Genomic DNA, 71,439 nt, shown 5'->3' on the forward strand with positions numbered 1-71,439 from the left:
GAGGCCAGGAGGAGGGGAAGGGGGCAGGGGAGTAGGGTGGCAGGGTCAGCTTGACTTGGGGAGTTTTGTCGCAAAGGGTCTGTCTCCTACAAAAAGAACTATGGTCCTGCGCCCTGTTACATGTTTAGACATAGAGAATGGAAGAGAGGGCAGAGTGTAGGGAGAAGCTGGTTTTGAGGGCCCTGCATTTCTTTAAAAGAAGAAAAAGACTATGAAGATGGAGGAAGAGGAAGAGGAAGAGGAAGAGGAAGAAGAAGAAGAAGAAGAAGAAGAAGAAGAAGAAGAAGAAGAGGGGAGCTTCTGATCTACCACAAATCAGTGAAAATTCCAAAACAGCTTGCGCAGGGTTTACCAAGGTGAAAGTGAAGGGGTAGCAACGGTTCCCTTGGGATCTTCTTTACCTATACAGATTGTGCAACCCCAAGAGGCGTGGGTCATTGCATACGGCAATACTTTCTGAGCCCACGGACACTCCGGGTTCCAGATCATAACTCCCGGCGATTTTGAATTTATGAATCTATGCAAATTAAAACCAACATGCAGCAATTGGAGAATACACTAAGACCATTGAAACGCTAGGTTTCTTCGTATTCGTGGTCAGTATCCTTGAGTTCTGCTTAGTAGGTTTTGTTGGAAAGTTTCGAGCCTCGTCCCTATTCTGGGAGCCCAAGTACAGCCGGCCGCTTCCCGCCCCTCGCCTGGCAGTCCCTGACCAAGCCATGCCGGTGCCTCCAAGACTCCCGGAGTCTGCCTGAAACCCACTTCACTCAGCGACCCGCGGGCTTCTCTTTGTTCACAGGTTGTCTCCCACCCCATAGATGCCACTATTTTAGAAGACCTAAAGCAATCCAAACTAACCCCCAAACACCTGTTCTAAGGCACGGGAGTCCCAAATGGCTACAAGGTGGAGGGAAGGGTTGTTTCAGAGAAGCCGTTCTCTGGGAATTCTCCCAGTGGTGCGAACACTCCATAGCCACAGGCCAGTGGAGCATTTCCAACTGGTTTGTAGCCCCTGATCAATCACCGCGTCACAACGTGGCCCCAGAGCGTTCGCACCAGAATCCGAGCCGGTTCTCGGCATTTCTGCAAGAACACCACCACAGAAAAACAAACAACAACAAAAACCAGCTGCAGTTTCCCCCAGTTGCTATAAGGTCTATCAGCTACTCCTTGCAGGAAAGGGTGGATAAGTGCCGTCTACGCAGACTTTCGGCAGACAGCAACCGCCTTCCGGGTTCCAACCTCATCAAAGAATTAATTACCAGACAACTGAAACCGTCCTGCTTGTCACGACTGACGTCACACTTCACAATTACCATCCCGAACAATTTCACCTTGAATCTCAACCTTTGAACCCATAGGAACCGACCTCCTAAAGTGACCCTGAGGTTAGGCTCCAGGGTTCTGGACGTGGGCGGGCACAAGACTCAAAGTTGGTTTATCCTCCTCAGAACTCAGGAGAGATCTCTGGGTCCTCTGGTTCCCGCCCTCTTGGAGCCCACCTGCCCCTCCCTCCACCCCACCCTCTCTGAATTACAGCCCCGTCTCTACTCCCACCTGGAACCGACGCGTCGAGGGGGACACACTGCTTACCTAGAACGCCTTGCCTTAAAGCGCCCACACTCGGGAAGGCCAGCTGGGAAGGCAAGGGGAGGTTTACTACACAGGCCAGCTGTGAGCACGTGGTGGGCTAGAGAGGAGGGTGTCTCTGAGATGAACGCTCCCTCGGGCCCGCCCCACACCCCCGCTACCAGTACCCCGGACGAGCCGCGTGCTGCCGGGGCAGGCTAGGGCTGTTATGTGAATGGAGCGGCCGAGCATCCTGGCTCCTCCTCCTTCCCCTGCTGCCGGCCCTTCTTATTTGAGCTTTGGGAAGCAGGGGGCAGCCAGGCAGCTGGTGTAAGGAGTTCAAGGCAGCGCCCACACCCGGGGGGCTCTCCGCAACCGGATCGCCTGCCTGCTCCCCCTTTTCCTTTCCCGCCCTCCCTCCCACCCACTTATTCACCCACCCACCCAGAGCGAGGACGGCAGCCCTGGAACCCGGGCCCGCCGCCTCCTCGCCGCGATCCTGGACTTCGTCCTGTCGCAGGAGTCGGCTTCCACGTGTGTCCCGGAGCCGGCGTCTCAGCACACGCTCCTCCGCGAGCCCGGGTGTCTTCAGCAGCAGGAGCAGCCGGGGAATCGAGGCCCCCGCAGCACCTGGGCCAAGTCCAGTGGCCAAAGCCCGCAGAATCGTAGGAGCGGAGGGCCGTCCGGGTCCGAACCGCAGCTGATGGGTTCCGACGTGAGGGACCTGAACGCGCTCCTGCCCGCGGTGTCCTCGCTGGGCAGCGGCGGCGGCTGCGGGCTCCCTGTGAGTGGTGCTGCTCAGTGGGCGCCGGTGCTGGACTTCGCGCCTCCGGGTGCTTCGGCTTACGGGTCGCTGGGCGGTCCGGCGCCTCCGCCAGCTCCGCCGCCACCTCCGCCGCCACCCCACTCCTTCATCAAACAGGAGCCCAGCTGGGGCGGCGCCGAGCCGCACGAGGAGCAATGCCTGAGCGCCTTCACTTTGCACTTCTCTGGCCAGTTCACCGGTACAGCCGGGGCCTGTCGCTACGGACCCTTCGGTCCTCCTCCGCCCAGCCAGGCGTCCTCCGGCCAGGCCAGGATGTTCCCAAATGCGCCCTACCTGCCCAGCTGCCTGGAGAGCCAGCCCACTATCCGCAACCAAGGTAAGGAGTCCGGACAGCCCGCCCTGCCCGCACTGCCGCCGCTTGGAGTCCTAGTCCTAGGCGGCTTCTCCTCTCCGCTGTTCCTTCCTGATCCCAACTGCCTTCCCAAGGAGTCAAAGTAATGGGTGCCTGGACAGGGGAGCGTGGACTCTGTGAAGTGCTAACAGACACACACACACACACACACACACACACACACACACACACACACACAGCTGAACATGACTCCAGAGTCCGATAGTTCGCAGTACCCGGGAGGACATCTAGGGTCCCAGGGTTCCTGAAAGATTCCGGAATTCCACGGGAAGAGCTAAGAGGGGATTGGTTGTAGCGTGTGGATCTATATTGGGGAAATGTCTGGTTGCCTCACTAAATTATCACCAGGCACCGGCCCTTTTAGACGTCTGGGGCAGACGGACTTAGAAGACACTGAAGTCAGATCAGCGCTTAGGGATCCCCTTGTGATACCTCTGACAGGCCCAAATCCAAAGAACCTCCAGTTTTCTATATGCGCTGGCTCACTTTAGGCCCGCCAAAGGCAGAAGGGAGCTTTGGAATTAGGGTTTAACATTTGAGAGACCATGTCAGCACTGTAGGAATTTCTCCAGGCCAGGCAAGGTTATGGCCACGCAAGCGGCGGGAATGGAAAAAAGCCTGGCTGGTCCGACTCCAACGGATAAGGAACCAAATCCGTGGAGAGTCTAGGAAAAGGTGGTGGAATTCTTCCTTTTGTGCTCCTCGGATGCTCCTAATATCTCTCTCTCTCTCTCTCTCTCTCTCTCTCTCTCTCTCTCTCTCTCACACACACACACACACACACACACACACACACTAAGGTTAGGTTGGGGAAGGTTTGTAAGACTTGGGACACTGGAACAAGAGCAAGTGTATTGGCGATCTTGAGCCAATGTACAAGGGACCTTATTTGCAATACGTCCATTTTCTAACTCTCACAGGCTCACCCACACCTCTCCTTCGTTAGCACCCTGGAGGAGCCATGGTTGCTGAGCCACTGTACTTTTCGTTTGTTCTCATTTGATTTCTTTTCTGTTGGGAATCTAATTTGGTTTGATAAAATGTTTTGGAAAAACGTTTACTAACACAGAGGTGGATGCTTTTCTCGAACCAGCAATTCTGCTGTCCTTGGTCTGGGTGTTTCTGAAATGTGTGGGGAAGGGGAAGGCAGGGCCGGTACTGCTTTCAGGAGGTGCGGGAGGGTTCTCTGGGCCTTCTGAACCCATCCTGCAGCACCTCAGCCACCCGAAACTCTAGCGAAACTGAAACCACTGAAGAATGGGAGCTCATGATTTCAAGGAGCCACCTGGAGTGGACTTAGGGGGTCCCTTCCTTCTAGATCTTTCACAAATGAAATTGATGTTTTGTACAAGTCAGTTGGAAGCACTCGGTGTCTTTGCCGAGGCTCTCAGACCCTCGCCATCACTTTCTAGAAGGCAGGTGTTACTGTTGGCACATCTCCAGGTCAGTTTGCTGATCGCCTAAGAGGAGAGCTGACATGGGTTAGGCCGAAAGTTACACGCCAAACACAAAGACGCCGGATCGGGCTCTAAATACAGAACACACAGCCCACACAAAGCTCCCCGGAGTCAGAAACTGTGCCACTTTCAGGCATGTGTATGACTTCAGTGAACATGCTTGCTTGGAGGGACTCACTGACCTATTCCTCTGGGGAGCAAATACTAATATGCCACCATCTTTTTTAGTCCTTCTATTGCTGCTTTGAGTGTAGGGGTGGGGGCGTGCTTAGCATTCTGCACTGCAAGTCCATAGAAGCCCATAGTAGAAGGTGGGTGGGACTCAGAATTTAAAGCCCAAGGGCATTACCATTACTCTTGGGGGTGGGCATCTAGATTCTTCTGGAGTAGACCCTTCTGGCTGCTACTGAAGAAAGGAATTAGGAGCTGAAGCCCAGGACCAGCAGGTGATGCCTCCCCACCACGCTCTGCTCTTCTCAAATCGGACCAAGAAAAGGCTGCTGGTGGGGATGTCTTCAGGGAAGGGTCATAACCTGGAAGCAGGTTCCTGTCAGGAAACTCACCTTTTTCTCTTCTAGTTAAAGCAAGTGGGTTGTACAGGATCAGTCTATGGGCTCCCTCAGCTGCTGCTAGGAGCTGAAGTGGGGGAAACTCCCCCATTCCTGCCCCAACTCCTGTGGTCAACTAGAGCAGACCCTTGAGGTCCAAGGTCCGAGATTCTTTGAATATTCATTACTTTTACTTTTGGAATTCCTATGAATCATTTCAACAATGTGATATTTAGTTTGGGGTTTTGATTAGGAGGTGCCAGCTGTCCCGGGAAATGTGAGAATGACATCAGCGCACTTTGCTCAGACTCAAGGGCTCCACTGCGGAGAAGAACTCATGCTGTCTCTATTTACCTGTGCACAAACCCCGGAGCCCAACTATGGTGCTCATTCATCCCTTTCTCAATTTCATAAGGACACCCCCCCCCCATTTCTTATAAAGCCGTTGTCCTAATCGTCTAAACAATTGAGCAAACACCAAAACCTTACTTGGTGTAGATTGACTTATAGACAGCTAATGGCTACAGACACCTTTACAAGAAGTGCATAGCCTGGAAGCGAAGGAAGGAGCCTTTTAGAACTTTACGATGAAATCTAGGCACTAGGAGATTAGACTCAAGAGGCCTCTTAGGTCTTGGCAGAGCTAGGACTTGAACCCACATTTTTTTCTCTCCTGTTTTCTCCCAGAAATTTTGGCTCGTGGTTGAAATGGATTTTCTCTGCCCAGTTGAATAGGCCCTGACACATTATGAGCGTGAAATGGTTGGAAAGTCTGTCAGGACCGAGGATTGAGGACAAGGATTTTCCTAGTCTGGACCCAATGGGGGCTTGTCAGTCAGTTTCTGACCCCTACCCCGCCCCCAGGCCCGCTAGTGCTCACTTCAGGGTGACCCTAGGCCCAGGGGATCACTGCCCTTCCGAAGCTCATCAGACCAGCTGCGATGTGCGATGGGGCCAAAAGCGCCCCCCTCCGGTCACATCAAAGACAGTAGTTGGGTGGGAGTGAGGACTCCATCTATTCCGTGGCAGCTTCGTTTTCCCGAACACTTTCTAGGCTTATCCCGCTATAGAATCTCCCCCTGAGCTTCTCAGGGCCAGGCTGTTCCGGGCTCCTCCGCAGTAGAGGCAGGGGAGGAGAGCTCAGGGCGCTACTCTCCTTCCCGCGACGTCAAGGTTGCTCTCCCCTCCCTGGTCCAGACCAAACGTGGGAAAGTGGATACCTTGGCTTCGAGGGCCTCTCCCTCCAAGGCTTGGACAAGAACCCTTTGAATACTCTTGATACTTCTCAGAGTCAGCAGTCTCCCCCCCCCCCCCCGGCCCCCACTCCCGCCCTCTTCGAGCTGGGCTCAGCTCAGTCCGGGTACAGAGGGTTCCTAATCAGACCCTGTTCAGATAAGCTTCTAATTAAAAGAGCTCTCCCTCCGACTGTCTCACCGCTTTCACCGCTGCCCCTCCCAGGAGCCCCGGGGGAGGGGCTCAAGGTTGCTGCGGCCGAGGTCAGCGGGTCTCATCTACGGCTAGGCGGGTAGGGAGCCTTGCTGGACGCCTGCAGTCTCAAGTCGGAGTTCCGGAGCCTGAGCGGAGATCCCCAGCGTGGGAGCTGCAGCCTGGCCCCAGCTGCTCTCGCTACCAGCGGTTGAGCCTTGGGTCTCAGATTGTGCGTGACTTAGGTCTTTGGCTGCTCCGTTCAGAAATGGAGAAGGGTTCGTTTAGAGAACTTTCTTTATTGTTACCTCCTCCCTCGCCCTTTTTTGTTTTGTTTTATTTTTGTTTTTGTTTAAGCCCTTTTTTCACAGACTCCTCATTTCTCTAGGAAAACTCGGGTGGGTGCCTAGACCCGTATTTCGTTTGTAAGCTTTAGGCCTCAAGTGAGGCCAGGCCTTTTCTTTCGAAAGGAAGTCTCTGGAAGGCCAAATGTACTTATTGATCCACCCCCAAGAGCTATTAGGGTTGGGGATTATCTTTCTCCACTTCACGGGAAGAAAAATGAGGCACTCTGGGCTCACCCAGGTTGAGAAGCAGGCTGATTCCTTATTCGCTAACCAGAACTCTGGGGGCACTCAAGACTTCCTTCCCAGGCCGTGTAACTAGCAATTCCCATGGTGCCTCATTCCCTTCACTGTGAAACACCTCAACCTGGACCGTGTTTATTTACTGCTCTGGAGTGATCCCGATAGAAGCTCGGGTTTTCCTTTGGGTAGTGTGTCCTTTTTGTATTTTGAAGTTGGAGGTAACCGGCATCTTGTCTCTGTACTGAGTGAATTATCTCGGTGACCTCTTATAGAAGAGCCTTGGTCAACCGTGCAAGAATGGTAACTTGGTTTTACCTTAATCCTAAGAGCTTTCGGGTTTTAGAGACTGCGCAGTAGGGAGCCAGTTTTAGTCTGTTCTGCCAGTCCGGGCTCCCTCTACCAAGCTTCACCACAGGAGGGGGAGGCCCCAGCCACATAAAGTCCCTGGGAGGATTCTTAGGATGCCCCCTCTTGCACTAACTTGAGCTTTGACAAACACAGGTGGAATATGTGTTTATTATAGAAATCTAGTTACAATATCACACAAGATTAAGATTTCCAAAACTCCATACGTATTGCTTTTCATCCTTTTGAGTGATAAAAAAGAGCACCGGCCTCTGTTTCTCAGAAGGGAAACTGAGGCAAGCAACTGAGCTACTGCTACCCAGGGACAGATAAGGGGAGTTAAAAGAAGTCGGTTCTCCAGTCTGGTCTGTGGGGCAAGAAGGTTAGTCTGTACTGCAGTGGGGCCCCAGGTGGGCGTGGGGGGGGGAAGAACTGGAGAGATCCTTTCTTTCCACTGCTACAAGCTTTCCTAAAGGCTTTGGGTGTCTCGGTGTCAGGCTGTGTTTCCCGGAGAGGTAACGTGCCCTGATAATTACTCTCCGCGTTTAAAGCGCAGACCGTTGAACTGCCTCCGAGTAATTAATGAAAGTTGGTGCTGGGGTTCTGATTTACAGCCCTGAGTCAAAGCGGGGTCAGAGCAGGAAACTCAGTCCTCTGAGCCGAGTCGCCCTTGTGCGAGCGACGCAGCGGCGTTGTTTGTTTTTCAGAAAGACAACTTCTCCGCCAGGCGGGCGACGGTTTTTGCACCTAACTTGCTGGAGGCTCTATTCATTGCTGGATAGAGCCTAACTGAGGCACAGAAGAATTGGGAAGCTTGGGATTTTAGTTGGGAAAAGAGGTCGGATAAGGTTACACCACTGACTTTGGTCCCTGCTTCAAGCCTGAAGTCCTAGACGGAGGGGTGGGAACCATTTTCTGCGAATTCTGGAATCAGGTACCCGCTGCCAAAGTCGCACCAATGCTCCTGCCTTTTCAGGAGCCTGATGGTCTCTGTGTTTCTTTCTGCCGGTTCTCAGGATACAGCACAGTCACTTTCGACGGGGCGCCCAGCTATGGCCACACGCCCTCGCACCACGCCGCGCAGTTTCCCAACCATTCCTTCAAACACGAGGACCCCATGAGCCAGCAGGGCTCTCTGGGTAAGTGGATGGGAAAGATGCGGGTCTTTACCCGCTGCCTTGGTTCTTTCACCCCTTCCTACCGGATTCCTAAGCCTTAGCAAACTGGGGAAGGGAATAGAGGATAGCTAAAGGGATCCTAGAAATAATAGCTGGCTTTACTCTATTTAAAAGATGGAAGCTCCTTCCATTCCAAGTAAGTTACGTGAAAGTGCCACTCACACAAGGTAACCAATGCCAGACAGTGACTGCAAGGCAACCTAAAGTGAGGAATTGTTCGTCCCCTCATTTGAGAGCCGCCTCGCCCGCTGTCCCAGGGCTGGCTCCAGGCCCCTCGTTGTCCGAAGTTCAGCACGCTCCCCCCCCCTCCGCCCCCAACCCCGGCACTATAACTCCTGCCGGTGCCTCACGCTCTCCGCTCTCGAGTCCCGCTCACTGCTGTCCTTGGCTCTCTGGCAGGCGAGCAGCAATATTCGGTGCCGCCCCCGGTGTATGGCTGCCACACCCCTTCGGACAGCTGCACAGGCAGCCAGGCCCTGCTGCTGAGGACGCCCTACAGCAGGTAAGAAGGTGCCGAGCACCACGATTGTGTCTTGTGGTGACCCTGGAGGTCCAGTGAGCGGGCAGTGAGGAAATGCTAGACCCTGACCATCACTGACTGCGGGAGGGTCTTGGAGGCGAAGAAGGCCTGTACCTGACCCAGACACTCAAAGCAGGTGCTTTGGATATAAATTTGCTTTACACATAAATGAAGACCTTCATGTTTGGAGATAAAATAGGAAGCTGCGGCCTTCTCGGGTTATTTCTTTTCTTTGATTCTTCGAGACAGAATTGTTCCCTGTATCCCTGGCTGTCCTGGTATTCTCTCTGTAGACCAGGCTGTTTTTGAACTCAGGGATCCGCCCGTCTCTCTCTCCCGAGTTCTGAGATTTAAAGGCGTGGGTCACCATGCCCGGTCACGATTTATTTCTATTTTCTGGGAGCACTTTAGCTTCTCCAGGACCAAAAATTGGAGACCAAGTTCTTTCCCACTGCATCCTTTTGTTTAAAGCCACAGGGGCCAGTGGGCCTAATGTGGGCCGCATCCTTCCTCTAACCCTTCCCCTCTAGTGTTTTGGCCTGTGCCAGGGTTCTGTGGACGTAGTTTGGGGCAGCCTTGTGTGAGCTCTGGGGCGAGACCCTTTGAGAAGGTGATCAGGGAGACATCTGCACACACACACACACACACACACACACACACACACACACACACACACTTTTTCCCTCAACAAAGCTCTGCTTCCTCCCTCCCCCTTCTCTGGTCTCTAAGTTCCACTCTCCACCGTTTCTCCCCCAAATTTATTCTTCAACTTTGGGTGAACTTGGCCGGCATCCCGCGTCTCAGATAGGGTTGCTTAGTAACTGCGAAGCACACACACCGGTCTAGAAGGTGGCTTTGCGCCGGTCTTGACTGCAGAGGATTGGGTGCGCATTACCTCACCGCTCCCCCCCCCCCCCCCCCCCCCCCCCGTACTGCAGGGATCCTGACACCGACTGCCCCAAACCCTTCCCCATCCTCCCGCCACTCGGCTCCGGGAGGCTGACGTCAAGGGAAGGAGGCAGTGAGGTAATGAAGGAAGGAAAAGCTTCTGTCTTGGGAGATTGGGTGGGGGAATGGACACGCCTGGGGACCTCCAGTCCCTCAGGTGGAGGAGGGGCTCGTCCTTGCTCTAGACCCCAGAGCCTGCAGTGCAGAGGAGCATCCTAGGGTCTCAGGTGCATTACGAAATTAAGTCTGGGGCTGGTCTGAATCTCCCATCCGGGTACCGAGGCACAACACCTGGGCCCTTCTTCTTTTGCCCGCTGGAGTGCTCAGATTTTGAAAACTTTTTTATTTGGTGTGAAAATCCCATCATTTCTAAACAGATCTTGGATTCCACATCATCTTCTTCAGGCAAGAGGGAGAGAAGTGTATGCCCAAGGTGTAGAGCGGAACACAATGCCTTTTCTCTCTCCCTAGCTAGGAAGGGGTCCTGAACTGGACAGCCTGCTATGCGGAGGCCACAATCCCAGTGGGACCAAATCACCAGTACTCAAGATTTGCTCGTACTCCCTGCTGGAAGGCTCTTCCATTATGGGGAGTGGTGGCAACAAGCCACAGACATCCTTCCTGTCTAATGCTAGAGTGTCATCGCTGTTGTTCCTGGACTGGTTCCCGGCTGAGTGAAGACCTTGGTCCCCTCCCTCAGCCAGGAAAAAGGGCTTGGTGTAGGGGTTGGAGTAGGCATTGTTGAAATGAGGCCTGTACCTTCTTGGGGGCTGGAGGCTGGCAAGATGTATTTCTCTCTCTCTCTCTCTCTCTCTCTCCCCAGACACGTCCTTCATTCCTCTTTCTGCCAAACCTCGGTTCATACTGGGGAACTCTAGGAAGAGGGTATGTCAGAAAGTGATCACAGTCTATGATTTAGTATCATTTTTCTAAACGAAGTTTGCATTTTTGTTATTGATTTTTGACTTGGGGGATGAATCTGTGGTTACTCTCAAGAAGGGAAAAGTCATTCTCATTGTTACAGTTTTTGTTGCTGGGGCCTCTTGCATGCCAAGCGTCTACTCTACCACTGAACTATATCACCCTACTCCAAGATCATATTTTATATACAAAACATATTTTCTAACCCAGCTTCTGACTGGCCATTGCTGAAAGTAATTTTTGTCAGATTCACCTTGCATAAATATTTGCTTGTTCCTTTATTCCTTCTGTGGCATTCTAAGACATTCTATGACATTTCTATCGAGTTTTGACACCGATCTCATAAAACACTATTTTCTCCTAGTACAGAAATGTCCTAAGTAGGAGCATAGCAAAAACAATTGAGACTCTTGTAGGAAAAGCGCTTCCTCCCTTGAGGCAGTCATGTGAGTCTTCGGAGCTCCTAGCACCTTAGATTCACAGTGCTGATAATCTCTTTTCCAAAATTACAACCTTTTCCCACAGGAGTGACTAGCATTGCCACAGGAGTGGCAAGCATTCAGAGCTGGCACACTTCTATTTCTGAAAACACTTGGAGGGTGTTTAAACACTTGTGTGAATATAACATCTTGCATTTAAGAAGCACAGAAAATGGGAGCAAACTTTAATTGCTAAATGGTTTAACTTCTGAATTTTAGTTTATAGTGTGCTGGGGCTGCTTACTGTTCCCTGGCTTGGTTGGTACCTTTTCCCTGGTAAGATTCGGAACTGGGAAAGAAAGGGTTGCTTCTGTCTTGTCTGCCTTGTTGCATTTGGTACCCTGAGGCAGTCTGCTGAGCCTCTTCTCTTACACACACCTTCTCCACCACAACCCTGCCTCTCATATAAACTTTTGTGTCCCCAGGCTTGGGATCTAGTTTCCTTTTCTTGTTTGAGATAAAAGAAATTGTACAGCTGTAGCATTAAATCAGCTGAGTGCTGATGTGAGTCTGCTTTGAAAAAAGCCTCGAAATGTCAGCTCTTTGTCCCCTGTGCCATTCCCTTCTCTCTCCAATAGCATCTTCAGCTCACCCATTAATCTTACTGCTTATGAAGTAGATACTATAATTTCCACTTTACTGCCGAGGAGATAAGTTTAGAGGCTTGAGACATCTTGATGAGGATCACACAGTAAGTGAGATTCCAAAGCCCATTGGTACTCTGAAAGTGAGTGCTTCTGGACCACTTGCCCCTTTCTATGCCAGGATCTTTTATTGATAGTGCAAACGCTTGCATAGACCTATTTCGTGTCAAGTGTCACTGTAAAGCACCTCATGGGTATTGACTTCTTTAATCCACACCCCTGGTCTTTGAGGTGGGCACTGGGTTATCGCCTCCATTTTACAAAGGAAGAAACTGAGACTCTGAGAAGTGATAACTTTTTTTTTCCAGTCGGACATAGTAAGAGACATAATTTGAGTTTGAATTTAGGTAGTGCGGATATAATCCATTCTTCTTCTCTCTGCATCCTGCTCCCTCTCACATGGCTAAGTGTCACTCTCTGAACATGGCATGTGCCATCCATCTTGCTGGAGGACGGACTTTATCTCCCATAGTGATGGAAGCCCCTCTTACTCACAGCCACCATAAAAAGTATCACGGGCAGTGTTTTCCCTGGTGGGTGTTGTTAAAAGCAGCCTTCTCCAGACTCCTTCAGCGTCATCTTTACCATTGGGCATATAACACACACACACACACACACACACACACACACACACACACACCATATAGATGAAACTCAGTACAGTAGAAGCCTCCTAGAGACTGCAAGAGCATACATAAATCTCTCTTCTCATCTGTGCTGCTCCAGGAGGATTGCTTCTGGTACCCCACTGGTTTGTGCTTGCCCAGAAGCAAGGTTTCAGGGAAGAGTGTATTACCTGATCTCCCAGTGTGAGGAGTAATGAAGTCCAACCCCATGCAGCAGAAGCCACTGCAATTTCTACGCAGACAAGGCAGCTATCCGGGCACTCTTCCCAAGCCTGGGTGTTTGGCGCTTGTGTTTGCTACCTCCTCAGAGTCACTCCCTGCTGTGCATGGGGCGGGGCGAGCCTCATAGCAACTTTGAAAAGTGGTACTGTGTTTGACACACATTCCTGTTTGTACTGATTTTTTTTTCATATTCTAGTTTTTTTTATTCATCCTTTTGCTTTTTCTATTAGCCTTATATGCCTTCCTTTTAAACACTGTATTTATTTGTTTTCTGTATACGGTATTTTGTCTGCATGTATTTCTCTGCACCAATTACATCAGTGACCAAAAGAGAGTGTTAGATACCCTGGGACTAGAATTATAGGTGGTTGTGAGCCTCCATGTGGGTGCTAGGACTTGAACTCTGGTCTTCTGGAAGAGAAGTCAGTGTTCTTAACTGCTGAGCCATCTCTCCAGCCTGTAGCTCTACTTGGATTTCTTTATCCATGCTATAGGCTTAAGTGAGATGATTTCCTTTTGTCCTATGTTTGCTCTTTAGCAGGTAGCACTCCAGTCCTAAAAAACTTATGCTTCCGATATTTTAATAAAATGTTGATTATTCCCAAATACTGATGTGGCCCATAGAGACCATGACCCATTAATTTCACAGACGATCAACCACCTTAGTCATCATAGAGTTCCTGTGGAATTTTGGAAACTGTGGGTCAAGGGATGTCTATAACTTGTCACGTGGATTTGGCTTCAGTTAAGACATAAATCAGGTGACAGCTGTACTCAAAATAAAATTACCCTTAATTTTGCCCGTCTTCACTTGTGAGACCATGGACATCATAGAGCATATTTTAATATTTGTTTCCCACAGAAGCTAAAGTGGAAGGTCTGAAGTGGTTTCCAGGGTGGTGGGCCACGTTATCAGAGCCACGGGCTTGAATTGAACCCGTCTCCAGGGAGGGGGGGGGAAATCTAGTTCCAAATATTCCTGTAACCTGTGTGCCGAGCAAGTGTTTATTATTAGAAATTGAATCCCTAGCGGGTTTTCCTTCGGATAACTGGTGAGCTTGAGAGCAAATACAATACCAAGAGAGCAAGCACGAAATAATTATTCACTGGAGCCTGCTGGGCAGAAAGTTCAGGGCAGTCAGCTTCCATGGCGCCTTTGTGGAGGGAGGAACCATGCTGGAGAAAGGCTCTGTGGAAGGCTGCATGTAGCCTTTCCATATGCACCTTGCTTAGGGGTAGAGGCAAGGCCACAGAGACCTCTCCCTTGGTACAGGACTGGGTCCTTCTAGCAGGGGCACTTTACCACCCATGCTGGGTATCTCCACTTTTCAAAACCTGTTTGTCTGTCTTTTAATCCTATGGGGAAGCTTTACCTGTCCTGAGATTCTCTTTTTCCAGCCCCAGCCACAGAGGCCAGAGGAACTGTGATCTCCGACAGGGCAGTTAGAGGATTCCGTCAGGACCCTCTCTTCCTTCTTCTGTTGAATAGTAAACACACTTAAAGATGACAACGTGCTTGAGTTCACTGCATTTGACGAGTGGAGGAGTTCTGGTCCAGATAATAGCGGAGGTTTTTTTTTTTTCCTCTTCCTTTCTTTTGTGTAGAGGTCAAGAACACAGTAATTCTGTAATCCAGGCCAAAATAAACTATACGATCTACTACTGATTTCCTTTCAAGTTCCCCCTTTTGCTAGGACTGACTTCCTTTTATTTTACTCCAACACGCATCAATCCCAACTATAGAAGTTTCTTTCCTTTCTCCCTTGCTTCTGACTTCAAACATTTTTTTTTAACATAGGAAACAAGTGACTTAAAAAAAAAAGCTACTTAAAAAAATATAAAGGCTATCATGACATTGGGACTATATTTTGGCAGCCTGTAGCCAAAGGTCCACTTCCGACCAGGCAGAGCTGAACGGTTGGAGCTGAAATGTCTACGTGACCACTGGGGCTGCCTTGAGCCAAACCACATGCTTATCTGATTCCTTCTGGGGATGAGGTGGTAGACACTGACCATGGCCCTTTAATAAGTAACCGCTCCATCTGCCAGAGCTCAGTAGTCCCCGAAGGATGCTGCCTCTTTCCCCAGGCTTCCATGATGAGAGCTGGGTATTGACCGATTGCCCGGAGATCAGAATTTGACTATGGTGGGAGCCAGTATTTTTAGCTTGAGTTGACATTCTGCTCTCTGCAGCAGCAGTTACTGTCATTGCCTCCACTGGCTCTAGGGGAAAAGCGGGGCCATGCCACCAACCCCCAAGACAGCAGAAGGCAGGGTGCGGTTAAGGAAGCCTACTAATAGCTTGGAGGCTTTCTGCAAACCCTTCCCCCCATTCCATCTCCCCACCCACTTCTGAAGCTTCATGCCTGAGATATTGGAACACAAAGTGTGGGGAGGTCAGTCACTGGGCAGGGAGAATGCACTATCCTTGGCGGGGAGCAGAGGATACAACAGGCATCTTGCATCCCTGCAGCTCCATGAGCTGCTGGTCCTGTCTTCCTTTGGATAAACAACTCTTTTGTTCTTTCTCCTCCAGATTCTTCTCTGTACTGTTATATAAACGATAGCCTAGACATAGGTTCAGATGTTGAATCATGCCCAGGAGCCTCTAAAGGAGCTGGGAGGAAGGTCATCAGGCATCCTAGCAGCAGGGACCCCTCTGAGTGCCGGTCCTTGTCTGAAAATGGGGATAACTTCCTGAAGTTGTTGGGACTGATACTGAGAATGTGCAAACGTGCCAGATAAAATCTGATGGGTTAGAAAACTGGATATTCTCCGTACCATCTTCAGAAAGTCATTAGGAACATCAGTCTCTTTGAGTCTTACAATATCCCTATTAAACAAGACTAAGATGAATTTTCTCATTTGACAGGTATGAAATCTAAGGTACAGAGTATTGAATGGCAGTCTCCTCAGATTTTCCCACAGACTCAAAACATAATCCCATCCATTCCTGAGGGCCTTCATACAGGAAGATTGTAAAGGGAAAATATCTTTTTAAAATTAGTAGTATTATTTAAGATTTTTATTCTGACTATTATTGTGGGAGTGTGATGATTATGTAAATAACAGTGAACTAGCCTCAGATGCCAAATGCTTCCAAAGGAGCAGAACATACCAGGTGCTACTCCTAAGTACCACTGTCAGCTAGAAACGTAGTAGGGGTCACGGGGGTATTTGAAATACGCTAGGAACCATGTGAAAATAAGAAAAAAAGAAGCTACTGAAAACGTTGTACTTGACCCAGTAGAGCCCAAACTTTACCTCAGTGAAGCTCTATTTCTGGTGTTTAAGAATCACACATGGCTAGTGGTTGTCATATTGGACAATGCAGTACAGTTTTGTTTTTTTTTTTAAATTAAATATCCCATAGGAAGACACACATGTATGTCCTATATCTGAGAAAAATCTTTTTGGGGCCCAAAAAATGAATTTAAAAATATTTGTCTTTGAGATCCTTTTGTACCGAGGCAATCAGAAATCAATAGGACAGTGCAATAAGTCTTTGAAAAATCTCTAAATATAAATTTAGAAATCTGGGATTCATTCATTCATCCTTGTGCATCAACTTTTTCATTCACCTTATTTTCCGTCTTTCTTGAAAATTACAATAGTCAGGCATCATGGCGCACGCCTTTAATCCCATCACTTGGGAGACAGAGGCAGGTGGATGTCTGTGAGTTCAAGGCCAGCCTGGTTTACAAAGTGAGTTCCAGGACAACAGGACTGTAACATAGAAAAACCTTGTCTCAAAAAAACCATAATAATAATGTTAATAATAATAATAAATGATACTATCTCGAGTCTTCCATAAGAATCAAGTCATTCCAGAAAGACCCCACATCCCAATGGGGCCGGGGAAAGTTGTCAACTGAAGCTGAGTGATTTTAGTTGGCGAGCAATTTTTTAAAAATCAGTGACAAAAATATAGAGCTACCTGGGGAATACAATGCCCCTTGGCTGAGATTAATGGCAAGATTAATAAATGGATTGCTTGATGAAAAGGCACAGGAGAACAAAAACCAGCGGAGAAATTGTGGAGGAGGCCACTTATTAATGAACTGTCAGCCCAAAGAAAGTTCAAGAAACTCTGCTGCGGTAAATGCAGCAGGCTGGCACTTCTAATAAAAGTTGGGGTCTTTCAGGAATTAATTACATCAGCCTTACAGAAGGAATTCGTGGAATTGCGAAAGGCAATGGCACAGACCAGCACGGGCTGCCGCTGCAAACGAGGAAGCTCCAGAAGAAACTAATCTTTTCTTTCCTTCCCATTGATATGTAGGATACTGTGGTAGCATAATAGCCAGTCAGCCGCAGGGATGAGTGATGGGGTCCAGATATACACTGACTAATGAAGATACACATACTTGGAGTTTGAAGTCACTGTACTTTTCATATGCAAAACTCTCCTCCTGGAAGCCGGTTTCCTCCTGGGCCAGGGTACTGGCCTCAAGGAGTTCCGCATAACTTGCGCAGAGATTATGGGACAGTCAGATGGATGCTGCTGTTGTTTATGGAGCAAGGTTTAGAGCGGGGGACAACAGGATCCGGTGACTCAGAGCGCTGTGATTTCTGTCACCCCTCCACAAGTTCTCAGTTCTGTTGGCCCAGCAAGCCCTTTCTGAATTAAAAACTCTGCCTCTGTCCGATGAAGCAATAGAAAGGAATGTTGGGACAAGACAGGAGATTGTTCGGGATTTGTGATCTGGTATCATGCGTTAAGGACTGAATACTTATCTCTGTTCATTCTGCAGTGAAGGTAGGGTGAAAATTTTCTTCTGTAATACGTTTAGACTGAAGGTTTCCAGGCAAACCATTAATCTCTTGAACCTCGGATTTCATAGTTAACCCTTTTGGTTCTGCCCCGAATGTCTTCCTGATAGGGCTCGGTCATCGGAGATTCCATTGATTTATGTGTTAGTGATGAGACACACAACGGACAGAGAACAGCTCTTGGTTGGTTTACCTGGAGGTCTGTTTTCCCCTTTGAGGTCTTAATGTAAATCACAGGCTGTTAAACATTTTTTTTTTCTTAAAGCTTCACTTGACTTTCACTAGGATTATAAAATACAAGCAGAATAATTCTTTAGCCCTGTGCTGAGATTATTGTCCTGTTTCTTTGGCTTGTCACACCCTTGGGTATTAGCCCATCCATCACCCATCACCCTGCCCTTTCGGACCCTCATAATCCACATGATACTTATCCTTTTGATTAAACAAACGTAATGGCCTTTTCACGAATAATTAATCCGCTGTCACTTTGCTCTTAGCTTCAGACTTTTAACTTTAATGTTGAGCTATCCAGGCTGTGTTACCTTCCAAAGCCTTACTCCCTCTAGCCGCTTCCCCTCCAAGGTTTAATACAGCTTGAGGAACTGAAGTTCACTATGCTAAGGTTTTTTCCTATAAACTACTGACTTACTCTCATTCTCTCTCTCTCTCTCTGTTTCTGTCTCTCTCTGTTTCTCTCTGTCTCTCTCTCTCTCTCTGTGTAAGTGCAGAAATCAGTGAACTGAAATGAAACCATTTTAGACCCACAAGTCATCGTTTTAGAAAACGTAGAGGCTTGAGCCGTGAAGTGAGAACTCCACTGTGTTTAGAGAAACACCTCTGCCCTGTGCATATGGCCATGGTTCTAACTATGGATCTTTTCCACAGTGACAATTTATACCAAATGACCTCCCAGCTTGAATGCATGACCTGGAATCAGATGAACCTGGGAGCCACCTTGAAGGGGTAAGGAATTTATCGCTGTTTAAATCATTTTTAGGGTATTATAGCTAATAAAGGGAGCAGAGACCTGGGCCTAGAAAAGCTGGTGTAGCTCACAGTAGCACTCAGAGGCTTTCCTCCCTCCCCCAGTTGGAGGGGTGTGTTTAACATTCTATTTTCAAAAGTGGAAGTGGGATGTTTTGGTCTGGAGCAAGGGAACAAGGAATATTGGGAACCCTTAGTGTGTCCTTTCTTTGTTGAATGTTTTAGAATTCTTCAAAGACTTGTGTCCATGAAACTTCTTTGAGTGTTTATGTTTTGCTGGCGCTATTACTGAAGCTCAACCACTGTGTTATCTTATCGAGAAGGGCTTTGCATGTACAAAGTCTCCGAACTGTACTGGCGTGGTGTTGATTTGAACAATTGGAAGTTAGATGTGTCCACTCCCGGTTGCACTGACAGGTTTTGCTCACGCAAGCTGGACGAGCACTGTAGGGGGAGTGTTGCAGCCAGGCACGCATAGCACTTCTCTGCACCTAACACGGAAGCAAGCAAGGCAGGTGGGGCTGGTTTTCAACAGTCACAGAGCTCATGTGTGGTTTCAGACAAGTGAGATGTACCCGAGACGTCAGGTGCCCTCCTAGCTCACTGCACCTTGGCTTCCTAACAGGATTCTGGACTCTAGGCACTGTCACCTGAGTTACAGATGAATTAATAAACCCCAGTGAGTCAAATCACTTCCCAAGACCCCATCCAGTTAGCGAGAGAAGTTAGATTTCATGCCTAGGTCCGATTCCAAAGCTCAGGCTCTGTCTAGCCTTTCTGGGGCGCCTTTGATCCCACTAGTGGTACTGGGAGCATACTGCAGCACTCTTGGCCAGACCGTTAGCTTCAAAGTTTCTTGTTGGATTCTGGGAGCCAGGGGCTTGCCAGAACCACGCGTCCTCCATTCCCCACCCCTACCTCTTCTTCTCTTCTAGAATGGCTGCTGGGAGCTCCAGCTCAGTGAAATGGACAGAAGGGCAGAGCAAGTGAGTGGACAATGGCTTTGTTGACTGACATCGCGGGCAATGCAGGAGCTAGGCCTAACATGGGGGAGCCAGGGTAGCAGTTGGGAATAGCGACGATCTGTCCCCGCATCAGCCCTCTCCTGGTTTATTGTAGACTTATCACAGACTGTGTGGCATCGGTGATATTTTTCTCATCGACATCCGTGCAAGACAATGAAAAACTCCGTGCAGCAGGGACCCTGCTCACTTCCTTGTTTCGCAGAGCACTCTATTTGTGGCATCAAATGTGTCATTGTACGCTGGTCAGGTCTTTCTCCCAGCCTTAGTTTATTTAATCTTGCTTTTCTCCATAACTTTACGTTTTTCCTGGGAGAACTGACTCTACCCTGAGTCTACGGGCAGGTTTTGCAGAGACATTCGCTCCCACTCATTCTGTTCTTAAACTTCTCAATCCCAGCCCTATAGCCCACAATCTGGGACATTTCCGGGACTATTTCTTTTGATTTTGTTTTCTCTGCTTAAACAGCAGGATCCACCTGTGTTTCCTTTCTTCCTATCTTGGTTCTGTCTTTATTGAATCTCCGCCAGCAATCAGAGGAGTCACTTTTTTTGTCTTCTGAGGCCTCTCCCTGTCCTTCAGTTTTTCTGCTATTTTATCCAACTTTCTACTTCTTCTCTGTGGATCTGAAAAAAGCAAAACAAAAGCCTCTATACCTTTGAGACATTTCTCTCTCCGTTAACTTCTTTTCTTGGATTCCATCCTTCACCATTCAGAATTTAGCAATTCTTGCCCGATGAAATGCCAGAGTGTGATTGTAAAGTAAGCAGTAAGTTTTAATTGTGAAATATTCTTGCCAGGCAGAAGTGGCACATAGCCTTTAATCCCAGCACTCAGGAGGTAGAGGCAGGCGAATCCGTGAGTTCGAGGCCAGCCTGGGATACAAAGTAAGTTTCATGACAGACAGGTCTATGTAAGGAGGTTCTGTCTCACTCCCATCCTACATATTCTATTTGTATTTTGTTTGATGGGTGTTTTGCCTGCATGTCTACGCACGACATGCTTGCAGTGCCCACACTGGCCAGAAGAGGGCATTAGATCTCTTGCAACTGGTGTTAGAAACGGTTGTGAGCTGCCACATGGATGGTGGAAATTAACCTGTGCCCTCCGGAAGGAGGGCAAGCAGTGCTCTTAACTGCTGAGCCAACTTTGCAGCTCCTTTTTGCCCATTTTTTAAATTCCCCCATGTCCCTCATGTGCCGCTTTCTGTCATTCTCCGCATTATTGCCTTGTGATAGGTTCTCTTCCCTGACGGGGAAAGTTCGCCCTGTTTTGATCAGGCCAGCAGCCCAGCAAGCTCTCAGAACCTGCCTGTCTCTAGCTCCCAATCCTGGGTTTATAGGCACATGCTGACATGCCTGGGTTTTTGTGTTGAGAGCTCGGTCTTCATGCTTGCAGAGACCTGCTGTGTCATCTCCTGAGGCAAGAAATGCATTTTTAAAGTGGGTTCCTAGGACAAGACATTTCTGGGGAGTCCTTTCTGAGCATAAGTTCTCCATTTTGAAAACTTCTATTTCCAGCGTCTTGTTCTGTCTACTTTGTGTTTGTTTGAAGACCTTTTCTTTGTGTATCCTCCACTGCTGCTGACTTCCTAAGGCTGCTGACAAACCTCAGCTACCCTGCTGGCCTCTGTTTTGTCTCTTCCGAAGAAAATAGCCTGCAAAATGGAGAAACACATCAACCTTGACTGTGGTCCAAGTTATTAGAACAAGGAGGAAGTTACTCTCTGGGGAGTGGGTAGGGGGAATGGGAAATCCAACACAATAGAAACTCCAAAGGAGCGCTGAGCAGAATCAATGTCCCTTTGCTAGTCCAAGAAGTTCACGGACTGTTGGGAACACGCAGTGTTTGACCTGTGGATGCTGGAAAGGAAAAGCCCAGAAGACTCCCGAGCAGTGATGTATGGGGGAAACAAAGTTGTGTGTTTTGGTGGGGCCAAGGCTGTCAGAGCTGGAGAAAATCCCCATCAGACATGGCCTCATCCCTGAGAACCTCTGCCAAAAGAGATAGCGGAGGCTCTGGCTGGGAGCTCCAGCTAGCTCTGTGCTGCACCTTCACTCGGCGCCTGCGCGTGTAATACCTGTCCCGGAGATTTACTTCTTGGAAGCAGATAACCTGCTCTTAAGTAGCTCCTGGTGCTTCAGATGCCAAAGCAAAGGTGGGGAGCCGCGATTCCAGGAACATAAGCAGCTCTGTGAACAGAACGTTCTAGAGCTTGCTCTTCCACCCCTGCACCCAAGCTGTTTGCCCCCCACCCCCACTTACAAAGAGCCCTCTTTATGCTGCAGTAGCAGTACCCTCCCTCACGACGGCGTTTCTGGGATGGAACTCGGTTTTCATGCATGCTGAGAAAGTTCTCTGCCACTGAGTGGCAGCTCAAATTCCGATCTTTGTTTTTGCCTCACTTTGGACCTGGCTGAGGTCTGTTAGATCTACTCTTTGAGGAATGGGTTTCTGGAGTCCGAGACTGGAGACAGAGATTCAAAGTTTAGTGCGGTGTCCTTGTCCCTCTGGCTACAAGAGGATAGGAAGACTTGTTCTGCTTTCTTGTTCTTACCTCCCACCCCCTTTTCTCTTTGAGCATTTACCTGTTAGTGCATTTAATTTTAAAGTTCTTTAAGTAGTTGTGGAAACCAGAGCATTCAGGAAAAGGAGTAATATGGGATGGCAACTCCCCCAATCCAGTAACCCAGAGGTTATTAATATTGTGTTGAACATGCTATCCTTTCTCTGTTAAATATATTTACCCCTGTGCCATTATCCTTCTTAAAGAAATGGTTGATTCCCCCTATTGAGTCAAGTAAATGCATACTGACAAACCATCTCAAAACTGGAGTTTTAAACCTCATGGGGGTGTTGATTATTGGGAAACAGTCCCTTCAAATTATCTCTAATTTAAAAATATCTTTTGGCAAGCAGCCTACAGTGTTTCTAACTGTTCAGTTTTAAGGTGAGAATTTATGGTCATCTCGTAAACATGAGGGGGATATGGCAGGTTTGTTTAGATCAAGGTAAGCAAGGAAAGATGGGAAAGGGAGGTGGTACCTGGGGGCCAAGCTGGAAATGAGGATCATGGCGGTTTCCACACTCGAAGACGAAGTGAAGTTAATGAGAACTCCGATGGGTGGGGCGGGGAGAATGAACTATGTATTACAGGGAGAGCGGGTTCACCAGACGAGGGAAGGATATGTCATGACCCAAGGCATATTTCAGATCCAGTTCCTCCTGGCCTTTCTGAGACCCCCTACCCACCATTTATCCTTCTCACTGTCATCTGCCCAAGACAAGATAATAATCTCTAGCTAGGAAAATCAAATACTGATGTAGAGTGTGCTCTGTTAAAAAGCTGTCCAGAGGGTTCTCAGAAACGAGGGGCTACTGCATATTTTACAGTAGGTGTTTGTCTACGCAAAACAAACGTGTTTATTTGCCTTAGCTTTCTTCCCAACCCCTCCTTTTTGAAGAAAAGCCATGGGTGCAGTGCTCTGTGGTGAGATTTTGTTTGTGCTGTGACAAAGCTTGCCTGAGGATCAGAGTGTGGAGCTAGCCACACTAGCTAACCATAGAGGCCAGGCAGTGGTGGCACACACTTTTAATCCCAGCATTTGGGAGACAGAGGCAGATGGATCTCTGTGAGTTCAAGACTACTCTGGGCCACACACCATTGATCTAGTCTAAAAAAGAAACAGAGCCAAACAAGCTGTGGCGACTCACACTTGTAATCCCAGCACTTGGGAGTCACACACCTTTAATCCCAGTGCTAGGGAGGTGGAGACAGGAAGGGCTATGGCAGGGCAGAGAGAGGAATAAAAGGCAGGAGGAGATAGGAACTCAAGGCATTCAGTCTGAGCACTTGTAGAGACAGGATACCTTTTTGGTCTAAGGATTTCATAGAGGTAAGAACTTTAGTGGCTGGTTGCTTTACTTCTCTGATCTTTCAGCGTTCACCTCCTAATGTCTGACTCCGGAGTTTTATTGTTAATATTAATCAGCCTCATGCTACAGTGCTGCATAAAGCAAGGATGCTTTCTTTACCTACAATGAAATCAGTTTCCTCCCCTTGATTAGGAAATAACACATTCCTCATTAAAAATAATTCATATGGTTCTAAAACATTATAAAGAAATCACCTGTCATCTCACCACCTTGATCATTTTTAGAAGCATCTATTTATTGGGTGTGTATCTGCAGAAAGAAAGTGCTGGAATCATTTCTGTGTTAGCAATAGTTATCCCTGGATGGATTGGAGCGAGCTGGGGAAAGTGGTGTAGTTCATGGGTAGTGTGCTTGTCTAGATGACCGAGAGCTATGGGGAGGAGATAGTACACTCACAGGAGTCAGCCCATAGAGACAACTTCTTCAGGCAGGTCTACACAAAGGGAACAAGACACAAAGACAAGGGTTCTTGTTGATCGGGGAAGCAGGTCAGGAGAGGGTGGTTTTCTTTCTTAAAAAACAAACAAACAAACAAACAAACTTGTTTTGCTGGGCGGTGGTGGCACACACCTTTAATGCCAGCACTTGGGAGGCAAAGGTGGGTGAATCTCTGTGAGTTTGAGGCCAATCTGATCTACAAGAGCTAGTTCCAGGACAGCTAGGGCTGTTACACAGAGAAACCCTGTCTCGAAAAACACAAAACAACAACAATGACAACAAACTTGTTTTAATTTATAGGTAAAAGCAAGCATAGTGCATTTGTTTGTTGATGGGAATGATCAATAAGATCAAATGGTGTAAGATGGAATCTCAGAGTTGTTTTGATTTACATTTCTCTGATGGCTAAGAATGTTAAGCATTTTCTTAAGGGTCTTTCAGGCATTTTAGATTCTTCTGTTGAGAGAGTTCTCTGTTTAGGTTTGTACTCCGTTTTTTTTTTTTATTGGATTATGTGCTCTTTTGATGGCCAATTTCTTGAGTTCTTTGTATATTTTGGAGATTAGTCCTCTGTCTGATGTGGTGTTGGTAAAGATATTTTCCCATTTTGTAGGAGATCAGTCTTCTGTCTGATGTGAGGCTAGTGAAGATCTTATTCTGTCTTGTGGACTGTGTCCATTGCTTTACAGAAGCTTTTCAGTTTCAAGAGGTCCCATTTATTAATTGTTTCTCTCGGTGTCTGTGTTTCTGGGGTTATATTTAAGAAATAGCAAAGATCAAAAACATTGATGACAACTTATGCTGGAGAGGTTGTGGGAAAAAGGGAACAAACACTCTTGCATTGCTGGTAGGAGTGCAAGCTGGTACAGCCCTTTTGGATGTCAGTGTGGTGATTTCTCAGAAAATTAGGAAACAACCTTCCTCAAGACCCAGCAATACCACTTTTGGGTATATACCCAAAGGATGCTCAATTGTACCACAAGGACATGTGCTCAACTATGTTCATAGCAGCATTGTTTGTCATAGCCCGAACCTGGAAACAACCTAAATGCCCCTCAACTGAAGAATGGATAAGGAAAATATGGTACATTTACACACTGGGGTACTACACAGCCGAAAAAAATAATGACATCTTGAAATCTATGGGCAAATGGATGGATCTAGAAAACATCATATTGAGTGAGGTAACCCAGACCCAGAAAGACAAATATCATATGTACTCACTCATAAGTGGTTTTCAGACATAAAGCAAAGAAAACCAGCCTACAAATCACAATCCCAGAGAACCTAGACAACAATGAGAACCCTAAGAGGGACATACATGGATCTAATCTACATGGGAAGTAGAAAAAGACAAGATCTCCTGAGTAAATTGGGAGCATGGGGATAATGGGGAAGGGTTGAAGGGGAGGGGAGAGGAAGGGAGGGGAGCAGAGAAAAATGTAGAGCTCAATAAAATCAATTAAAAAAAGATCAAATGGATGCTGGAAGGGAATGTTGGAGCAATGTAGGTGAGAGGGTGGAGACTGCTCCCTAGGCTCTGCAGAGTGGCTGTAGGTAGAAGCTGGGATGGTTCATCTGCAGTAGAATTACTTTCCAAGTGCACTTCATTTTTGCAAAGTCTTTTCCTTGTCTTATATACTGTAGATATTTTCTCTTCTATTTTGACTCTTGTCAATGGCTACTTTCCTCCTGTTAAAGATCTTTAATACATGTTATAGGACAAATCTTAATCCCTTTGAGAGTATGAGTCACTTGAATTATTACATAGAATTTCCTTTGTTTCTTTGTCTTGGGGTTTTTGTTTGCTTGTTTTTCTGTCCTGGAGATGGAACCCAGGGCTTCCTGCATGCCAGGTGAGCATGCTACTTGGGGGACACCCTCACTGGTCCATTTGTTGTGCTACACAAGGCCATTTTGAAGGGCAGATCAGATGAGAGGTTTTTTTTTTTAATTTTCACCCCCACACCTTCATTGCAACTGGAAATTGAAGAGTTCCAGTTTCCAGAACCCTGTACTGATTCAGAACCCGAGTTTTGAGGACCATTGGTTCTTTTCTGGATGTTTTCCATACGGTTGGAGTAGCTTTTCTCAGATGAAAGAGAGCATGAGTAAGTTGGATGTGTTTCTTTGAGAACCGAGACAAAAAGATTCCGCTTCATCTTTCCGATCACCCAAGATGAGGGGTTCACCTATTATTTAGTTTTAGGGGACTGCTATCCAGGTGGAGCCAGTAAAAACATCTGGCCATAGAGTCAATCCACTGAGAATGCAGAATAACCCAGCAAGATAGATGAATTAGGGAATCTAATAAATTAGCCCCCACTGCCAGCGATGTATACGGGAAGTCCAAATATTTCTTGTGTGGTCTGATGATGTAGTCTGGGAGACTATGGGTTCCTGTGTTTGTGTGTTTATGTAGGAAGGAAAGTTCCATCTCAAAGTGTTCTCTGGGGCATCCAGGGCCAGTGGAAGCTAGATAGTAGTGTATCTTTTAGCTTCGTTCTGAGTGTGAAATATGATGAGATCATCTGGGAGAAGTTTGAGTACCATTACGTGTGCTGAGGATTTCGATGGTTCATAAGGACTGATTTATATAGTGAGAGTCTGGTTATTAACCACCGAGTCCGTGTCCTTTATCAAAGAGTGACCGAGGACTGGGCTGCACGGCAAATGGAGACCAATGAACCATATCCACCAGAAACTTTTAAAAGGGGAATCTAGTCAAGGTTTAGCATTAACAGCATGGATGGTAGAAATAGGCATCTTCTAAGTGGTAAAAAATGTAAAGAATCTGTATCCCAATTATCTTTAGATGGTCATGCTCTTTTACACAGGTAGAATCCTAAGTGCGACTGATATATGTCAAAGGGAGAATTCATTAAGTTTTTTATTGTATTTTTAAAATGTTGATTTATTATTTTTTACATATGTGTACATGTGCATGTGTGTGCAGGTGCCTGCAGAGTCCAGTAGAGGGCGCTGGATCTTTCACAGTTGGAATTATGGGTAGTTATGAGCTGCCTTACATGGGTGCAGGGAACTGAGCTCTGGTTCTCTTAACCACTGAGCCATTTCTCCAGCCCCAGTTTTATTTTATTTTGAAAGCCTTGTGTGGATTCAGAGTTTGGACAGGTTCTGTTGTCACCTGTCTCTCCCCAGTCTGTATCGGTTTCCTTCAGGCTCTCCACTGTGGCTTTGGATTCTGGCACCCATAGCTTTTCGAGGAGAATGACTTTCTATTGGTGCTTTAGCAAAAAGATCTCAGGAGAGGATCTTGGTTTGGCATGGATTGGTCATCTGACTGGGCATGCAGTGGTATGGTGAGGTCTTGGCCAGGTACTGTCTCTTGGAGGCTGAGAATGTGGTTAGAAGAGGGGGCTCCTGGAATGATACAGAAGACTCTAAGGGTGCTGGGATGTCTGTGGGCAGCAAAACAAGAGATAGTCAATGGAGAAGTTTTAAAAGCCAGGCCTGGTAATGATAGTGTATGTGTGTGCGTGTGTGTGTGTGTGTGTGTGTGTGTGTGCGTGTGCTTGTTCTCCAGAAGTCAAGCTGGACGCCACAGGATGTATAGGCAGGGTGGAGGAGGAGTGAAGGATAGTACAGGGTAGGTTTTCTAAGTCTCACAATAAAAAACACCGAAGGCTGGGCATGGTGGTGCGCGCCTTTAATCTTAGCACTCAGGAGACCGAGGCTGGCAGATCTCTTGAGTTCAAGGTCACCCTAGTCCACAGAGCATATTCCAGGTCAGCTAGTGTTACACAGAAAAAAATTCTGTCTAAAACAAAACAACAGGAAAAAAGTGCCCAACTTTACACAAAGAGGCACAGGCAACAAAGGAATGCTAAAAGCAGGAGAAAAGTCTTCTCCAGAGAGGAGCACACCGATAGTTCGTCCAATACCATATGGTCAGCTCTGAAAACATACATGCAAATAATATGATACAGACCGAAAGAGTGTATTTATGGATTTAGGAATATATATGTATGTACTTATATATGTATGTAACAAAAATTAATGAAAAAAGAGGTTATGAATTTGAAAGAGAGTAAGGAGGGGTCTATGGTGGGGTTTTGAGGGAGGAAAAGGAAGGAGAGAATGATGTAATTATATTAGAATTTAAAAAAGAAATAATGAAAAATATTAAATGAGGGGCCAGAGGTAGCTCAACAACTAAGAATGTGTGTTGCTCTTCTAGAGGACTTGGGTTTGGTTTTCAGCACCCATATGGTGGATTACAATCATCTGCACCTCTGGTTCCATGGGATCCAGTCCCTCTTCTGAACCAGATACACATGTGGTACATAGTTACACATGCAGGTGAAGCATTCCAGTAAATTAATCTATTTTTAAAAAGCATTAGAAGTGTCTGATACCCTTTTCTGCCATGCAGGCTTGCACGCAAATAAAGCACTCATATACATAAAACACATACACAAAGAAATCTTTTTAAAAAGTATTGTTAAAAGTATTAAATAGAGGCTGGGTAGTGATGGTGCATACCTTTAATCCCAGCATTTGGGAGTCAGAGGCAGATGGATCTCTGTGAATCTGAGGCCAACCTGGTCTACAGGCGAGTTCCAGGGCAGACTCGAGGGCTACAGAGATTTCTGTCTCGCAAAATACAACAACAACAACAACAACAACAGCAAAGTATTAAATGGTCTGGCAAATGGCTCAGAGCTTGCTGCCAAGGACCCAAGTTCAATCCCCAGGACTCAAATGGTGGAAAGAGGGAGAGAATCAACTTCCATCAGTTTTCCTCTGACCTCCATACTTGGGCCTTGTCACTGTTATGTGCATGCATACATGTAAACAAATTAATTAGTATATTACTTTCCTGAAAATCAAAAAAAAAAATCTTTCCTTAATCTTTAAATAGAAATGAATCAACACTTTCTAAGTTAAAACAATAGCCGATTCTTTCCTAAGGCTATTTTTGAGGAAATTCTGTGCTTTTGAATTATCAGATGACAGCTCTCTCTCTCTCTCTCTCTCTCTCTCTCTCTCTCTCTCTCCCCCCCTCTCTATTTCTTTCTCTCTCTCTCCCTCACTCTTCCCTCCCTCTCCCCTGCTCCCTTCTCTGTGTGTGTGTGTGTGTGTGTAAATTCAGCTGAACTAGCTTGGTTGTTTTCCTTTAGGTTTTTATGTTCTGTGCTGTCTAGTAAAAGAAGGCCCGTCTCTCTACCCTTCCCTTTCTATGCACAGCACTGAATTTTTTGCATGTGTTCTGTATTTACATGCTTTCCCTTCCCTTTCCTCCACCCAAATCCACCCACACCCTCCCACGCCCTCTTTTCCAAATTCATGCCCTCTTATTCTTTAATTTTTTTTATACACACATCTATACATGCAAACTGCTGAGTTCACTTAATGTTGCTCATGTGTTCATATGTATTTACAGCTGATTGTTTGGGATTGAGTCATCTATCAGGGGCTTGTTCCTGGATAACACTGATTCTCCTGCTCTCAACAGTCATTAATAACCAGTAGCCTTTGCATCTCAGGGTGAGGCCTTGTGAGATTTCCCCCCACCCATATTGGAGTGTCAATTGGTGTCATGTTAGGATTCTCGCCTATGAGATCTTATCACTGAGAGTTCACATACGCAGTTTCCCTATCATAATAAAAGACACTGCTTCGCATTAGACATTTGGTCTTCTGGCTCTTACAATCTTTCCGCTCTTCTTCCGAGCTGTTCCTTGAGCTTTTGGCATAGGGGTTGTGTTATAGATGTATCAATCGGGTTTGGGGGTTCTCTGCATCCTGACCAGTGTGTCCAGCATATTAACCAATGTGTTATAGTCACTAGAAAAACTGAACTGTATCTCATAAAGAGAAGAGTGTGGTCGGGCAGTGGTGGCGCACGCCTTTAATCCCAGCACTCGGGAGGCAGAGGCAGGCCGATCTCTGTGAGTTCAAGGCCAGCCTGATCTACAAGAGCTAGTTCCAGGACAGGAACCAAAAGCTACGGAGAAACCCTGTCTCGAAAAATCCAAAAAACAAAAAAAAAAAAAACGAGAAGAGTGTGGTTAGATGCCTTTGATCCTAACACCCGTGTAGAACTGTGGAGTCTACTTACCTTGCTTTCAGTGACCACAGTCAGAGAGAATATAGTAGTACTCACAGTGATCTAGAAGCTTCTGTGCCAGGTTGTTACTATTTCTAATCATGGATAATCAGGTGTCTCCTCATTTTCCCGGTAAGATCTTGTCTGCATTCATGAAAGTGGCTTTTGAGATTCTTCTGACTACAAGGAAGCTGGCTTTTCACTTGGTGTTGCTCTGTCCTTTTAAGGACACTCAGTGGTGATTTCCAGGACTTCCCAGGGTTGGTGCCCAGGTCCTTTGTCCTGACATGTTCTTAGGACTGATCAGTTTGAGATGGTCGTGGTTCATCGTGCTCTGTGGTGAGCAGTCCTTGGGAAGCTTGTGCTGTTTATTTTGACTGTCCTCTCTTGAAGCCTTAGCCCCCGCTGATGTGGGAGATAGCTGGCCAGGTGCTTGGTGGCAGTTCTACTGGCTTCTACCACTTGTAGCTTCAGACCTTGAGCTCCTGTATCTCTGTAATCAGATAACGAGCTCTAGAGGCTTGACTCCTTGTGGGTCCCTTTATCTTCAGGCAGGGGTAATTCGGTAAGTGATGCAAAACGCAGCTTGGCTCTGTGCTTAACCTTCACCGAAGTCCAGTTTCTTAGTGGGGCTCCTTTACTTTTTTGTTATCTGTGAAATTGCACACTAAATGCAGGGGTGATAGGCCCCAGGGCTTGTAGCCAAGCTTATTATCAATGCCAAAAGGAGACAAGCGCTTACTTGTACATCTCATAGTTATGTGCTGGGTGTTGAGGAAGGAGGGTGCAGAGAGCCTTCTGAGGAAATTCCATGTTCTGATACACAAGAGCTCCAGGTTGTCTGCACGCTTCTCTCATGAGCTCTGTAGAGGTGAGAAGACAAAGGTGATGATGGCGTCTAAGTGTAGGGTCTTGCACACCTGGCCAATAACTAGAGGTGGGGGAGAAAAACCACAGGCCAAAATGCTTTCTTGTTGAATATTCATATTTAATGCTAATTGCCTTCAAAAAGCTCTTTCTTTTTTTTTCTTTTTTCTTTCTCTATTTTTTTAAAACTTCTGTTGATAAGGGATTTCAGGGAAGCTCTGGTTTTCTTCGTCTGTAAAAGCTCAGTTCCTTTTTATTAATCTTCCCGTGCCTGTAGAATATCAGAATTAATCATTTCTAAAGAAGCTTCTTTTCAAATGTTCTCTTTCCTCAGCCAGACCCCAGTGCAGACAGTTTTAGAAAGAAGAGGGTTTATAATTTGTGTTCTGTGAAGGACACTTTCCTCTTTCTGCAGCTTTCCGAGGAAACAAGTTGATGCGCTCTAAGGCTGTGTAGAAAAGCAGACTGTCTCGGTGCACACTTTATGCCTGTGAAAGCTGCTGCAGGGGATGAAGGCACCAGGCACGTGCTCTGCTGGTAACCGCTTCTGTGTGGGTAGAAGGAAAGAAAAAAAGATTGGTTTTGTAAGACTTGTGCAGTTTGGACTGCTCATCCCCTGTAAGTAGGACACTTGCAGCAATTAGCATTGCATGTTTTCTCTCTGTACCTCCTCCTCCTACGTGTGTGTGTGTGTGTGTGTGTGTGTGTGTGTGTGTGTGTTTATAGGTCAGAATCCAACACCATTCATCTTCCTCAATCACTACCCACTTACCTTTTAAGACAGGCTTTCTACTGAACCTGGAGCTCTCTGATTCAGCTAGGCTGGCTGTCAGCGAGTTCCAGGAATCCTCCTGCCTCTACCTCCCTAAGGGCTGGGATTGCAGGTACACTTTGGCATGCTGGCTTTACATATTTATTTATTTGTGCATCAGTGCTGGAGAGCTAAGGTCAGATCTTCATGCTTCTGCAGCAAGCATTTTACTGACTGATCCGCCTCTCTACCCCTATGGGTATAAAAACACCCAGCTAAATACGGTCTCACAGCAGAAGCGGCAGTGTGCTCAACTCAACTTGTTGCACCCATTCCCTTTCCTTCCCCTTTTCCCTGGCTATGCTGTAGAATATCAACATGGCCTATTTGATCCAGACCATGGAGGAAAGAGCTGGAGGTCATTCAAGTGTCATGATGATACAAGATGGATTTGTACCACAAAATTGTTCTGTTAGTTGTAAAGAGAACAGACATGCACTGGGCTGGACTCAGACCTCAGCTCTGCCATTGCCCTTCCCTGACTTTGGACACATAACTCAACTTCTCCTTAAACCTCAGAATATTTTGTAATGCAATGACAGTGGTAACTATGAAAGCAACAGTGAACATTTATTTAATGTTTGTTCTGTTCCAAGTGTTGCACAATGCTTTCCTGATCTGGGTTGGGTTTCCAGCGGCCATATAGGGCTGGCGTTGTTATTTCCACTTTTCAAGGAACAGGGGCCAGGGAGACTAAGTCCGTGGAGTAAGGTGATGGGTTTAAAACCCTTAAAGGCATCTTTAATGGTTTCCAGGGTTGTACTCAAGATCAAAAATACAAATTTTATCAATCTCCATCACCAGACGCATATGAACCGCATATGGAGTAAATATTTTTTTTTATGAGTGTGGGTCACCGAGTGTTGACAAACACCGAACTCCTGGATATTGTTGGGATATGGTTACTCAGTGATACTTAACTTTTGCTTCCTGAATGGTTCATCCCTTTAATCTTCAAACGAAACTGAAAAATAGGTTATTAGCTTCATCCTGCAAATGCTGAATCTTGGATACAGAAACAGTGAGATGACTCACTAGCCACGGGGGCGGGGAATGTTATAAGTGGGCTTGGGACTTAGACTTTCAGATTCAAGAACAGTGTGTTCACAGAGGAATCTGGAGATGTATAATCCAGATCAATTTAACTTTTTAACTGTATCTGTAAGAACTGGAACACACTAGTTCCCTCGGTGTGATAGGCTAAATACCTAGAGATACCCAGATTCTAGTTTCTGAAGCTGTGCATGTCACCTTATGTGGCCACAGTTGTAGTGATTCTGCTAAGGTATTGAGTTGGCAATGGTGGGTTGCTCCTGGACTGTCTGGGTGGGTTCGGTTGTCTCCATGCAAGCACCAGTGTTGCTATGAGAACAGAAGAACAGCAGGAGGCAGAGAGAGAGGGTACAGTGTGCAAAAAAGGGACCAAGACACATGCGCAGGTACCAGAAACAGAAAAAGACAAGGGAGGAAACTCCCCTCTCAGAGTCGCTGAAAGAAAAAAGCCCACACATTCTTTCAAGTTTTCAGGGGTTGAAGGAGCCTGGTGCCTAGTTTTCAAAGCATCAGGCACATCTCCACTTTTATTTAATTGACATTCAGGAGAAAACAGCAGAATCAAAATGGGAAATTTTTGGTTGATAATTTATGCTTCGCTACTCAGCCTTGGAAATAGAGGATGCAGATTGGTAGCTCTTAGGTCAGACATAGGTTTTAAAAGTGAATTTATTTGTAAGAATGCAAAATTTATAAAATCAAGGAAAAGTCTCAAGGATGGGGAGAGATGCCAGCATGGGGTTCATGGGGCGAGTGGTGAGCCAGGAGAGATGTGACACAGGCCGTATGGCTGAGGTCCCTCTCTGCTGGGGTGTCATTGGTTCCTCAGGGTCTTCATAGTTTTCTTCTACCAATTTTCTTGGACCCTTTATGAATATTTGAGTTTGTGTCTTTGCTTTAAGCAAAATAGAAGCAAGCCCACATTTTGTCATCAAACAATTCCCCTCTTGTCCAATACTCTGCAAACTCAGAGCCTAAAAGAGATGGAGAAAAAGCTAAGATAGGTGAGCGCCTTGAATTTCAAGTGGGAAAAAGCCATTGTGTTCTGGACACCTGGAGCAGTAAGGGAGATTACCAAGCTGGATCTTTCAGAGAATTTGAGGAAGAAAAACGGACCAGTAAGAACCAAAGTTACTCAGTCATATACAAGACCCAAAGCCAAGTCTGCTCCTTTTTTTTTTTTTGTGGTAGAATTATCATTCTGAGAGTTGAAGGTAATTGATATGGTGAATCTGTATTACAAAGAGCTATTTTGATAGTTCTTTTAGAACTTCTGTGGGCATGATAGAGGGGGGTAAATGCCTTATAGATAGATGGTTTATCGTTGGTTTGGGCAATAATGCCAAAGATGATCTAAAATGTCCTTGTCAACCTAGTGAGTGACTTCTAGAGCAGAGTGTATTCTTTCAGCCTTGGAAAAGTAATGACATCACCCAAGTTTCTTCTTTCCTACCTTCACCTGCCTGTATCAAACCTACCAGCTTTCTTCCCACCAGACCCATAGATGCCTATCCCATCTTACTGCAAATCCCTGTGGCCTCCCTGGTGATATGAGCCGTGATCACTGGACTCTTTTCCTCTGTCATTCAGTTGAGTCAAATATCTTATTTTTAACAGGCAGATTAAGAGGTGGCAAAAAATAGGAACAGTGTTTTATAAAGCAACACTTTCTTAGCCTGAGGAAGGCCAGGTTTGCTCATGCTTGGCTCATGTACTGCACTATATGTACATTTCCCTTTCCTTTCCCTCGTTATCTGGGTTGGGTGTTAGGGAAGCTTTGTGTTCATTTCCAGCTTGAAGAAGGGGCCCCTTGGTTAATTGCCATGCTGGGGCCCATACTCTGTGCTAGAACCCGCTCCCTCGTCTCAGCTCTGTAATAACACCTTCTGTCTCCAGGTTGTTTGGGATTCTTCTTTCTGGAATGTGCAACCTTCCTCTAGGAAATCTTCACCACGACTCTTAACACTTCTTGCCATTCTTGGCAGGCTTTGTAGCTCCAGGCCTTTGTGAGGTCTACTCTCACACTGATTTGGTTTGCTTTACCCACAGCAGAGTCATGGGCTGAGGTAAGGAGAGTTATCCTGGTATAAAACTTGGCTTCATCTAAGCCAGCAGGTGGGTTTTCACACTTTGTGGTTGCATTGACCCCCATCGTCTTCATGAGCCTTTCTGTCGCAGGGTAACTTCTGCCCCGACAGACTGTATCCTATTCACATGTGTGATACTTTTCTATAATAGCTTCCTTCAAATTGTACCACAGAGAGATCTTCTGGAGTCCCATCACCTCAATATCCCTGAAAAATAGTTGACATGTATTATATAACATATACCATGCATCAGCACCTCTTGTGTGCATACGTGTCTATGAATATGCATTTGGGGTGCATGTGTATGCTCACGGAGACCAGAGGACATCAAAGTGGTTCCTGGAGAATCATCTATGTTGATTTTTTGAGACAGGGTCTCTTCATCGGCTTGGAGTTTGCTGATTAGTTCAGACTGGCTGGTCAGTGAGCTCCAGAGATCCAGCTGTCCCTACCTCCCCAGGCTGGTCTTCCAAGCACATATCACCATGCTTGATTTTTACATGACTTCTGGGGATTGAACTGTTTCTCCTGCTTGCATGGCATATGCTTTGCTGACTGAGCTCTTACCTCAGCCCTGGAGAGATGCTTTTCAGATGTAGAGATGATATGAGATTGGGGATAGAAAACAAATGTTTTGGAAGCCAAATCCAGAGTCTGAAAGATTTCAGCAGCTGGGCATGACTCTCTGGGATGAGTCGGATAGAATTTAAAATACGATTCCTACCTAAAACAAAGATATCTTTAAGCTCAGGCCATGGATCCCTTCCTCAGTTCATGGTAGTTAGGGATGGAATTTGCGAGTTGGAGATTTTATTAGACTGGGAAAGAGCACCGTGGCTGGAGCGCAGTGGGGCTATTCATTCTCAGTCCTGCTAGAAGCAGTTACGTCCACACTAAAGTGAGCAACCCAAGCCCAAGGCGTGAGCCCTGCTGGACTGTGGCCCACAGCCTCAGTGATACATGCTTGACTAAAGTATTGATTCTGAGTTATTTAGATGGAATCCCTTCAGATGAGGCCCACTTCTCTAGCCTCTTGCATTCATGTTATAGTCCTAATTCTAAACTCTTTAGACCCCGTTTCACCCTGTTATGGCCGACACAGCCTGCAGCCTGGAAGACTATGCTTAAGAACCGTAAGATTAGCATGTGGAAGGGGATTTAGACTCAGGTCATACTGGGGATGTTTATGGGCTCTGTGCTTACTCTGATTACTAAGGATACAACATGCAGAAAGGAGAGCAGACTCCGTCCTCAAGGGTCCAGTTTAGTGTTGAGCGGAGGAGATACACAGAAATGGCTGTGACGTAATAACACACCCTCTATGGCTTACCAGAAGGCAGCAGTAAGGGGGAATTTCAGCCAACTGACACCAAATGAAACAGTCATCATGAGATATACAGACATGGTGTAGTAGGCTAGGGGAACAGAACAGTCACCTCCCTCCCCAAACTGTCCAAAGAAGACAGACCCTTCTTTCTAAAATGTGTGAGCCAGAACTTAATGTGAAACCCTACAGCTGCCGTGGACCTGGACAGTGTGGACGCTACAGCCTTCCTGGCAAACACTTCTCTCTTCCAGGAATTCTTTCCTCTGGGGAGTTAGGGATGAGTCAGTCAGGCCTTCCCTAAATCCATAAGAGTGGGCTAATGGACTAGGTCACCTGTCTATACCCTGGTCTCCGTTATGCCGAGGCAGAGGGGCAGGGTCTCATCACCTTTCTACGTTCTGATATCCATGATGCCAGAGTAGCAGAGGCAGAGGGTCTTAGCCTGACAGTTAATTTTACTTGGAGGCCTTTAACAATGCCACCACAAAGTTTATTGTGGTTATTACTTTGTGTGTTTGTTTGAGAAAAGGTCTCACGTAGTCTCAGCTGACCCTCTGCCTCCATCTCCCAAGTGCTAGGATTATAGGTGTGCACTGCTATGCTCAGCTTGCTATAAAACATTTCAAAGGGTTTTGTTGATTTTGCACACCATATAGCTACCCTACTAAGAGCATATAGTACAATGGTTTCTAATAAAGTTACAGACTTGTGTGGCCATTCCTAGCTAGTTAGGACATTTTCAGTAATCATTCCCATGTTTTTCCCAACTCAATTTGTCCCAGGCAACCAATCACTAAGTTACTTTCTATCAATTGACTTACTCTGCTCATTTTGTGTAAATCAAATTCTTCAGCACATGATCTTTTGTGCTTTTGTTCTTAAACTCACAGTAGCATATGAATACTTCATGCCTATTTTGCCAAATAGCCTTCCACTGTGTGAATATACTTCTTTGTTTATTCTGTAAGTCGATTGCCAAGTTGATTCTAATTACCGACTTTTGAGAATAAACAATGTTTCTAGAGGACAGTATACACAACCATTTTTTTTTTAAATATCTGCTTTTACTTGTTTTAGGAATACACCCAGGGTTTCTGAGTAATATGACCACTTTTTAGCTAATGTTTTTGTGTGGCTTCTAGGTATTTTTGAAGAAGCTGCTTCCTTTCACAGAGATGAAAGCACAGAAACTGATTCATCCCCAAGCCCACAGTGACTCTCAATATAATTCTGATATATTGTCAGTGTGGGCGAGAGTTTCTATGCTGGCTGGACTGGAAATAAAATCTCTGTAGAAACGATCCCAGGACTGTACCTGAAGGAGAGACTCTTTTCAGAGCAGAACATTCTGGCTTTGCAGGTTGTTCCTTTTGAGGCTCCACATTCCCCAGGCCTTACTTGTGGTCCCGAGTTACACCAAGCAATGCCTTTCCTAGGAGGTGGGTCATCCCAGAATGAAGGACAATTGTCCGGCACTCATTGATGGCCACAAAGAGTTAAGTTGGGGGTGGGAAGATGGCTCAGTCAGTGAAGTGGTTGTCATGCAAACATGAGGACCTCAGGTCAATTCCCCAGAACCCATGTAAAAAATCCAGGTGTGCTTGCAGTCTCGGCGCCGGGGAAGTGGAAACAGGGGGATACCTGGGGATCGCTGTGCAGTCAGCCTAGCTGAACTGGGGGACTCTTGGTTCAGTGAGAGACCCTCTCTCAAAAAATAAGTTGAAGAGAGACCAAGGAAGATACAATATGTCTATTCAGGTTCTCTAAAAGCACATTCACACACAATGCACATGCAACTGCACACACAGGAACACACAACACACACACACACACACACACACACTTAACTTGATCTGAAAAACCCATCAGCGGACTGAGTGGAGCCACAGACGTGCACGCCCCACCCCCTTCTGAGGACGTGACATCTCTTCTTGTAAATGTCATCACTTTTCTTGGTGCTATCTGGTAAGGACTGAGTCATGAGGTGCTGACAAAACCCCAGTGCGCTTCACATGAAGCCCCGAGGCATTCTGCTCATTCCTGAGATACTGCACTGCTGGCCTGCAGTAAACAAGCTGCCGGGATGAGCTCCTGCCACTGTGACTTTCCTTGGCTTGTCTGAATGAAGCACAGACCTAGACAGTTTGCCTCTGGGGGGGAATTCGGGGAGGAGTTGGCTGCAAGGTGGTGACGCTTCAAAGGAGTGGCCTCTGCTTTCACAGAGCTCTGTTCCAGAGTGACCTCATAGAAGAAGGTAAGACACAGCCTTTCCAAAAGGTGGCCCTGAACCAACTTCAATCTTTTTGTTTGCAGCCACGGCACAGGGTACGAGAGTGAGAATCACACAACCCCCATCCTCTGTGGTGCCCAGTATCGAATACACACCCATGGAGTCTTCCGAGGCATTCAGGTAGGATGCCCAACCAAAGGCCACCTTTCCTCCCTCTTCTTCTGCTCACCTGCCTTGCAGCCTCGGCAGATGGACCACCTGGCCCTGGCAAGTGTTTACCATCAGAGATGCACCTTTTCCACTGGGCTACCAAGGGACTCCCTCCCTCTGCCCTTGCAGAAATGCTTCCTTGCATGACTGCAACCAAGATACTTCCTGCAGACTTCCATCCTTTCCTCCTTTATTATTCGTTCTGCTTCTCCAGAGTGGGCGATCCATTTCTTGCATGTGGATCATTTGCATTTGAATTAGTGACCAGGACCCTTGATTTCTAAGATTTGATCTGTGTTGTAAGGTGCTCCAAGGTAGACAACCTTCCAAGTGTTGATACTAGCATCAACAACAGTACCGCTTATGGCTGGACATGTTCTATGAAGTGAGATTTAGACACAGACTTTAAAACATCAACTTTATCTAGCTTTTAGGTTTGTACAACATATGCACAGAAATCATAGTGCTCCAGTGTCCTCCTGCTATGACCTTCACAGAAGGTACTCTGGTAGACTACTCTTGTTACAGAAGGTACTCTGATAGGCTACTCTTGTTACAGAAGGTACTCTGGTAGGCTACTCTTGTTACAGAAGGTACTCTGGTAGGCTACTCTTGTTACAGAAGGTACTCTGGTAGGCTACTCTTGTTACAGAAGGTACTCTGGTAGCTACTCTTGTTACAGAAGGTACTCTGGTAGGCTACTCTTGTTACAGAAGGTACTCTGGTAGGCTACTCTTGTTACAGAAGGTACTCTGGTAGGCTACTCTTGTTACAGAAGGTACTCTGGTAGGCTACTCTTGTTACAGTGGGTGTAGGCGTGTTATTGGTAACTGAACTGTTTTGTTGTATAGTCCTATGGGTTTTGATATGCACATAATGCCACTTATTATGTTATTGTTATTATCATCATATGGAACAGTTTAATGTCTCAAAACTGCTCACATTCCACCACTGTGTGCATCATGCCATTCCCAGTCCCTCTCTCTCCCCAACCATCACTGCCCCTTTCTCAGAGTGTTGTATATGCCATTGCATTTTCAGGCTAGCTTCTTTGACTTAGCAAGATGATTTCAGATTCCCTTGCACATCCTTTGTTCTCTGATGTGGTCCCCGCTGCACTCCTAAGAGGTAGACACATTATAGTTGGGGAAACTGAAGAGGGAAGACAAGGGGTTTGTCTAAAACCACATAGCTAGTAAGTGGGTGCTGATATGTGTAATATACATTTTATTGAGCTCCACAATATTTATTTTGCTTATTAATATTGTTTATTAGTGGAAATTTAATAGTATTGTTTATTAGAAGAAACAGGAGGGAAAGGACTCAGGGTGAGCAGAGGATGTAGGTTATTCAGGGGAGATCCCACCCCCATCCCAGCTTCTTTTGGATAGTTAGAGCCCAGTTATCAAGAATTCACATTTGTGATCTACAAACCTGTCTAGGGACTGCCACAAGAGAAACAGCTAGTGTATCCTTCCAAGGGAAGTTAAAACCCTGAAAAAAAGCTGCATGAGGGCCAGTCCCCGTGTGACATGGACAAGGAGCTCCACTTCATGGAAGCCAGTGTGCTCTGGCATCCCAGCCTTTCCATGGTGAGAAAGAAGAAGCCACAGAAAGGTGGGGTTGTCACAGAGTTCCATCTGAGCATCTCGCAGTAGACATCATCGGCGTCCTTTGCCAGACCGCAGCCTGACAGTACCAGCTGCTCTTCAGTCTAAGGCCTACATAGTCTTCGTCTAGGGTGAGAAGAGACGGAAGAGGTTAATGTGCCTTCCTTCCCACCAGATTCAGTTATCAGAGCCACTCTCAGGGCCTTTAGTAGACTCCGCTCCCTATAGATGTTATTTCCCTACTTTTTTTCTTCTAGATTACACCAAACAAACCACAGCCTGCCATTTCCTTGTATACCACCACTTACTCGCATACCCCGGGAGAAAAACAAACGGTTGACATACTATGGCATTCCAATACCGTATTTACAGTACGATGCTACAGAACTTTTTCTCAGGGCAAGGCAAGGCGAGTGAATTAGGGACAAGAGTGTGAGTGTGTGTAGATTAGAAAACACACGGGAGAGGAAGTTGTTGAGCTCAGAGCAGTGGTTCTCAATCTGTGGGGCGTGATTCTTAGAGTTAATGTATCAGGTATTTACAATATGAATCATAACAGCAGCAAAATTATAGTTATGAAGTAGCAATGAAATAATTTTATAGTTGGGGGTAACCACAGCATGAGGAACTGTGTTTAAGGGTTGCAGCATTAGGAAGGTTGCGAGCCTCTGGCTTAGTGGTTGTTGCAGGTCTTTACACCAGCACAGGGGTGCTCCTATGCCAGCAATCCATCTCTTTGTTCCTGATGGCACAGCTGAAATTGGACAAGGAAGAATCACTCCTGCTATCCAGGAATCGCTGAGCTTGAGGGCAAGAGAGGAGATTTGCCTCCCCAGCTAGAAGGCAGGGACCAGTCGGTGTTGTGGGAAGGACAGGCAAAGGGCACAGAAGGCAGATGGCTTCCGGTGCTTGCCTGTGTCACTGCTAAAGAACACGCTGATTATGCTACAGGATTCTGATGGATTTAGAGGCCCCAGACCCAGAGACTGGTGTATCATCTATTTACTTGTAAAGCTCCAGTCAGGTTGGGTCTCCTCAGTGTCTCATGTCTTTCACTACTAACAACTTTCTCATCCATTTTCTTACTGAGGCCATAATTACATGGCCGAGCCTGCATCTGGGAGGGCATACATGCAGTCTGGGACTCTGGGATTCTAGATCTCGCTGTCCCAAGTGAGAGATGGATTGGGAGCTTTTCCAGACACTAATGTTTCTTCTCTAGAGGTCTGTACCAGGGACCCCAAAGAGACTTCATTTCAAATCAAAGTTCCGGTGCTAAACAGTAATACCATCAGAACACTGCATCATAGAATTTCCTAATCTATCATCCATTAGTGATGTCTGCCACAGGAACTAGAGGATGGAGGCAAATATTTTTTGGTCTCATATCATACCTACCTTCTCCTCCTTTGGTATATTTCAGTGCTCAGTTTCCTATGGCACTGGCATGAATGCTCACATGTGGTACGAGGTCTCCACATGTCTTACATTTTGCCTGCAGGATGTGCGACGTGTGTCTGGAGTGGCCCCAACTCTCGTCCGGTCAGCTTCGGAGACCAGTGAGAAACGCCCTTTCATGTGTGCTTACCCAGGCTGCAACAAGAGATATTTTAAGCTGTCCCACTTACAGATGCACAGCCGCAAGCACACTGGTAAGTGTGTCCACTGCCCAGACTCAAGCAGTGGTGGCGCATGAGCTCCCATCCTGGACTCTCACACTGCTAAGGACACAGGTGACTTGTGGGATGGAAGGCTGGCACCATCATAGGTCAGGCCATAGCAACCGGCCAAGGCTGCAGGATGGTTTGCATGCTCGTTCCCACCATAGCAAGTAAGCCATCTGCAGGGAAGTGGAACAGGGTGGTGTAAAGCAGTCGCCGTGGGAGAAAAGTGGCCCCATGTTTGAGCGTTGCATTCACCCACCAACTGGTGAGACCTTGGGCCGATTGCTCCACAATCCTTTACTCCTCACACCTTGTAGGACAATGAAGCTGGTAATGCCTACACTGTACAATTCTTAGGCCTAGAGGAAATGGGATCAAATTCTACTACAGGAGTTGTAGCATAGGCCTCTCTCTCTGTTTCTGAGCCTAAATTTAAAAAAAGTTAGTGTTCTTTCTGAGGGACTATTGGCATCTTAGCAGGGAAGATAAGCCAGGGATAGTACAATCAGATGGCCCAGAGATTGATGGACAAAGTTACTATAGACTCTGAATGGGAGGTCCAAATGCACACTTAGAGGTTCTAGAATTAATTCTGTGATATGAAGAAGGCCATTGAATCTCCAAGCAGGCTGTCCCACGGTCACTGTCACCTGACAAGCAGATTCGTTTGGCTCCCAGTTTGAGGGCACAGTTTATTACAGCAGGGACGGTACAGCGGTGGGAACATCTTTGGCTTTGACGATAGAAGAATGGGACTGCTTGTTCACATCTCTGGACCAAGAAACAGAGGGAGACAGGACCGAGGAGCCGGAAGTGTGCCAGGTTCTAAGCCTCAGGGGCCACACCCACTTTTTCCTGTAAGGCTTCTCTTTCTAAAGGTCCCACCATCTCTCAAAATGGCACTGTGAGCTTCTGACCAAGGGGCGAAATGCATGAGCTGTGGGGGTGTTTCATAAGATAGCATTGCAGAGCAAGTGGCGTTTGTGAGGGCGAATGCTTTGATGGGTAGGGATGGAGACATTAAGGTGAAGGGTGTTGAGTTAGGAGGGCTCAGGAGTGGTGAGGTCAGTTACAGGAGACACACAGAAAGGCCAGGGGAAGCATCAGCGGTCCTGAGCAGAAAAGGCGGCTTAGAGCTGCCCATCAAAGGACAGACTTTACTGACCTCCGAGTAGCTTGCTCTCTATCCCAGAATTCAGTGACTCAGAATTCCAGGAGGTGGGGACCCTTGTAGAAGCTCAGTGCACTCCAGGGGGGCTCTTCTCAGCATTTGGCTGAAGTTTTCCTTTGGCTACAGGGGATTGCACAATCCTTCTGCTGACTCCTTTCAGATGAAAGAAGAACAATCTTGCTAAATGCTTCGGCTCCTGGCTTAATTGAGTTGTCTCTCCAGCATGGAGTCATTTATGTTGGACCCAAGAACAAGAAGTCAGAAGCAGAGAACACCAGCTATTCAGGCTGTAAAACATGGAACACTTAATCCATGAGGCCAGCCCCAAGGCTCATCTACCCCAAATTCTATCTTAACTTTTTTTCTTTCTTTTTCTTTTCTTTTCTTTTTTACTTCTTTAAATAGTCGCTGCTAATATATGTATTTTCTGAGCATTGCCTCCGTGCTAGGCACCAGTCTTCCCTCTCCACACGGTCTGGTCTAATCTGTTCATGAACCCTTTGCAATTGTCAGATTACTGGCTCCATTTCACAGCAAGGGGACTGTGCCACACCCAACACCCTAAGTCCTGGAGCTTCCTTATTCTCTCCTCCTGTTGTCCATGGGCGTGTGTGTAGGTGGGGTTCTTACCTTCCTGGAAGTCTACAGCACTACCCTAACAAGCTCTCCGGAAGCACTTGGGCATCTGGGGATCCTTCATCTGCGTTCAGGAGGGTTTGCCAGTGATGGGGTCGAATTTCCAGCGTTGTACTCAGAAACAATATGTGTCTTCCCTAAGGTGAGAAACCATACCAGTGTGACTTCAAGGATTGTGAGAGAAGGTTTTCTCGCTCTGACCAGCTCAAAAGACACCAAAGGAGACACACAGGTTTGTGGGTTAACTTCTCATTGCCAGCACCCACAGGCTGTTGGGTTAGAGCTGACTTTGTAGCCGTCTTCTCTTGAACACGGATAAGAGAGTGATCTATATATCCATTTAATTCTTCCAACTTTCTTCTCCTCATGTGGAGATGGTGGCTTGGCAGTTGAGAACACTTATTCAAGAGGACTTGGGTTCAGTCCCCAGCTTCCATATCAGGCAGTGTCTGTAACCTCTGTAACCATAGCTCCGGGGAATCTGATGTTGTCTTCTGGACTTCAAGGGCACTGCGACACATGACATACACTCACACAGACACACACATCACATGAACAATAAAAAAAATAAGTCTTTCCTTACAAAGGAAAAAGCGAAAATAAAGGAAATGACTCACTTTTCTCATGAGAACACAGAACAAGGGAGATCCCACAGCAGGCTGGTGACCCGCTGAGGTTCAGTTAGGAGCTAGGGCGATGGAGAGAAGCCAGTGTACAGTGGTCCACTTTCCTCAGTCTATGACACTTGCCTGCCTGTGAGAGCCAGATGTTTGGGGTTCCCAAGTGAGGAGCAGCACCTGGAGGTTGCTGCACAGAACCAGGTGGCTTCTGCTGGGCCTGGGGCTCAAGGAAATGTGAGGTCCAGGTAGACACAGACCTGGACAATGGGATGGATATGCCAGGCTTCTCCAGCTGCCAGAAAGCCGGCTTTATGTGTGTCACAGTGCCTCGCATTGTTAGGGCCGAGGCTAGACCTTCTCTGTCCGTTTAGGTGTGAAACCATTCCAGTGTAAAACTTGTCAGCGCAAGTTTTCCCGGTCCGACCACCTGAAGACGCACACCAGGACTCATACAGGTAAAACAAGTGCGTAAACTTTTCTTCACATTTATTCTTCATTATTTTTTTTTAAGCTACTGTTGAGTGAAAGTGTAATGAGAGTCATGTAAAAATTCTAGAGCTGAATGGGAGTGTCTAGCTACCCCGACATGGTAAATGATGACATTTTCCAGAGAAAGGGTGGGAGAGCGCTGAGTAGGAAAGAGATGGGAAGAGAGTGTCCAGGGGTCAGAGCAAAGGCAGGGAGATACGTTGGTCCCCATCATGCCAATTTGCTGTATCACTCACTGATAGAACAGTCAACCCGCAGCATGATCAGAAATTCGAGATCCTCCGTTCTCCTGAGAGCTCACGTTTCACAGCCCTGATTAGAGCCCGCATTCTTGGCTTACTTAAAGTTCCATGAGAAGTCTAGGTTTTTGCTAGATTAACAGGAACTCATGGATGTATCTCCTTTATACTAGCACAGAAAGGAGAACGGGCCATGGACATAGCCACTGGCTGCTGAAACACTGCTTGGCCACAAGCTGCTGAGATTCCCAGTGACAATAGCTCTGCCCTTGTGACTCCTGTGCTTCCTTAGGAAGCAGAGCCATGTTATAGGTTAGCACATCATCTTTATAGCAGCTTGGAAGAAGAGTAGGGTAGGTGCTTTTAACCTTCATTTAACAGCTGAGTCTATGATGGATAGCGATGAAATGATTTGCCCAGAGCCACTAGCAACTGGATAGCAACGTCAGTGGTGACTGTTCTGCCTCACCTCATCCCTATTGTTCTTTCTCCTGGATAAAGAACACGTGTTCAAATAGTCATGCTCAAAAACCAGGGAACTGAGGAGAGAGGGCCAGAATAGCCAAGCTGGTGTCACTGAGGGAACCAGTATGAGAAAGAGTTAAAAAGTGCCCATGAGAAGGTGGGGGTGGCAGGCAGGAACCAGAGCAGGAAAAGCAGATGGACGCTGAGTAGGAGGCCAGAAGGCCTTGCAAGTTTCTGGGGGAGCTTCCGGTCCCCAACACAGACAGCTCGTACCTTCAGATACCGTCAGAGCACCTGGGCCCCCGTCTTGTTCTCCTTCTTTGGGTCTTCTTGGCAAATTGTCTTTTAGTTCCGTGGTAATAGTCTGGAGATTGCCCCAGCACAACTCATTGCCTGCAAACCTGTGCCACCAACAAACCACTTGATGCCATTGATCAGTTACCCAGTCTAACCCCCAAGCACCACATCTCTTGGGACATTTCTCAGTGGGACTCTCAACACCCCAGGAAGATCCTCCAGGTGGCACAGGGCTTAGCAAGTCCTGGGGTGGACAGGGGGAAGGCACAGGGATGAATGTAGGCTTCAGGATTAGATATGCCTGGGTTTGAACCCTGCCTGAATGTGTCCACAACAGTCATGCAACCTAATCAGTAGAGTGAAGATAAAATTTCTTTGTGAGGCTGTTTTGAGAAACATACAAGGCAATGAACATACATCTAAAAGTGATGCTTGTATGTTAGGCATTACATAGAAGCTATTATCTCTAATGAGAAAGGGGGCTCCTGAAATGGAACAGTCTCCACCATTTGAAGGAACCAATGTTGTTGCTAGACTCTCCCCTCTAACGCAGCTAGGTTCTGAGTCATCCTCTCTATTAAACATAATCAAATAGGATATAAATGGTGTCCATGCTTTATTTTAAATCATCTACATAGAGAGAGTAAAGCTTCAATCCCAGATCTATTGCTGACCAGCTGTCAATCAATAGTATCGAAGGTAGCAGTCCAGGGCAGCCATCAATCAACAGTATCCAGGGTTCAGACCCTTGCGGCTTAGGTCCTACCTAGACAGCAAAAGGAGAACATTTGCACAGGTCACAGAGTATCCTAAGAGATGAGACAGAGGTTTCCTAAACCTCCTTAATGTATGAGTTGTTTTTCTCTCATTTGCCAAGTTTTCCGTTTTAATATGTTTATAGTGCTTCTGGTTTTCAAGCCCTGGAAAGGTTTTGCTAACCCTAGGCTGCCAGTTGGTTAGCTTAGGGAGTGACCCAGGGGAGTCCAGGGCGGGTATCTGGTGGTGATTTAGCTCGGGGCCTTTGATAGTTGAACCTGTGTCTAGTCACTCTGCTGCAAGCGTCTCTAACTGGCAATTGTGTCAACAGGTGAAAAGCCCTTCAGCTGTCGGTGGCACAGTTGTCAGAAAAAGTTCGCGCGGTCAGACGAATTAGTCCGCCATCACAACATGCACCAGAGAAACATGACCAAACTCCAGCTGGCGCTTTGAGGGGTCCGACCGGGGGACAGCTCGGCATCCCAGGCAGGACAGTGTGCAAACTGCTTCCAAACCCGATTTCGAAATTCCTCCCCACTCATCTACAGAGTGATTTGACGGTGGGTCGTCATCCAACTTCCAAGACTGCACATGTGTTTGGCCACACCCTATCAGGTCTGCTGGGAGGAGTCTGTGCTCCACCTCCTTTTGGCTAACTCACAGGCCTGAAAAGTGGCTCGAGATGTCTTGCTGGTTGAAAGAGCATTGCCGTTTCAGCCGAACTTTCCACTGTTAGAAGATACATTGTTGCTAATGTCCCCCTACCTCCCTCGTCTCCTTCAATTGTTCCATTTTCCATCAGGGGATATTTATAGGCCAGGGCATGGTGTGTGTGTCTGCTAATGTAAACTTTGTCATGGTTCCCATTTACTAACAGCCCTAGAAAGAAATAAATCAGAGAGCAAAGCACCAGGGGCGAGTCCCGCCCAGAATTTCAGAGGTCAGGCTGCAAACCCGGAATCCTGGAAGGCAGGAATTCTTGTAAAGCTCATAGGTTTTAGGATTAGAATTAACCGGAACCTCTGCATAGAAACCTGAAGGAACCTTCCTGTTCAGCTAGTCATTGCTAACATTAGCACCGTGCTCTTAAGAAATAATGTTTAAAGAGCAGAGATTTTAAAAAATGTTTTGATTTATTTTTTAGCTGTAATTAGGTACATCTTCAGAGATGTACTTTCCTTTTCATGCAAAGGAAATGGAAGAATTCATTTTCATCATCTGGGGTCTCTTTAGAATGTAAAGACCACACTGGCTATGTGGCTTCGAGTTGTAAAAATTAAAATGACTTTAAGAGAAACTAGGGGCTGGTCCAGGATCTTCACTGGTAAGACTGTTCTTAAGTAACTTAAGTATCTTTGACTCTGAAAGTATGTGGGGGAAACAAAAAGATATATTATTGTGAGGAAATCCATTGTTTAAAGGTGTGTGTGTGTGTTGTTGTTGTTTTTTAAAGGGAGGGAGTTTATTATTTACTGTTGCTTGAAATACTGTGTAAATATATATGTATATATGATGTGCTCTTTGTCAACTAAAATTAGGAGGTGTATGGATATTAGATTCATCACTGTGTAGATGTCAATCTTACAGTGTATTGATAATAATACTAAAAATGTAACCTGCATTTTTTTTCACTTGGCTGTCAATTAAAGTCTATTCAAAAAGAAAATGCAGGAGTCTGGTGGTTGTATCGTGTTTGAATCTCAAAGCCAGTTGAACATCTTTTAAATAGGTAATCATGCCATCAACATGGCGTGGTCCATCCAGACCCCTGACCACAGCCAACTTCTTTCTGTTGGGCTTTGGGAATGACCTATCTTCAGAGTAGCAGGGGGTCACCTTCACCCTGCACCATGAAGAGATTGCCCTTGTGGGATGGTTGGGTGGCTTTCTCATGCTCTGGTGGGTACTGTGCTTCAAGGCTTATTTCAATCAAATCCTCACTGCATCGTATCCAGACTAACAGAAGAGAATATCGAGGCTCCACTGATTTCTAGCCTTTCTGAAAAGCTCACTGATACCTTCCCAGGATCAGGAGGGAAGAAAACACCTAACACAACTGAGCTGATAGTGGAAGTTGCCATAATTCACCTGAGCAGGCGGGAAACTGCTTAGACTCCCCAGGGCAGCTGAATGTGAAGGCAGAGCCACACTCTCTGTGACCTGGAAGCCCTCTTTGGTTTTGGTGGATGGTTTTCCATCGGTTAGCATGTGGATTTGTTCAGTCTCTCTCAGCTCCTTTATCTTAGAGCATGCATGCATTCCACTTCTTCCTTTAGAAGGATCTTGAGCACAAAGGAGCTTAGCTGCAGAGAGTCTCTGCAGCTCCAAGTCAGGACAGCCTAAAAGCAGGGTCTGGAGCTCCTCTTCTTCTGCATCTGTCTCTCGCATCATCGTTAACTTTAGCGAGTGCGGTGATTCATATGTATTAGTTGTTGTTATCTTTTCCTGCCAGAAGACAGCATCTCTCTGGAGAAGCTCAGGACAAGCACGGCAGACATCAGTGAGTCAGAGAGCGCATTTCACAGTAAAGGTTCAACCACATTGTTCCCACTGCTCAGGGCAGGCCAGAGATTCAATGACTACATAGCAATCTGGGTTTGATTCCTATGCCTGCAAGTGTTGTTCTGTATTTTTATTTATGAGAAAGCAATAGCCCTTTCCTGACATGAGCCTGAGACAAATGGAAACACAGTCTAGCATATAAAAAGGCTTACAAGGATTTCCCAGGACTCTGGACCACAAACTCACCTGTTGGTTTCCTCCATCTCCCGTTCTTTGCTTGCAGTGTCTGGGCATGCTCAGAGGTCAACCCTGCAGGATGACAAAATGTCCCTTCCCCTTACCTTGAACCACAGCGATGATTTGCGACAACTGGGCTTCTCGCCAACAGCTCCACAAAGACCACAGCTGCTGGTTTTGTGTCCTTTGCAAAGCTGCTGCTGACACTGTGTTTCTGAGACCCGCAGTGGTGACATTCTGCAGGCTATCAGGAGGCAGCTGACGGGTGCCGGGCAGTGGATGCTCCCTGTGGTCGGGTCTGGACGACGGTCAAAGTGCACATTTTTCCATCTTGTTTTCCTCCAGTGCCTGACTCCACATGTCCAGTCCCCTCTGCCCTCTTGGCTGGATCCTCCAACACTATTCCAAGTGTCCCAAGCTCCCTCATCTCTGAATTCCTCAGCATTCAGAGTATGTATCATTAACCAGCGGCTTGTGGCATTGTGATACTTTCCCATATTCTGTTTTGGTCTGTAGGGTGATCCAGTAAGGTAGACAGGAAACATATCCCCATTTTATAGATGAAGACGTTGCGTCTCAGTGACCGTGAATAGCTGAGGAATGACTTCGTCTCGGCTGTTAATATCCATTTCCCACCAGAACATGTTGGTGATGATAACTCGCCTTCTGCCCCCATTGTTTCGTGTCTTTGGTTGTATTTTCCCAATCAGGATGTGAACTTCTAAATGGGCGCTCTTCCCCCTTCCCTGTATTACTCGTGGGATGGACTCCCAACTTTAACATTCATAGAAACCCCCTAAAGAGTTTGCTGAGGTACAGGCTGTGTCGTAGAAGCTCCAGAAGACAGCCTGAGCATCTGCATTCTGGCTATGTCCCAGATGGCCCCTACCATGGAGAGCCGTGGACAGCACATATGTAACAAGGACCGGAAAAGCAGGCTCCCGAAACATTTATTGAAAGGGACCTAAACTTGACTGGCGAGACTTACACTTGGCAATACTAAGATGCCCTGAGCCATAATAACCCTTGAGAATGGTCACAGTAATGGCCCACAGTTCTGTTTTGGCAGTCCATGGGACTGAGGGTCAGAAGGAGAGGAACTGTGCCTGGTAGCCCAGGAAACACCTCCCACAAGGAGGTTTCTTTTCAGACCATCTCATCTAGTCGACAGTCCCAACGTCTTCCACATTCACCCAGAACTGGCAAGTCAGGTCTGTCACAGCAATAGCCAGCTCCCTGGCACCAACCTCTGTATTGGTCACTTTTCTATTGCTGTGATAAAACATGTTGACCAAGGCAACTTATGAAAGAAAGCGTTGGGTGGACCACTCCTGGCTCCAAGAAGGAAGCATGGTCCGGTCTGGCACCATGATGGACTGGGAGGAACAAGGAGACCCATACGCAGGCTGCCACAGGCTCTGAGGAGAAAACATGGCTGGCTTGGTACCTTGTGGTGCTGAGTAGATGGATACTCTTATGGTGAGCAAATGTGTGGGGTAGCAAAGGAGAGAAGACAAAATGGTTCGTGTCCCGTGGACAGGGGCAGATCTGAAGAGGTGAAAGCGGCGAGGAACGTGCTGAGGTGGGTGGCTTCATTGCCATACAGGGCCATGGTGGTGTATGGGTCTGGGTTGCTTCTGGGGCCCACGTCCGAGTTCATGGCCCTGCTGCAGTCATGGTCTGTGTTGATGTCCATGGCTCCTGATACCACTAAAGGCTGAGAGGTTAGGACTATAGAGAGAGCTGTTGGGCACTTGCTGGCTGCAGCACTAGGGAGAGTTGGTCCTGCCCCTCGCAGACTGAAGCACTCAGTAGAGAGGGTCCTACACCTCTGGGCAGCACGACAGAGCTGACCCTGTCCGCAGGGGCGTGGCCAAGCAGGCCCTGATGAGAATGAGAGAGCAGTTATGCCTCTCTCGTCAGCAGTGTGGTGGCATGGATGAGGGAAAGATGCCCTTCTTCCCTTGGCTCTGGACACCTGCAGCAGGCAGGGGACCCGACCCAACCCCTTACCAGATGTGGCACTCGGGAGAATGGGCTCTAAGCCTCGCCTGGCCAGTACAGTAGAGTTGACCCTGTAGACTGGGGAACTGATGAGCCAGCCCTGAGGGCATGAGAGGGGCATGGTACCACCTCCCTTATTTGCAGAGTAGTGGTGGGGACAAGGGAAATATGCCCTCTTCTGTAATCCCTATTGCCTTCAGCTGGCGAGGGAGCTGACCTTCCCCTTTACCAGCTACAAAACTTGGGAACGTGGGCCTCGTACCTCATCTGTACAACACAGCAGAGCTGAACCTGTTGATGGGGTGAGGAATTGGGGATGTGGCGTATGGGGGTGGGTGGGGTGGGGTGTGTATGCAGGTGAGCTGGTCAGAGAATGTGAGCATGGGAGTTCTGGCCCTACTCCTCATCTGCCATGTGGTGGTGTGGGTGGAGGAGAGATACCCTCCCCTCCCCTTGTTCCTTGTCACCTGTGACAGGTGGGAGAGCAGTCCCTGAGGTCATAAGAGGTCTCTGCCCCTTACCAGCTGAGGCACTTGGGAGAGTGGCCCCTGCACCTCACCTGGACAACACAGTAGAGCTGGCCCTGGTGGTATAGGTGTGGGAGAGCTGACTCTGAGGATGTGAAAACAGGAGAACTGGCCCCGCCCTTGCTCATTGCTGCAAGGGCTGAACTAGCAGGGGCGATGCTGGAGAGTTCACCCTGGTGGTGAGGACTGGGAAGAACGGAAGGGCTGACCAACCCTGCAACTACCCAGGTCTAAAACCAGGGTTATGAGTTGACCTAACCCAATATTCACCCCATCTATGATCTCTGGGAGCACATGAAGTGGCTAGTCCTGCAGATCCAAAGGTGCAGGATCTCCATGACAACAGGGCAATAACAGGATATCCTAAAGGAGTCCCAGTGAGGGCCCAGCATAGATAGTGTAGCAGAAACCAGAGGCCTCGAACCAGAATGACTCTTTGCAATGAACACTTACAATTTAAGATATAAGGACAAAAGGGGGGAAAGAGAAAGTGTTTAACTGGACCTACAGTCTTAGTTAGGGTTTCTATTGCTGCAATGAAACACCATTACCAAAAACAATTTGAGAAGAAAAGGGTTTATTTGGCTTACACTTCCATCATCAAAGGAAGTCAGGACAGGAACTCAAACAGGGTAGGAACCTGAAGGCAGGAGCTGAAGCAGAGGCCATAGAGGAGGGCTGCTTACTGGCTTGCTCCCCATAGCTTGCTAGCTCAGTTTTCTTTTTTTGTTTGTTTTGAATTTATTTATTATATATAATGCTTTGTCTGCATGTCTGCTTGAAGACCAGAAGAGGGCACCAGATCTCATTACAGATGGTTGTGAGCCAACATGTGGTTGCTGGGAATTGAACTCAGGACCTCTGGAAGAGCAGGCAGTGATCTTAAACACTGAACCATTTCTACAGCACCCCCCACCCCATGTTTTTGTTCTTTTCAAGACATGGTTTCTCTGTGTAGACCCAGCTGTCCTGGAACTCACTTCGTAGATCAGATTGACCCCCAAACTCACAGAGATCTGCCTGCCTCTGCCTCCTGAGTGCTGGGATTATAGGCATGTACCACCATTGCCCGGCCATCAGCCCACTTTCTTATAGAACCCAGGATTACCAGCCCAGTGATGGTACCACCCACAATGGATAGAACACTCCCCCATAAATAGTTAATTAAGAAAACACCTTACAGCGGGATCTCATGGGGGCATTTTCTCAATTAAGGTTCTGTCGTTCAGATAGCGTTAGCTTGTGTGTCAAGGTGACATAAGACTAGCCGGCACAAGGGCTTTCAAACAGGTCGTGGCTTTGCTTCTCTAGGAGCTTATTAGCCACGCCTTGTGTGATCATGACAAAGGTGAACTGGTGGACTGACACCAGAGATGCAGCTACACAGCCCAGGGCACCCAGGACACCCATCCTCTCTGCCAAAGATTTTTCCATGCCGGAAAGCCAGTGGTCTCCGGCTTTGAGATGTATTGATACAGAAGAAGGCACCCACTTTCACCAGAAAGAGTTGTCACCAGCTCAGAGAGAAGAATGGACATAGTGATTTAGAACTGAAATCTCTGTTCACCTTTCAGAGTTAGCTTCTCTGGAGAGGCCCTTGTCTTTGAAGTACCTGAGCAGGCAGAGCAACTTGTAGGAACCTAAGACGAATACAAACAAGCCACAGGAAAAACAAACTTTGAAGACAAAACAAAGGTTTCTATTCTTTTCACTGATGGTTTTTCTTCTAGTGATCACTAATCAAGTCATTAGAATCTGTATAAATATTTATTTGATAGTATCTCGCAGAAGTTTTAAACAAAAACAAGTTTAAGAGGAGGTGGCCCCGTCAGTAAAATGCCTGTTGCATACACACGAGAATCTGAGTTCAGATCCCCAGAACCCACATAAAAAGCCAGGAGTGGCCCCACCTCTCAACACTCTTAGAGCAGGGGCAGGGACAGGCGGATTCTCAGAGCTCTGGGCTCCCCACTGGATGATAACTGGGTTCAGTGAGAGACCATGTCCCAAAGAGTAGGGTGGAGAGCCACAGGGACGGACACTCGGCATTGATCTTTGTTCTCCTCATGTGTCTGGACTCACATACACAGGACATACACACAAAAATACATATACTAAAAACAGACTTTTATGATGAAGATCTCAAATCTGGTAGGATGCCCATCATCACTGAAATTCTGCTTAGTGAGGTAGTTACTCCTGCGGAAGGCCTGGGTTTTTCTGTTTTTCCATCAGAATCCTGATTCTGTTAGTTATTAGATGGGTTTCAAGGAGAATGAGACAGAAAACAAAGGGAGGGTGGAGTCTCAGTGGCTGGAAATCCCCAGAAAGGTCTTATGTAGCCATGCTGGTGCACGGACTTTGCATAGACTCCCAGATAGGGGTGGGTTGCAGGGGTTAGGGAATGGGAAACCAGGGCACCCCTGAAGTTAGGGCTCTTCAAGGCAGGGCTGCTATGCGTAGGTTGAAAACCAGGCCTTTATCAGGAAGCCCTGGGCAGAGCCTGTTGACCGTCATAAGCAGTGAAAGCAGACCAGACTCCGAGTGCGCACTGAGGAGACGCTGACTGATTTTCACGGAGCAGGGGCGGGTTGAACGGTGGCCCAGCGGGACGGGGCTGAGATAACTGTCAGGGGGCGATGGTTGGAACAAGTGGAGTTCCTTTCTTGCATCATCCCTGGAGCATTGGTGAGGCTGACAGTGGTGGAGAAGGATGGTCTGATGTGAGGGACTCCGAGGTCCATTGAGAGGACAGGAGAGCTCCTGGGGGAAAGATGGAGGGGCAGAAAGAGGAAGACGAGTCCGGGAAGAAAGATGAGACAGATGAGGAATGAAGTGTGGATGGCAGGGAGGTCTGACAAAGCCTGACCCTTGTGTGAACCTGGACCTGAGTTGCTTGCACCACCCCCAGGACTCGCACAGGGGGTGCTTAAGGGACACAAGGGGAACAACTGCACATATCCACAGCCCAGCCTCTGTGCACACCAGCACCATTGCACGCGTATGCTTTTTCTAAGAGTGATCTTCATTTTGCAGACAAAGAAACTGGGGTTCTAAGCACCTCACCCAGGGTCATTCAGCTTTGCCTATGACACAGTGGAGACTTTAGTCTAACTGACCCACGGCTGCCTCTTAATCCTTACCCTGATCTGTGTCTTTCCCTGACCTTAGGGCTTGCTGGACCCCCTGCCAGAGGAGTAGGACTGTGCAGTGTCCCCTGCTCACTTACTTGCTGGGATGCTGGAGACAGCGATCATGTTCCCAGAGACAGCAGGCATGATTGGCAAAATGTTTCCTCTCTCATAGTCATAGAACCTGTTTGTTTAATACAGTCGTTGAGTATTTTATATCACATACCGGAACTCATGAACTAACAAGAATATGATGTCAGCCAGGCATTGAGAGAGGGGGGAAACAGAAACACAGTTGAAAAGTTCAGGGTCAATGATCACTTTCAGAGAGCAGCATCTTGCTTTCCCCGAGAACTCTACATCAGAAGGAGATGCCCGGGAGGAGGCTGTTGGGATCTAGTGATGGTGAGGGATGTTAGAATCACCGGGATGTGTCACCAAGGGTAGAACTGCCCCTCCTTTTAGCAGGCAGCCTCCAGTTTTTGTAAGAGACCTCTGAGTCTTTGCATTCCCACTGGGAAGGCTGCGTTTGGAGAATGATTACCGAAGACACTTGAAGCTGGCCTCTGGCTCCACTCACAGTGGCACCCACATGCACCCACATGCACATATGTGTATATGCATGAACAAGAACACATTCACACAAATAATGAAGGTCTAAAGCCTTCAGAGATATCGCTTGCTCTGACCCCTGAACTCTTTCAGTGTAATAGCATATATAATTCATTTTATCTTTCAATGAGGGCACAGCCTCCCTTCTGTCTTGGACCCTAACAAACCTCTGCCCCAGCAAGGGGAAGAAGCAGAGAATCATCTGGTGAAAGGCCATGACCATGACGTGGCAAGGGAGAGGGCAGCAAGGAGATCTAGAAGAATCTGCATTTGCCTCCACCCCGGAACCAGCTGTGAGGAGGAGGTTTATCTCTTCTTGTGGATGCCCTCTTGATACGCGTCCTGAGTTCACCGGATGCTGAGTGGGTTGTGGTAATCTTTTTTTTTTTTTTTTTCGGTTTTTCAAGTCAGGGTTTCATATGGTTTTGGAGCCTGTCCTGGAACTAGCTCTTGTAGACCAGGCTGGTCTCGAACTCACAGAGATCCGCCTGCCTCTGCCTCCCAAGTGCTGGGATTAAAGGCGTGCGCCACCACCGCCCGGCTGGGTTGTGGTAATCTTATCAGGGAGGGCCAGGTTTGGTCATTGTCCAGTTTGCCCTGCCAAAAAGCTGGTCTCTGCCTTTCTCACTTGCCTATAGCTGCTGGTGTTTCCTAGTGACTGGGGTGACCAGCTGTTACATGACTTTCTGTGGGGGAATGGGAACGAACACGTCCTTGCTCTGGGCAAAACACTGGTGACAGAAATGATGCTACACAGTCTAGCTAGTGAACCAGCGAGTAGAAGTGGGGTACAGGAACATGAGTGGGGAGCTGTTTACAGAAGCCTGGGAAATTCATGGACAGCTACAACACGATACCCACCCCTAGCGATGTTAACCACTCATGTAGCCGCCAGGGAGAGCTTCGTGTACCTCACAAGCTGCCTTATGGTCTGCCTCGTGGGCCTCGTGAGCCCTCCCCTTTCCATAGAGGAATATTATTGGGCTTGGTTTTGTGAAATTCTGGTGCAAGCTCTCATAGTTGCCTTGTTTCTAAGACAGCCATAGCCATGCCATGTTTCCAACACAGAGCTACACAGCACGCAACACCTTCTTCTGGCTCTTACATCCTGCCCCCTCCTTTCAAGATGTTCCCTGAGTCTTGGAGGGGTGCTAAGATTCATAATTACACTTATTTTCTCTCATTGTTTTTAATCATTGAACTGCTGTACCATAGCAACAGTACTTGGCTTAACTATGAGTCTGCAGTGACAATCACCCACTGCAGCTGGCTGACATCAGCAATAACCTAGAGGCATATATGTAAGCCTTTAGAAGGTAATTTGTCGGACATATTTGATCTAATTAACAAAACAAAAAAGCAATTTCCCACTAGTGCCTATCACGTTCCCAGCCACACATTTTTGTTTGTCTTAACATCCTAAACTTTCTGTGACGTGTGCCTTAAACCCAATTAAAACAGTTGTTCCCAGCCGGGCGACGGTGGCGCACGCCTTTAATCCCAGCACTCGGGAGGCAGACGCAGGCGGATCTCTGTGAGTTCGAGACCAGCCTGATCTACAGAGCTAGTTCCAGGACAGGCTCCAAAGCCACAGAGAAACCCTGTCTCGAAAAACCAAAAAAAAAAAAAAAACAAAAACAAAAAAAACAAAAAACAGTTGTTCCCATATGGTTATGCCACTATTATTCCAGTGGGCACATCTTGCTTGGCATGTTGTTGACATGAACAGGCTGTTTATAGCTTAGCAGTAAATCCATTGGTAGCCTTAGAGGTAATAACCTATGCTAGCGGCCTTTATCATTCAACAAGTAAACTTTAGTAGCTTGCATAGCATCTTTGGCAGGAAGGGAGAATTCTTTATGTCCTCTAGCCAGAGTCTGTGGTGACTCCAGTGACAGAATAATAATATCTTAGCATTTAGTGCAACCAACAGTGGTGGCGCTAGCTTTTATTGTGTCAGGGGCTTTAGAGGCGTTCCTGCAACACAACTTGACATGTAAAGTAAAAGGAGCAGCGGGCTGCTTCCTGCCGCTCGACTGGCTTACACCCAGGCTGGTGGGCTGCTTGTCATCCTGGGCACCCGGCTAGCTTATGCCTGAAATAATTACAAAGAAACTGTATTCATTTAAACACTGCCTGGCCCATTATTTCTAGCCTCTTATTGGCTAACTCTCACATCTTGATTTAACCCATTTCTAATAATCTGTGTTCATCCCGAGGTTGTGGCTCCATGGCAGCTCCCTGCCTACATTCTTCCTCCCAGAATTCCGTTCTATCTTTCCTGCTCACCTAAGTTTCTGCCCTATCAAAAGGCCAAGGCAGCTTCTTTATTTAACCAATGACAGTAACACATAGATAGAAGATCCTCCTACACTAGACATGGACCTTTCGTTCAGTAACCCTATGACTTCTGGGAACGTCTTTTCCCTTCCATGCAGACTGCCTTCATTTAAATTCTCTAAGTGTTGCTGTACCAGGTCAGGCATGGGCTATTGTAAGTTTTTTCTCCATAACTTTTCTTAGTGTCACAGCATGCCTCACCCAACCATGACACTCCCAAAGATTTCACATTTATGCCTGACTCTTCAGCCTGTGCACAATGACGTCCCATCTTTGCTCCTCTAACTACACTCACATAGCTTTTGTATGTGTTTCTGTGTCTATAAGAAAATCAAAGATTAGCATTATATAATATAACCTCTTGCAGGTAGCTAGGATCACTGAAGGCATATACCAGTTGGTCTGGGGGTTCAGTAGCTAAAAAGGTAATTTCAAAGAGTGAACAAGGTCTAATATAGCATGAAAAGATTCTGCCATTTATATCAATTATTTCCTCAAAGAGCAATGTCAGTTAGAGTGTGGAAGAAGGTATTATCCTATTTAGCTCGGTGATCCTCAATCTTTGCTCACGAACCATCCAACTTCCTCTTCCTGGGATGCTACTTTGGGCTGTCATGTATCTCTGCTTCCAAGGGCTGGGGGGGCAGCTTCCATGGCTTTGCTCAGTACCATATTTTCTCCTGCCCCTAATGCTTGGCTCAAGTTGAAGCTCTGGGTTTGAAAAACTCTTAAAACCCTTCCTTCTCAGCCAGGCACATCTGTCCTGGTCTGGGTGAACCAATTCTACACTCAGTCAGTGTAGGGAGAAATATACGCAGTGGACTATCTGGGAGATTGTTGCCTACCCTGGGACAAGCCAAATTCCTTTCCCTTGTACCCATCTATCTCCACCTCCACTGATAGACATGTCTCTGAAGCTCCGAGGTGCTGCCTGTATCCACCATACAGACACTAGAGGGGTCAGTAGATGGGCGGGGCTTCTGGCTGCCCTGCACACAACATACAGGTACGCTAGAGGGATCAGTAAATGGGTGGGGCTTCTGGCCTCCCTGCACACAGCATACAGGCACTCTAGAGGGGTCAGTAGATGGGTGGGGCTTCTGGCCGCCCTGCACAGCTCTCTCATTCAGTCACCTTCACTGCCCAGTTAGGGAGAAAGTGGCTTGGGTGTTTCTCTTGATGAACAGCAGGCACAAGGGACACCGCCTGTACCTCCTGCACCCTTGTGGTGAAGTGCTGTTCAGGCTTTACTACCTTCCAGCGTCTCCCAAGTACTGATGTTGGCTTCCTGTCATTTATTTCCCCACAGAACTTTAGCCACGCCCAAATATTGCCACACTTGCTTTTTTATAGCCCAGGCAGGCCCCCTTTGGTGACTTATCTCTTCTTGACTGCATCAGCATTTTATGGACCTGATTGACATTCCCAGTCCGAGTCATTCCAGAGTCTCTGCTGCCTCATAAAGATCTGACCCTCTGCAGAGCTTGGCAAAGCCACCAAAAAGCCTGTCCGTTTTAAGTCCCTGCTGAATTAACTTCCTTCCTAACTGTCCAGTGAACACAGTCCTACCGCACCTGATTGGCTGGGTACAAAACACCGCCTCTCTCGTGTCCAGTTGCCTTACTGGTTTGGTTACCTTTTCCTGTCGACTTGACAAGCTACATGCCGGAAGCAGTTTAAGAAAGGGAAGGCTTATGTTGGCTTCCGGTCTGAGAGCATGCAGGTCAGCAAGGCGGGAAAATCAAAGTGCCGGCTGGGCTCCAAGTGCGAGGTTAAATGAGTCAAAGCGCCTCTCATAGTATTTGACACAAAAGAGAAAGTTAGGCACCGCACTTGCTCTTGCTACTTCCCCATATATGTGGGTGCTTCAGTTCCGTGTGCTGTGGAAACCTCTTGACTTTCCCTGGGCGCAGTCCACCATAGCCGGAAGGCAAAAGGACCAGGGCAAGATGGCTCTGGGAAGGACAGGTACTTAGCCCTGGTGGGGCGTGTGTTCCTTTCCTGTTGTCTGCATTCCTTGCTGATCCCGTGGGGGCAGAACACAGCCCCACTCCCTGCATGTTTGGTACCATGCTGCAAAGCCCCGGATGCTCTCCCAGAAACAGATATGTGTCGGCTCCAACCTCTTGGAAGAATTCATTAGGACATTCTGTGATACGGTGCTGAAACCAGAGGCTTGCTCTGTCTGGATAGGGGTGGGCACATCTCATCCCTGTTGAACTTCTGCAGCTGATAAAGGCAGGGTCTGCTGGCAGAATTCATTTTTCACTGGGCCATCTGCATCCAGTCAAGCATAACTTGTCTTTCTGAAAAAGCTGCTCAGCAGCCTCGACCCGGTACAACCTCCTCCCGACGCATCGGGCACTGCTCCTGGTGCCGGGTCAGGAGGGCTGTACGGTGTCAACAAACCGAGGTCATCATAATATACATGGAAGCATTGAAGTGGCTGGGTGTTTATGTGGCTGATGCCCTGTTACTTTTTATCAGCTCGAGTTATTGCCAACGAAGCTCCGTGTTAGCTCGTCTATAAATCTTCCAAGCAGTGTTTTTATTTTCTGAATTTTGCCATTGCGGTTATCAGCTTTTATCACCTGTTTATGTAGAGCCCATTACCACTCTTTCTAGCTGCCATGTTCCCCTCCTTTCTCGTCCACTGTTCTCTCTCCCCTTGTCTCCCACTTCTCGCTTGCAGGTTAGGAATCCCCAGTTGAGGCAATTGGTCTGGAGTCGTACATTGTCATCTACGAAGTTCACGGCCGAGGACCACACAACATTGCCACCTACAAAGTTCTTGCTTGAGAACCATGCAGTCTAGTTGCGAAACAGAAACAAAAACAAAGCCAAAAATCTCACAACCTGTCCCCCCATAATGTTTTTAAGTAAGCTTATGAGTTTGTCTAAGGCCACATTAGTAGTGGTTCTTGGGGTGCACCAGTTCCATGAGCTATCAGAGTCTGTTCTCAAACCCAGGGTCTGGTGCAGGCTAAACAAGTCCTCTGTCTTTAATCTGACTCTAGCCCTGTGTCCTGTCCTTTTGATGCTCAAGTGCTCTTGACAGACCCTGAGGGGGACACCCTGCAGGACACTCCATTTGCCTGCAGCCCTATCTAGAGAGGGCGACAGGACTCAGAGGCTTTAGGGGGACACAGAAGATGGACCAAATATTGGTCATGAAATCTGTCTCTTCCACCTGATTGGACTGTCATAAAGTCGACACATGAGCAGTGGTCCAGGTGCTCGTAGGACATGTTTTCAGAGCTGAGAGTGGCTGAGGGGGCTCTGTTCCTTGATGTGATCAGTTGCTGTCCATAACTAGAGAAGACACATAGCCCAGTAGCTGCCGCTACCCTATTCTATCATTAGACAGTTTCTGTGGACATTCTGGAGACAGTGATATTTAAACAGGGCCAGGGAGTGATAGCATCCCCTCTGGAACTTTCCATGAGAGAACTCCAATCTCATCCATTTAGCAGATGTTGCAAGCTTCCCAAGTGTCCAACATCTAGTGCTGAATCAGGTGTCATCCTCACTGCTCAGGGGTTCGGTCTTAAAGAGAAGTAGAAACATAAATAGGTGATGTGCACATTTACCGAGGACCGACACCGAACGTTGCCTACAGAGGCCAGGGAGCTTTAACAGGGTAGCTTGGGAGTCTTGAATATGCCGAGGAAATTTTTGGAAAGGGAAGAAAGGGAGGAATCTTCCAAGCACAGAGAACTGAAATAATTAAAAGGACAGGAAAGTTCTTGATCTTCTCAGAGTAGGAAGCCACAGGACCAGTGCCAAAAAGGACACTGTTTTGTTTCTTGGGAGGTTGGCACCCTAGGAGTCTTTAGAACTGGCTTCCACATGTTTCCTAATCAGAGCCAAGCTACTGATTCTGACAACTGGTTCAGGACATTACTCAGCAAGAACAACTGGCCCGAGAGAGGTCATTCAATCAACTCCAACTGAAAGTGTTTATACAACAAAAATTGGTAAGTGCTTCAAAATGGAATTGCTTGTTTGACACCCAAGTACACCCCCAGAACCGCAGCAACCTTGTCCAAGGGTTGCCCTGTGTGGTGGGCACTTCCAGAGAGTCTGGGCAACAAGCCTATTTTATTGAAAGCTTTGGTTTCTTGGTTGGTAGTGCAGGCCTTGAACAGGAGAGCCTTGTCTAACTTGGCTAGGTTGGTTCTGCGTGACCTCAGCTCTATCACTACATAGGGCAGACTGGTTTGGGAAAGAACTGTTTTCTCCTTTTTCATGATCACTGGTTATTTCTCTGCAACCCGACATAACCATGCCATTACAGATGTGAGCCTGGGCACCATGTCTTGAGATCTCTGGCACAAACAGTCAGTTGTGCCTACCCAATATGGTAGCAGGAGTCAAACAAAGATGTTTAAATTGGACTCAAATGCTCATCAGTGGTGGTCAGGGGATACATCTCTCACCGTCCCCAGAACTTGTTTCCTGCACCATGGGACTAACAAACTCAAGTCACTATGGTGAGGGGGATTCCTGTTAGGATTTAAGAAGCTTTGTGCAGTGTATGGCCTTTCTAGTCAAGGTCATGTCTTCTTCCTCTCTACTCTCCTTGAATACTTCTGTTTTCTTCCTCATCCTCACTTAGTGCTATCAGATTGATGCTGACTTAAAACACACACACACACGTACGCACACACATATGCACACACACATGCATGCACACATCACAGACCTAGTGTCTCCGTCTGTTCTCTGTTGGCACAGCAGTTATAGCCTAGCTGAATGCCACAGGCTGAACACTTTAGAAGGAATAAAGGTCTAACTGGCTCAGGATTCTAAAGACTGTTCTGGTGAGGTCTGGCTAGTTGGTGGAGTCTTCCTTGAATCCCAAGCGGGTACAGGGTTTCATACTGCAAGACAGAGAGCCTCCTGCTTACTTCTCTTCTTCTGTCCTAAAGCAGCTGTGCCAATCAAAGTTTTCTAGAATGAAAAAAAAATACAAAGGATCTATTAAATTGGCTTATGCAAAAAGGTAGGAAAAGTTCAACAACAGCTGCCTCACATTGGAAAGGCAGAGAACCTGGTAGTCACTTCTAGTTTATGAGTCTGGGATCTGCAATTCCAACCTGGTACTGAAGACCAGGAGGGTTTGTAGAAGATCACTGGTCCTCAATCCATATTGGAAGCCCAGAAAAGTTGCTTCTAATACCAGCAAGGGAATCATCACCATCACCATCATCATCATCATCATCATCATCATCATCACCACCATCATCACTATCATCACCATCACTATCACCATCATCATCATCATCACCATCACCACCACCATCATCACCACTATCATCATCACCATCATCATCATCATCATCACCACCACCATCATTACTATCATCACCATCATCACCATCACTATCACCATCATCATCATCACCATCACCACCACCACCATCATCATCATCACCATCACCACCACCATCATCATCATCATCATCATCATCAGCAGCAGCAGCAGCAGCAATGGGATAAATTAACCCAGTGGTGAGAAGGCCAACCAAGCAAAAGGCATGTAATCTTCCTACTTCTATGTCCTTTTAATCTGGGCTGCTACAAAAGGTGGCATCCATATTTGGGGTAGGTCTTCCCATATCATTGAAGTAATCAAGACAAACCTCCATAGATGTGTCCACAGGTCAATTTAATCTCCACAATTTTTCAAATGTGGCTCTCTGCTCAGATGATTCTAAGCAGCAGAAAGCAGACCTTTAAAACTAACCATCACAGCCATGGTCTCATCGATTAGGGGCTCATTTATTTTTTTTTATTGAGCTATACATATTTCTCTGCCCATCTCTCTTCCTCTCCTCCTACCCTTTCTTGTGCTCCCCACGCTTCCAATTTACTCAGGAGATCTTGTCTTTTTCTCCTTCCTATGTAGATCCATGTGTGTCTCTCTTACGGTCCTCTTCGTTGTCTAGATTCTCTGGGGTTGTGGACTGTAGGCTGGTTTTTCTTTGCTTTATGTCTAAAAGTCACTTATGAGTGAGTAGATATTACATTTGCCTTTCTGGGTCTGGGTTACTTCACTCAGTATGAATTTTTTTAGATCCACCTATTTGCTAGAATCCCATCTTTATGCCTATGTCTAGACCCCAAGTCCCATGTACAAATACTGTAGCTAGAGTCATTTCAACCATCCTCAAATCTTCTAGTGGGGCTTGGACAGTGTGGACCTTCAAACCAAGTCCTCCACCTACATTTCTTTGTTGGATCCTACATAGAGTACATTTGTCAAGCGAAGACAATAGTCAGTGACCCTATGGGGAGAGGACTCTCACTGTAGCTGGACTGCATTTGCTCTCAGCTCTTTGCATCTGAAAACAGTGGACAGGAAGAGAGCTGGCATCATAGCTTTGTGGGGGAATGCATTGAAGGTGTTGAACAATTTGCATGGCCCCTTGTGGACTCTTGACAACGGGGAGCCACTACCATTCTAAGTTGCTAGAACTAAACAAGATTAAAAAGATTCTGAGGGTTAAAGGACTCTCCAGCTGAAAAGGAAACTTGTAGCCCATTGTATGGAGAGAGACCAGGGTTGTGTCGTTAGTAGCGAAGCCAGGACTCAAGTTTAGAGATCCAAGCTCAGTGCAGAGTGCATTGGTTCTAATCCACAGGAAGTGGTGAGTCCTCATTTTGAACCTTTTCCATCTTAGGAAAGCTGGGGAACCAATCCTCAGGATTGGGAGGTTGTTTGGAGCTAATTAGGGATTCACACGACTATGTTCTGCCAAGGATTGGCTGTGAGACGGGGAAGGACTCATTTCTGGGAATATGGAAGCTGCTACATGCTGCCTCCACCACAGCCTCAAGGGGCTCGGAGCCTTCGGAGCTGATGGCATATACATCATGCACAGAACTGGCGGCCCTGAGCCAAATATGAATCCAAGGCAGGACTCAAAGCTGGGACTGCAGTCCCTCCAAAGTGAAATGAAGCATTTTAGCAGATAAGACAAAGCTGGGGAAGTTGGCAAAAATCAAATAGCTTCAAAATGAATGTGTTTGGAGCACAGTATTGACCATATGTAAAGTATAGAAAAACAATGAAAGAAATTTATGGGGTGATTTTTTTCCCTTGGTCTTTCCCCGTGTTTATTTTGGCCATTGTCTCAATGACATTTGACAATTCTTAACCATTGAAAGTCTTCCTGTAGGTGCTGGCCTCATTTTTGTGTTTTTTTGCCCTGCTTTTTTTTTTTTTTTTAATCTAAGCCTTGAGGGATGAGAGGAGTGAATTGTGGGAGTCTCGCCCACCCCTCTGTCTTCAGTGGTGTCTTTGCTCTCTCTCCTAGTTAGTGTAACAGAAAAGGAAGAAAAAAAATTCCTCGGGGCAAAGCAGTCCTGGTTTGTGTCCAGCTCTGCCATGGACATGTGATCTTCAGTAAGTCACTTAGACTCTTGAAATCTCATCCAGAACGGAAACGATCATAGTACCTGTCTGGATCCATCTGGAGCCAATCAGGAGACAGAAGCCACACAAAGATGAAACAGAGAAGGTTTGATCTGAAGCTGTATTAAAATATAACAAGTGATTAACTATAACTTGTCCCAAGCAGGACAACTTGGGATGTGGAGGCCTCCTTTCAGGCTAGGGTTCAGACTGGGATGGAAAAGGCAGGATTACAGCTCTCTTGGGGGAGAAATTGGTTGGGTTTTCTGGGTTACAGCTATTCCACAGTTCCTGGGCACAGGAAGCGGTTCTTCCAGGAGGAAGTGAGTGGGTTCAGGGAGTTGGAATGTTGAGAATCTGCCTCCTGGCGAGGAAAACACCTGGTCTAGAAACACAAGGCTGGTGTAAAGGGTATCATGGGGTAGCTGGGGAGACAGTTCAACTGATACAGTGTTTGCTTCGGAAGCATGAGGACCAATTAATTTTGATCTCTGGAATCCACACACAGAACAAGCCAGGCATAGTGGCACACTCTTGTATTCCCAGCTTTGAGGAGATGGGAAAGACCCGGGCCTCAGTGGCCAGTCAGATTGGCTTAACTGGTGAGATTCCAGCCAGTGTGCGTGTGCGTGTGCGTGAGAGAGAGAGAGAGAGAGAGAGAGAGAGAGAGAGAGAGAGAGAGAGAACACATATTAAGAATATTCAGAGGACCTACAGGCAGGTCAGGCTGGTGTGTGTGTGTGCCTGAAAGTGTCCTGCTGTACCAGTAAGGCAGCATTGTGGCCTCTGGGTTTCAGTTAACACTGAGATGTCGTTCAGTGCCAGGGCATTCCAGGAGTCTGGAAGGGATCAGAAGGCACTGGCCACCCTCACCCAGGCAGAGGGAAGCTCTTAAAGCGAGTCAAAACCATGTCCTCTTTCTCTAGCGCCCTCTGTTGACAAACGGCAGCATTGTCCGCACCATAAAGAAGTGAGGAAAGTGAGGTCTCATGATTCAGAGCAGGTTTGGCACATCAACCCACACTGCTGAAAATGTGTACCGAGGCCAAGTGCATTTTCTATGGTGATAATGAGCAAGACTTCATTCCCCAAACCTAGATTAAAAGTGTGTGCCACCACTTCCCGGCTATAATAAAAATTTTCCAAAAGTCAAATACAAAGTTCAGAAGCATTCTTTTCCCCCATTGAAATAGGATATTACTATATTGTTAATAAAACTTACAGTCCTCTTACCTCAGCCTTCCAAGTGGGGACATCACAGGTATGTGCCATCACGACCTGCTGCCAATAGCATTCTTTGTCTGTCTGTTTGTATATAAAACCAATACAATTTTTCTTGAATATATACATACAAAACCAATATATATACACACACATATGTGTATATATACATATGTATATGTATATTTCTGTATGCCACATGAATGCCCAGTACCCAATGAAACCAGAAGAGGGCCTCGGATCCCCTGTGACTGGCATTATGGATTATTGTGAGCCATCATGTGGGTGCCGGAAATTGAACCCTGGCGTTTTGAAAGAGCAGTCAGTGTTCTTAACTGCAGAGTCATCTCTCTCATCCCTAAAAATGTAAAACTATTTATTGACCATTATTTACAGCAAAGTAAGCAATATGCAATTAGATATTCTATAACATTCTAATATAATAGAGTTATTTCCTGGCTTCGGTTGGTCCAGTAACCCAGATACTGAAAAGATGCAGCAGAACAATGAGGTGAGGCTGGGCAAAGCAAAAGCATTCAGACTGATAACTTATAATATCAATTTTTATTTAATAACATTCTTCATGTAACAGGCACAAGCAGTTCTTCAGGTGGAAGCCTGCAAGGATGTCACTTGTCACCAATGCTGCTTTAGAAGAGGTTAGAATTGCTGGCAGCAACTTCTCAGAAAAAGTAGAAACAATAGAAAATGTCGTAATATAAGATGCAAATGCAGCAAAGTTTCAAACCAGAGAAGGAAAGAGAAAGAACGCCCAGAAAGTCAGTCTTTTGTAGGTCTCACAATAGACATCTAGTTGATGTAACGAGGGGCCTAGGGGAAGAACATGCATATTATACCCTCAATGGCAAGAAGACCCTTTAGAGTGGTTTTTGCCTTATGTATTGTTTCTGAAACACTATATACACACGTGTATGTATGTATTTCACATGCTGATATAATTTATAGCTTCCAGTTTACATATATACAAGTACATCTATGTGCAAAATAAGTTTACATGAGAAAAAGCTAACAATGGCTCAGTCGTTCAGAAGTATGTTCATCTATATTAGTAATTGTCCTTATTATTATATTTTTATCTTCAAGAGCACACAAAGTTTCCCAAAGTTTGCTTTAGTTTTTAGAAACAAATATTCAAATTAGTGCAGTGAAAAAAATCAATACATCACCTAAGGCTGAGAGGTTATTTCAGAAGAAGGGTAGAAAGACTTTAAGAACTAGAGGGACAGGGAATTGGTTGTGAGACTGTGTCTCCTAGGAATATTAGCAGCTATACCCACAAAGTCTCACTCGTATAACAGCTTAAATACAGGCTGGATAAGGACAATAGTAGACGTGACAAAGTTGATGGGAAAAAGCCATATGCAGAGAACCACAAGCAATGAGGGAATGCTGAGGACCGGAGGAGTAGTTTCCTCCCGAGAAGAGCACACCCAGTGAGTATCTACTACAGAGTGGTCAGCACTGAAAACATACATGCAAGCTATGTGATAGAGATGGATCAGACTGTATTTATACATTTAGGGATAGGTATGTGCATGCATATATATATATATATATATCAACAATCGATGAGAAAAGAGGCTATGAATTTGAAAGAGCAAAGAGGGGTGTATGGGAGGATTTGGAAGGAAAAAGGGAAAAGGGATGTAATTATATTAGAATCTCAAAAAAAAAGAAAGAAATCATTTTTAAAACCCAGTACATTAGGGGCTAGAGAGATGGTTCCGTGGTTAAGAGCACTTACCCCTCTTGCAGAGAACCCAGATTCAGTTCTTGACACCCACGTGGTAGCTTACAACTGTCTGTAACTCTATTGCCAAAGGCGCTGATGCCCTCCTCTGGTTCCTGTTAGCACAGCATGTGTGCAGTGCACACACAAATCCTCATACTCAAAATGAAAAGAAATAAATCTTAAAAGCAACCAATACATTAGTTTTTCCATGAGCTTCCAAGTAATGTTTATACATTATTTATAGAGCTAGCACAATGCATAAATCTTTGGCTAGTACTTGATTTTATTTAAAAATTGATTTTACTCTTTTTAACATTTAAAGACATATTTATACACAACACATTCATGTTACTTTTAACACTCTGCTTATCTGATTCAACCAAGAAAAACTTTCTGAGGACTGCAATAATTCTTTTCAACCCAATAAACTCATAAATAAGCTAAGTCTCAAGCCCTCTTTAAACTTGTATATAAATTTAATCGGAGTCCAACTTAAATGCTGCTGTGGACATTAACCATTTATTATATTTTAAAAAGAGTTATAAGATTTGGCTGCCAAATTTAATAAGCTAAATTCTTTAAAGGTTATACTCAACCTGCCAAGTGGGTACAGACACCATGACCTGCATAGTAATATCTGTATTTAATTTTCTTACCATTCTTTTATTTCTGTATTTAAAGTTCTCCAGGTTGCAGCACTAGGGACACTCAGGACTTCTGGGAGGTGATTCCACTCTCAACGCATTGGGGTCACCTTTGACATGGTGAAGTGCTGACTCCAAAGTTGCCCTGGATGCTGAGGGGACCCACTGAGTTATACTGGTGGTTGGTATCTCAGGCTGCCCAGATGGGGGAGAACCTTTCAGCCAGGTCTTCCCAGTGTCAGCTCTGCATCACCTTTCCTTGACTTTTAAGATTCTCAGATGTTTCTGGTCCAGTTCTGAAGACTTGTTAACGGGATTGGATTTTACATCTTTTTTCAGACTTCCCAGTCTACTCGCCGACAGACAAAAGGCATCAAAATAACCCAGCATCAGCTGGATTCTGGGGAGTTAGCATTGCATTGTCTGTCCACATTCTGGCAGCTTCCATCAAGAATTCCATTCGCAGTGGGAACCAGGCAGGGGTTTGACACGCTGTGAATACTTAGAAGCTAATCTTCCTCGAAGCCATTTCTCTCTTGTGACATTGCTACCCTCGGGATGATCATATTTAAAAGACGTAAATGGCCTCTGGTATTTCATGACTCATAAAACTTCCTTTTACCAAATGGCGCTTCCCCCCAGGAAAATTAGTTCTCTCTCAAGGCACAAGTACTAACATTAGAGCACAAGGGGCAATTGTCCTGGGTTTTTAGGTGCCTATGTTCACCCTCCTGGAGGATGAGACTCTTCAGTGCCAGCGTGAGGCTGAGATCATGAACGGAAGACTACGGTTGAGGAAGAACTTTCCCCACTTGCTACACTTGCTGGGCTTCCCTGTAAGATTCCCTGCTTAGGGCTGGAGAGATGGAGCAGTGTTTAGGAGCACACGCTGCTTTTCCAAAACTGAGTTCAGTTCCCAGCCCATGCTGGGCAGCTTACCACCATCTGCAAGTCCAGCTTGAGGATCCACCTTCTGACCTCTGTGGTTATCACACATTTGTGTGTGCACCCAATGCCCAAATAAATAAACAAATACTTAAGGAACACATAGTTTCAAATTAATTCCAGAAGTTAGCCAAATTTCCTTCCTGATTCTCATGGAGACATGGGGAGTCTTTGTCTAGAATTGCCTTGATGTTTCCTGGAACTTAGAAGCAACTGAATTCAGGATAGCTCCCTGCCACCCCTCACCCTTGATGTTATAATTTTAATCTAAAATATCCCCAACAGTCCCATGTTTTGAATGCTCAGTTCCTAGCATGCGGTGCTATTTTGAGGGCCATGGAGCCCATAGGATGTGGGGTTTGGCTCACAGAAATAGGTCTCTAGAGGATGGTCTTTGAGGTCCATACCAGCCCTGGGTTCTGCTGTAGCTCTCTCTGCTTCCTGGTCTGCTGTGCTGTGCAGAGTCATTGCCTCATGTTCTCACTAATAGAGCAGTTCTGTCCCCACGCCTTCCTTCCATGAAAGACGGAATCAGAATGAACGTTACCTCATGTAAGTCTTTCTGTCAGATATTTGGTCCCAGCAATGCATAGCAGCTAACATACTACGTCTGTCTCTGATTAATACTAGCCAGTGCACCCAGAGCAACAGGGAAACTAGAGAGTCTGTAGAGAAGCAACAACACTTGCTCTCCTTTGGACCGGGAAATTGAAATGGAGATATCCAGGAGCCATTGGCTCACTGGCCATGTCTGGTGTTCTTTGTGTTGGGGGAAAATCTTTTTGTACACTCTAAAGATGTGTCTGTTTCTAAGGCGCCTTCTGATTGGTTTAATAAAGAGTTGAATGGCCAATAGGTAGGAGAGAATAGGTGGGACTTCCGGGGAAAGAGAGAACTCTGGGAAGAAGACAGGCAGAGAAGCCAAAGAGATGTGGAACAATACAGAGCAGAGGGAGGTAAAAGCCACATGGTAGAATGTAGGTTAATAGAAACTGGTTAATTTGAGTTGTAAGAGCTAGATGGGATGAGCCTGAGCTAAAGGCCATGCTGTCATAATTAATAATAAGTCTCCATGTCATTATTTGGGGGCTAGCTGCTGGCAAAAAGTTCGACAACACTTAAGTATCAAATCCATGGGAAATTCTTAATCTACTGATTGATTGGCCTATTGTAAATTCTTACAAAATATGCACAATTTCAACACGGCAGTGACCCTGAGTTACCCCCGTTTTCTTATTCGCTCACCTGACAATCCTAACTCTAAACCTAGGTCCTCTACCAGCACCTCCTCTTGTGTCCAGCCATTGTACCCTATCTCCTTTCTCTGTCATAACTCATAACTGTTCTCTTTATCACCAGTCTTGTCCCATCTAAGTTTATTGACCCAGCAGCCAGGAGTGACTTTTTCAAAATGAAAATCATCCCATGCACTATCCACAGACCTTACTTAGGATAAAGCCTCAGTTTCCCAGGTTCAGGGAACCTTGCCACCTTACCTTGTGGCCTTCCTCAACCATTCACAGCTCCAGACCTGATTTTGCCTTCTGCCACCTTTAAGCTTTGGTCCTGACCTCCAACTGAATCCCTTTTACTATAACCTAATCTATTTCCACTTCTCCCAAATATTTCTTGTTTATCTAGATTTCAGCCTTAGGAGATCTCCTGATCCTCAAAGCTGATATTCCTGTCGCTTCTTA

General features: G+C 46.5%; 1 protein-coding gene across 4 annotated transcripts; it reads left to right on the forward strand.

Moving 5' to 3' along the window:
* The first annotated feature begins 2,253 nt into the window (after nucleotides 1-2,253).
* On the forward strand, nucleotides 2,254-48,049 carry Wt1 (WT1 transcription factor). Of its 4 annotated transcripts, XM_041679042.1 has the most exons (10): nucleotides 6,384-6,455; nucleotides 8,126-8,248; nucleotides 8,687-8,789; nucleotides 18,306-18,383; nucleotides 19,340-19,390; nucleotides 38,333-38,429; nucleotides 41,571-41,721; nucleotides 43,683-43,772; nucleotides 44,532-44,615; nucleotides 46,738-48,049. In XM_041679042.1, exons 1-10 carry the CDS (start codon nucleotides 6,446-6,448, stop codon nucleotides 46,857-46,859), a joined length of 909 nt encoding a protein of 302 aa, XP_041534976.1. In that variant the 5' UTR covers nucleotides 6,384-6,445; the 3' UTR covers nucleotides 46,860-48,049. The 4 variants fall into 4 exon arrangements, with proteins under 4 accessions (XP_041534975.1, XP_041534976.1, XP_041534977.1 ...); XM_041679041.1 differs by lacking the exons at nucleotides 6,384-6,455; nucleotides 19,340-19,390 and adding an exon at nucleotides 2,254-2,711 and having other exon boundaries at nucleotides 44,532-44,624; XM_041679043.1 differs by lacking the exon at nucleotides 19,340-19,390 and having other exon boundaries at nucleotides 44,532-44,624.
* Nucleotides 48,050-71,439: the final 23,390 nt, after the last annotated feature.

The sequence above is a fragment of the Microtus oregoni genome, unplaced genomic scaffold, assembly GCF_018167655.1.
Source record: "Microtus oregoni isolate MIOR12 unplaced genomic scaffold, Mior012 000031F_ref0000149, whole genome shotgun sequence".
Classification (NCBI taxonomy): domain Eukaryota; kingdom Metazoa; phylum Chordata; class Mammalia; order Rodentia; family Cricetidae; genus Microtus; species Microtus oregoni.

Excerpts from the sequence above, each read along its gene's own strand:
- Wt1 (XM_041679041.1), top strand. The coding sequence starts at position 2,273 with ATGGGTTCCGACGTGAGGGACCTGAACGCGCTCCTGCCCGCGGTGTCC. Across the intron at positions 18,384-38,332 it reads CTGGGAGCCACCTTGAAGGG|CCACGGCACAGGGTACGAGA; the intron begins GTAAGGAATTTA and ends TTTTGTTTGCAG. Across the intron at positions 44,625-46,737 it reads GACTCATACAGGTAAAACAA|GTGAAAAGCCCTTCAGCTGT; the intron begins GTGCGTAAACTT and ends TTGTGTCAACAG.